Below are 72,089 nucleotides of genomic sequence, written 5' to 3'. Positions count from 1 at the left end.
TTCGGAAATAAATTAAAAAAATAATATATTAAGTTGGTACAATATGAATCGAGATAATTAAATATATGTATTATGTATACACGCATTGTCGAAAGTAAGATAAATTAATAGAAAGTTACGAGTTAGTACGCGTATCAAGTGCTCGGTGTAAACTAGGCCAATGATTATGGACATTAATCACGAACTTAGGAATAGAGGGACGGAGCATAAAATAGTACTTTAGGCAAGAGGGGGTGTTCTCTCAGGCATGCAGGGAAAACCGTTCTCCGCTATATTGGTTTCAAAAGCTTATACATAGATATGTGTCAGTAACATCCCGTTTGCGCTGTGTTAGTGTAACAGCTATAAAGTTAGGTTAGGTTAGATACTTGAACTTATTCATCTTATTCATCAACGTTAATTTACTCTTTGAAAATAAAAATGGTAAAATGCATAGTATCAGGATGTTTCGTCACGACAAATTCTTTAGACAAATATAAAAATAAATTTCAGAAAGTATTGGAACAAAATATAAAAATTAGTTTCCTTAATATAATCTATTATTACAGGTAAAAAATTATATTAATCTTATTAATATATAATATTTTATTTTTATTAATATAAAAAAATTTTGTTTTGTTGATACAATTGATGTATGTGTTTGTTGATACTTTATTTATTTAAAGCAAAAAAGAAAAAAATTATTTTTAATTATTATTTTTTATTTTATCATAGTTTATTTTTTAATTCGTTTTTATATGTGAAATATTATTTAATATGTTTGTATACTAGTTTGTTACATTACTAAATGTATTATATGTTATTAAATAATTAAAGAAAAATTTAATGTAAAAGATTAACAAAATTTTAAACTTTATTATCCTGTATTACTATTTACGTCACACATACACCACAGTATAAGAAAGAACAGTAGGTCGATTCCGTCATAAAGCACGGCGAAAGTTGTCCTTTGCGCATGACCGAATCACACAACCAGCAATATGGCGATTAAGTTCTGATTGGACGATTCCAGCATATGGCGTCATTAACCCGAGGTTAAATTAAATCACTGCGCTCGCAAACGCTATTGGATCCACGCACAACCAGCAACATGGCTATTTTGTAATCATCATATCAAAAGTGCCGATACCGAGTCGACCTATTGTTCTTTTTTATACTGTGCATACACTGTATACGTTTTAAGTGCCTTGCACATGAAATGCATAACAAAGCATAGGCATAGCATGAGGCTTCTGGACCAATGGAAATCTTATGTAAATCAATATGGCGACTTTATGCTGGATGCTCTTTGGTCTATCGATCTTATGTTGTGCTTATGTTATATTATGCATTTCATGTGCCAGGTCCTTTAAGGGCCTCGCACATAAAATGCATAACATAACATAAGCACAACATAAGACCGATGGGCCAATGAGCATTCAGCATAAAGTCGCCATATTGATTTACATAACATTTTCATTGGTCCGTCGGTTTTATGTTGTGCTTATGTTATGTTATGCATTTCATGTGCGAGGCCCTTAAATGTGTGCGATCTTTGAAACCAACATGGCGGCCCCGCCTCTCCCCCCGCTGCGGCGAACGAGCCAGTCTGCTATATAGGTTATACACCGTCCCTCTATTCCTAAGTCCGTGACATTAATTTGATACATCAGCGTTCATATTCGGAAGATAATGTTTTATATATAATATGCATAAGATATACCTATATAAAAGACGTCTAGGATAGAATAATGGGCGACGAAACCACACGTAGTCAGAGCTATACCGTTTAAAAGAATACTTTATTTCCGCACGTGTATCGTACAGAGAACCTCGACAAACGAACGAACAATGAATGTATGAATGTAGACATGGTACAGTGCGTTGCGTTAGGTTTGTTTGCATCGCATGCTCCAAGTGATCCAAGTGCTTTTGGAGCATGCGACGCGACAAATCTGTTGATACCTGGGGTACCGATTTTAGGGATCACGTTACTTTCTTAGTTATTTTTACGTTCATGACTGAATGTCGCACGCGATTACGAATGTATCGTAGTGTTTTGACAGTTAGGCTTGGTTAGGTAACCTCTGTAACCTCAGTTTTGATCGGTGATATCTCTGAAATATTTTAAAGGAATATTTGAAAATAAAGTCAGGTTTACTAAATAAATACACGAAATGTAATTAAAAGAAAGCGGATTAATATATCAGATGAGTATTATTTTGAAAAAGTAAAATTGTTATTATTTGTCAATAAGAAATAATACTTTGTGAGGTGTTCTCCTTATTCACAGATAAAACGAAAGTTGGTGAACAAATAAAGGGCAAGAAGAAAGTATTTTGTTTGCAATGTGGCTGCGAATACGAAAGCAGAAATACAACTATTATTAAGTTGCTCATTATTTGACTGGTGAACCATATGTCACTGTCATGCAGCCTATAATGTGCAAATTTTATTAATTTAAATTTAATTATGTGCAGTATAATGTGCAAATTTATATTACAGATTGTGGTGATAATAATTATATGGGTTATGTTATTGTAGGTCATTTATATATTATTCTTAATCTGAAATATTTATTTGTTATTCTAAGTCTGGATTTATTGATTAATAAGCGGATTATCGGCACACAAAGCATCGGCAAATATTTAAACAATACTTACTTAAAAACAATACTTTCTAACATATTTAGTATTATAAAATTAATATTTAATTTGGACGATTGATTCATGATAATCTATTATTAATCAATTTACTTAATCTTTGTTCAATATCTTGAAAGTTTAAAAAATAATAAGTTAATTAATATAGTTGTAAATAGAGGGATATCTAAATTTTTTTATATGCTCGCATGTAAATGTAGATAGAAATAAGATTAACTACATTTACCTCTTCATTATTATGTTCGTGACAACCAATATCTGCCGATGCTTTGTGTATCCGCTTATTAATCAATAAATTCAGATTTGAAATAACATAAATATTCCAGATTATGAATAATATATAAATAACCAACAATGAGATAACCCATATAACTATATTATCTGTAACACAATCTGTAACATAAATTTGCACATTTTGAGCTGCATGACAGTGACATAAGGTTCACCAGTAAAATAATGAGGAACTTATAAATAATTGTATTTCTGTTTTTGTATACGTAGTCACATTGCAAACAAAATACTTTCTCCTTGTTCTTTATTCGTTCACCAATTTTCGTTTTACCTGTGAATAAGGAGAACACCTCACAAAGTATTATTTCTTATTGACAAATAATAACAACCTTTTTTTTTTAATATAATAATCGTCTGATATATTAATCCGTTTTAATCTACTTTCTTTTAATTACATTTGGTGTATTTATTTAGTAAACCTGACTTTATTTTCAAATATTCCTTTGGAATATTTCAAAGATATCACCGATCAAAACTGAGGTTACTGAAGTTACCTAACCAAGCCTAAAGGGTCTCGCACATGAAATGCATAACATAACATAAGCACAACATAAGACCGATGGACCAATGAGTATCCAGCATAAAGTCGCTATATTGATTTACATAAGATTTCCATTGACATACAGTGCTTTCCAGCTACGACACAAATCGACACTGTGTAACACAGTGTCCATTAGTGTAAGAGAGAAAATTTTAGTTGTTTCACTCACACTAATGGACACTGTGTTACACAGTGTCGACTTGTGTCGTAGCTGGAAAGCACCCATAGTTTACATCGTTAAAACTTTGGTACTCGTATTAAGTTTGGTGCGCACCAATGCTTTAATACAGGCCTGTTTACATCGAACGTGCTAACGTTTCTTACACGACATTTTTTAATATGTATCGTTTCAGAGAGACCAAATAAAATTACTTATTATAAGACCGGTCAATTAAGGTTATATTTAATAGGCCTAATCCGCTACAAAATACGTTTCAGTGTTTACATCGTCATTTGTATTATTTGGTACGTGTATCAGTTTGGTACGATACTCTTGCTTGATACGTTCGTACCAATTTGATCCGGCATCGTTTACATCGTAAGTACTAAAAATTTAGTACGAATTTGATACGAATATAATGCTTAATACGCGTATCAAGTGCACGATGTAAACTAGGCCATTGGCCTAGTTTACACCAAGCACTTGATACGCGTACTAACTCGTAACTTTCTATTAAATTATCTTACTTTCGACGATGCGTGTATACATGGTACATATATTTAATTATCTCGATTCATATTGTACCAACTTAATATACTACTTTTTAAATTTATTGCCGAAATTGAGATAATTTAATAGAAAATTACTAGTTAGTACGCGTATCAAGTGCTCGGTGTAAACTAGGCCTGTGTTACGTTTAAGGTTGTAACGAACAGTTTTCCGACCCCCCCCCCCCGGACTGCCTAACCGTCCGGCCTAACGGCAGTCAAATGACGCATAGCGCCTAATAAATATTGTAATATAGGAGCGAACGAGCGATCACTTCCGCGCTCTAATCTTCGCACGCACGCGCTCTCGTTCCCTCGCCGTCCGCAGCCACGCTATGCTAGAGTCCTATATAGGCTGCGGTCCATTTAGTACTTCTGAACGCTTTGAATGCTACGCTCTAAACGCTACGCTATGATCGGTCCACTAGTGTTACCAATATTACAATCACTACACAAGTGGACCAGTTGGTAGCAGTTGTAGCACTTGAATCAACTAGCCGCGATTTATCCAAATTTAATAATGGAATCAGTTCCGATTTTAGTAAATGTTTATAATACATTCAACGATATAATATCTTATATATATGATGATGAGGAAGAAGAAATAGAATTTTGCTTAATGAGTTATGAATCGAAGAAAATGAAGAACGCCTAAAATTGAAGGTTATGTAGAACGTATTATTCCATCTCTCACTGCTATGGAATTCAAGAGTCATTTCAGGTAAAGTCATAATTTTAATTTATTTTTTCTTGCGTAGCAGAAACAAAGAGAGTTAATGATAATAATTCCTTTTTATTGTCAATTGATATATCATGTTTAAACACGTGTGAACAAATATGGCCCCAAACAAACTATTGATGAAGCCAACAGCGGTTTGAGCGCAAATCGATATGCGGCTCAAGTCGTAATTTCCCGCCAAATATTGAAACGCTCCAGGGCACGTATTACGCATTTGTTCGGAATTGATTCCGATCGGAATTATTTCGTTTCTTACTAAATTTCTATTGTGTTTTCTAGGGAAAACGGAATAATTCCGATCGGAATTGATTCCGAACAAATGCATAATACGTGCCCAGCTAACCTATCTCCCGAGGTGAGGCAGTTAGAGCGAATCGAGAGCGAAAACGATGACGTATTGATGACGTAATAAGAGCTATTGGGAGCGTTCCGAAGCGTCAAATGGACCAGCCATATTAATGCTACAAATGCTCTGTAGCGTTTGAAGCGCTAAGTGGCCGCAGCCATAAAAAGAGAAGCGACATCGAATCCCCACTACAACCTTCAGTATCCAATTGAGTCCTCCACCGCCATTTTGGGACCGCTCAACGTCATCGAACACCATTCGTATCATTCTGCAAACAGCTGTGGTCACAATATGGCTGCTCGCTTAGCCAATCAAGTATCAATCAGATTACCAATCAGAGCTTCGGACATCAATGTCACTTCTCTCTTTATATAGGACTCTATGCTATGCGCGCGTGGTCCGAAGCGAGTAGAGTCCCTAGAAGTAGAGAGTCTGGACATCTGCCCCTAAAGCTGCGAATTCATGCAGCGATAAATCGCTGGCGACTTGGAAGAAGTGGGGGAAAAGTAATGCCAGCGTCAAGTATCTGTCGCTTTTCTCCCAGTACATATTCATGTGGCGACAAATCGCTAGCGACTAAAAATACAATAAATATAAAAAAAAGTATTAAAAAAGTATAAAATAAAATAAGTATTATTTTTATTAAAAATAATACTTATTAATCTGTAATTATTAACTAATAATTTACTGAGTTGATTGCAAAAGGCGCAATAGGCGTTTAGTGTCAATAGGCGCAATCAATTCAGTAAATTATTAGTTAATAATTACAGAGTAGTAAGTATTATTTTTAATAGAAATTGAAAAGTGAAGAAAAATGAAAGTGACAATACGTTCAAATAAGGTGTATTCTGCTGAATGTGCAAATATTTTGGGAACAGCAGTAGCAAGAGCAATTAAAAAGCGACGAATAGTGATTACAACTGCTATAATGTTGGAATTGCAAAAAACACAAGAGAAACGGCATTACAAAAAGAAGCAGTATTGGGTAGCTCCATACTCAAAAGACCGTCAGGATCATAGCTTTTTTACGTATCCGTTCCTAAACTAGTATTTGAAGATTCCATACTGCTCACGATTGTGTCGACTTGTCGCTGAAGTTCAACTAAGTTGAACAGCAGAATACACCTTATTTGAACGTATTGTCACTTTCATTTTTCTTCACTTTTCAATTTCTATTAAAAATAATACTTACTACTTTGTAATTATTAACTAATAATTTACTGAATTGATTGCGCCTATTGACACTAAACGCCTATTGCGCCTTTTGCAATCAACTCAGTAAATTATTAGTTAATAATTACAGATTAATAAGTATTATTTTTAATAAAAATAATACTTATTTTATTTTATACTTTTTTAATACTTTTTTTTATATTTATTGTATTTTTAGTCGCTAGCGATTTGTCGCCACATGAATATGTACTGGGAGAAAAGCGACAGATACTTGACGCTGGCGTTACTTTTCCCCCACTTCTTCCAAGTCGCCAGCGATTTATCGCTGCATGAATTCGCAGCTTAAAACGTCGGTGATGAATATGTCGGTGTATGTACACCCAAGGACTTTGATTCTGTCCATGGGGAAATTTTTCAAACTGAAAAGTCGCTATCTTTCTACATACTTACAGTTCATGATTAACGTAACAACCACTAAACTCTAGTCGTTTCATTAATCATGAACTGCGAGTATGTAGAAAGTGGTGACTTCTCAGTTTGGAAAATTTCCCCATGGACAGAATCAAAGTCCTTGGGTGTACAGTGCGTTGCATTGATGCCTGGGGTACCGATTTTAGGGACCACGTTTCTTTCTTTGTTATTTTTATATTCATGACCAAATGCTGCATCAACGTTTACCGCAGCATTCGTTCATGAACGTAAAAATTACCCAGGAAGGAACGTGGTCCCTAAAATCGGTACCCCAGGCATCAATGCAACGCACTGTACACCCAAGGACTTTGATCCTGTCCATGGGGAAATTTTCCAAATTGAGAAGTTGCTATCTTTCTACATACTTACACTTCATAATTAACATAACGACCAATAAGCTCTAGTCGTTTCATTAATCATGAACTGCGAGTATGTAGAAAGTAGTGACTTCTTAGTTTGGAAAATTTCCCCATGGACAGAATCAAAGTCCTTGGGTGTACGTGAGCTTTATGTGTGTGTATGTTTAGCATTGTGTGCACTTCAACGTGTTGTATGCTGTTATCGCATTGGCTAAAGAGGATTAAACAGGGATCCGTATTGATGCTGCCATTTTAGGTGCACAATCACGTGGAACCCCGAGATGTCCAGACTCTCTACTTCTAGAGACTCTAGAAGCGAGAGACCCGAGATCGAGTGGCGGGGATGCTGCCGCCGGACCATGGTGGAAGGGATAGCATGGTGTGCTCAATTTGCAGCCTTCTTTCTCTAAAATCTGCGCTCTCCGTCGTTTTTCTGCCTCTTATTCCAGAGGGCTGCCAACTGTAAAAAGTTGAAGTATTTCACTTTCTAAAGTCTGTACACCTGATATAACTGTCTTTGTCGGACGTTTTCTATTTTCACTCTGTCTCTTTTCTTGCAGATAGTTACCGCTGTAAATAAATGTTATTAAATACAACACGACACGAAAGACTAACTGCGCTCATTGTAAAAAATTAATAAAAATTAAACAGTTTGTGTAAAATATAAAGATTAATAGTATTTAATAATAAAATAATATTTGAAATAACACTACAAATATAAATATCGTAATAAATTTTACGGTAATTTTAATAATAAAAAATAAAGTTCTTAAAAATTTAAAAAACAACTATTGATATACAAGAATTTTTTCCAAAACAAGAAATAAATAGAATTATTAAGTCCACAAATCATTACAGAATATCAATTTTTTGTAAATAAAAAATTATTAAAATTTGAAGATATTTTTTCATTAAGAATGAAAAGAAAAAAATAGTTAAGATAGTTAAATTAAATTAAATAATATTCATTGATTTTATGCTTGAGCCACGTGTTGCTGTTTTTGAATGAACTGACTAAGACAATCTCTACCGACAAAATGTGTAGAAATAAGTCATTATTTTTTATGCAGGTTTCATGATAAATATAATAATTTATTATACACAATTCTTATATTATACAGTTTTTAGATACACATAATTATTTATTATTTTATACATTTCAAAGTTAAAAAGCTAAGAGCTAAAAGTTCTATTTGATTTTTTCATTTTTTTCTTGTTTTTGGTGGCGTTCAACACATTGCATATGTTTCCTCCAACCTTCGATTACTGTAATAATAAAACAAAACATCATTGTTTATTGTATATACCAAGAATTTCGTGGCACATTAAGATAGCAAATTACTATCATCAGTAATCGTTCAATGTTGTTCTTACCTTCTAAATCGATCCTTCGGTGATTCTACATCTATCATATATTCCTGTATATTCGATGGATCATCAGGGCTGACGAGTAACTCGGAAGACTGCATGTACATTTTCGTGGATAACGGAAAGCGGAAAATCTTCGGCTATGACTTTGAAGTCCATATTACTTTCATTGTCACTAAAATAGAAAACATAAATGTTACTTTGATAATGTTATGCAAAAAAGGAATGTATTTTTCAGTAATTAATACATCAATTATTATTTATTCATGTTTACCTATTTTCCGTTTTTGGTAACAATAATGTTGGAACGGCAAAAGCGACTGTCTTCGAATGTCCATAGGAGGTCGAATCTTCTTACTTCTCACAAACAAATCTTCTGTGAAGTGTGCTAAGCATATATTTGCTGAAAATTCAAATGACAGAATAATAGTTAAGTTAACTAACAATTAATAAGTTTTAATAACAATTGTCTTAGTTTACATCAAGCACTTGATGTGTGCTATGTAACTTCCTATTAAATTATTTTAATTTCGACAATACGTATAAATGTATACATGATACGTACATTTAATTATCTTGAAAGATATTGTATCAGTTTAATATACTATTCTTTAAATTTATTGCAAAAGTTAAGATAATTAAATAGAAAGTTGTTGGTTAGTATATATATCAAGTAATTGGTGTTAGGTTAGGTTGCTCTATTAAGATACGAATATTTACAATATTTTCTTTTGGAACAGTATTGGAATGTTGTGTGTGTGCCTGTGTGTGTAATACAAAATGCAATGAAAATAATGTCATTACAAAAAATTGGCTAATAATATTTAATAAGACTTACCATTCTTAATATTTTTCGGCATAAAACTCTCTCCGATTCTCTGAATTCAGCCTTCACGCATTACTGCATTTTCCGGAAATCGGAAAAAGCTTACTTGCGCTGGCAAGCATGTTTCGTTGCAATTTTTACACGATTTCACTACACAACGTACCATTTTCACTTTATTTTACAATAAAGTTTAAAAAATAACCTCAAAACACGTGTTGTTACTATGGACGCTATGAAGCAAAGACGCTGAAATTGGAGCAATGACGCTGGCGGCGCTGGTATGACAGAAAAAGACGCAATGCACGCACTCGTACGTGTGACAAAGATGCGACCATCTAGGTTCAGCAACTTTCCGACATTAAATATTTCATTTTTTCACAGTTGGCAGCCTTCAGGAATAAGAGACACTTTGCCATGAAAAGAGGCGTGGTTTAGCTAAATTGAGCATACCATGTTATACTTCCACCATGCGCCGGACCGCTCCGCCGTAACACGCCGCGCACCCCCCTCGCCTCGATTCTCGGCTATATAAGGCGACGTTCGCCGGAGGCAAGGATCTGATCCGCTTCTGGCCGGTCCGCCGAATAGAAGCTTCCCCAGGTTGCTATCGAGATCGAGCGCCTCGGTCTCTGCTAAGCCACTTAGCTAGCAACTGCTTCCGCCTCCGATCCTAGATCCGTTTCCCGACTCGTCGACCTGGGCTCAAGAATAACTTGGGCCCTGTCAAGCCACTTGACACGAAGGCGATTTTTCATCCGATCCGCCTCCCGAGTCCGACGCCACCTCACGTATGGGGGTACGGTGCTCCGTGCCTCCACCAAGCGCACTTGGCGTGAGGGGGTGTCCTCCGGCGATCATTCGCGTGGTATTAACCGCCTCGCGACGGGCCGCGCGACGAACCAACAACAATGCACGGATCCGTGTACGCGCCGCGCTCACCACACCTCGCACCGCGTCTCACCCGAGCGTCACAATAGCAAGGCCGCCGCGATTCGGGGAAAAACACCTGACGAAGTTCCGCGAACCGCGTCTCGCGCGACAGGTGTACTCGATGTAAATAGATTTCCGTGCTTTGTAGATAGTTTCCCGTACCGCGTATACCGAGCCGATAGATATATCTTTAAGTCCAAATTTCTGTATCACGTCCGTCCGCGCGCTTAGATGGTTTAAGCTCCGAACTTCTGTATCACGTCCGTCCGCGCGTTTAACTGGTTTTTGAAACCCGCGTCTTGACCACCGCCCGAGCGCAGCTCCGGATTTTCCCGAGCCTCGTACCGGTAACCGTACCGCGTACTGGTAACCACCGATGTAAATACACCGAATTTATGTGAAATAAACACACTGATATCTACCAACTTAAAACACGTCTAATTCCTCCAGGCGACCTTTCGCGCCCGTTCCTGTACCGTCCGTGCGCGAAGTACGGTCGTTACAAGGTGCCTACTAATGGACGCGTCAAATGCCGCGCGCCGCAACGCGGCAGTTCAGAGAAAACTAGATCTAGAGGCTTCTAATTCTGGGGGTCGATCATGAAACTTTTTCCCTAGGGCGGAAACGTGAAAAGTGAAAATCTTTACCATTGAAGTTAATGGAGAAATTTTTCACTTTTCACGTTTCCGCCTTAGGGAAAAAGTTTCATGATCGACCCCCTGATGCCGCTAGCCGCATGAAAGCGGCGTTGTTGCCGCGTTGAAGTGAAATAACATAACTTCAATTTTTTAGTTATAGGGCGGTATTCATAGTCGATTCTTATTTAAAGATTGTCTTAAGTAACGTCTTAAGATGTTAATACGGTTCTCTGATTGGTTGAGGACATCTTAAGGTGATACTTAAGATGATCTTAAATATAAGAATCGACCATGAATACTGGCCATAGTGAGACACAAACTGTAATAAAAAATATCTCATTGTCGGGACTGTAATTAATTTAATCAGCAAATCATGTCTGTAAAAATAAATGATTGATTCGACAATGCGATAATGCAAAAAGAAAATTAACTAATTGCATTTCTACTTACATTTCTACTTTTTCGTTGTTCATTTTTATTATTTATTATATGAAAGAAAAATAGAATAATTTTTGCATGTAATGATTTATAGAATCATTCGATATCAATTTGAACAATAATTTTATTAGTTATCTGAAATTTTCAGAATTTTTATATAAATTGAAACACTTTAGAAATATTGAGAAATGCATACATAAAAAATTTAAAGAAAAAACTTAATTACTTAATATTTTTGAAAAATGTTCTGTAATTTGTATAAAAAGTATATCTCAGACAAATTTTTATCAGCAATAGAGCTAATGATGTCTTTCTTCTCAAACCAATTTTTCTAGTTTTATCTTTTTTGTATACCAAAATTATTACATACGTTTATAAACTATAAAAAAAAAGAAAATTGCAGCAACATTGCAGCAGTGTTGCAATGTTGCAGATTGCAATGCAATATTACGGAGACATTGCAAAACCATAAATTAACAATATGCCTGCAACATTGCATGGCATATGCCAGTAATATTCCGGGAACATTGCAATATCACAATTTTTTAATAAAATAGTGGCAATGAAAAGCCAAAGCAAAATTAAAAATTTAAAGAAATAAAAATGAAAATAAAAAATTAAAATTATTAATTTATTATTAATTTTATTAATTATTCATCGAAATTAATAAAAATTTTGAAAATTTTTGACTTGCATTTTTGACATCGAAACGACACTGTTTCGAGAAACTATTTCTGACTGGGTACATTTAACCTCCAATCTTGATAATTATAAACAATCATATATATATATATATATATATATTACTTTCCTAATTGCTATCTTAACTAACAGGGAGGGTCCCAGATGCGCACGGACCCAATCGAACACGGGAAGGTACCGATAGCGCACAGTACTATTGCACACAGCCAATCACAGCGGCTGGTGCCTAGTGATATTCTTCTGTTCAAGCGCTATGAGTGGTTGTGAGTGGCTTGTGTGCAATAGTACTGTGCGCTATCGGAACCTTCCCATCGGACACCACCAATCACGTAATCTAATCTAACCCAACCAACAAAAATACTCTAAGCATCGGCCGCTATAATTGGTGGTGTCCAATTGGGTCTGTGCGCATCTGGGTTCCCTCCCTCCATATCCACTTCGGCGGGTGACACTCTTTTGGATACAGCACGATTGGACACCAACCAATCATCTTGACTTATCTAACCAAACCAACGGAAAAACTCTAGGCATCGGCCGCTGTGAGTGGTGGTGTCCAATCATGCGGTGTCCAATCGCGCACACCCCCACTTCGGCTATTGTTACAACATTTTAAATTTTACTCTTGAAATCACTTTTGCGATGCCGCAAGTAAAGTTGGATTAATCCAACTTTATTTTCGACAACGCAGGAGGATTCAGAAACCCCTAGATCTAGTTCTTTCTGAACTGCCGCATTGCCGCGCGCAGCATTTGCCGCGTCCATCAATAGGCACCTTTATGCTCTGTTACGCATTTTATGTGCGAGGCTCTTAATTGTCAAAACACTGGCCTAGTTTACACCGAGTACTTGATACACGAACTAAGTAGTAATTTTTTATTAAATTATCGTAATTTCGGCAAGAAATTTATAGAATACTATATTAAGCTGGTACAGTGCGTTGCATTGATGCCTGGGGTACCAATTTTAGGGACCACGTTTTTTTCTTGATTATTTTTATGTTCATGACTGAATGCTGCGGCACGGGCGTGAAACTAATATAGCGGTTTCCGGTAACACGGAAAAAGTGGGGCCCACTTGAAAATGGGAGTTAAAATGACCAATCAGAAAACGCCTTGATGTAAGTTGGTAAGAGTGAGCATCTGCTCACTCGATTTTCGTGTGGTAGCATTGATGAACTGGTCTCTCCAACAATGCAGAGTAAAGGACCTCGCACATGAAATGTATAACAGAGCATAAGCGTAGCATAAGGCCTCTGGACCAATAGGAATCTTATGTAAGTCAATATGGCGACTTTATGCTGGATACTCATTGGTCTATCGGTCTTATGTTGTGCTTATGTTATGTTATGTATTTCATGTGCGAGGCCCTTAACGGATGGTTTATGCAGGCAATAACATTTAACTTATGCAGGATTTGGTAGTTCAATTGGAAGTTCAATACTAGAATGTCAAGGCTACTGTTTATTGAGACCTCGGTAAACAGAAGCATTGAAATCCTAATAATGAACTTTACCGGTTCCGGCATAAGTTAATAGTTATTGTCTGCATAAATAAGCTTCTTCTATTCTCTTTGGCTGCGTTCAGATTCTCCACCCGGTGAGTGATCTTTGGGTGACTGGGTAAATGGGCGGAGCTAATGAAAAGCTCCCTAGTGGTTTATGGAATCTGAACGCACTCTCAAACATTGGGTGTGTTTAGCAAATAACGCTGAGAAATAGTAACATAAATATCTCAGATTCAGAATAAATTACATAATAAATTAAGATAAACGATAAAGATAATACATAAATATTTTACTATGAATATTTTTATCAATATAACTAAAGTAGATGAAAATTAAATGTTAGTAGAATAGGACGAATCAATTTAAACAATGAAAATAAATTTTTATTTTAACAAATTAGATGAAGATATATATTGCGCATATCATCTATTATATGTATAGGCTTGTTTTCTATTCCTGCACCTGCACTAGACTGCACTGGAACGTTCCTTCTTGTTTTCACTAACTTTCAAATATATATCTATTTCATTTTAAGTGCACACTAATTCAGGGAGTTCAGGAACAGAAAACAAACACTATATTTTATTAGTATCAGAAAATATTTAATAATACTAAAAATCTTTAACATACTAATCTCAAATATAAATATTTATATAACGATTTTGTGAGACTGTAGACCAAGAAACCTTACATTAATAGAATAAAAGATTAATATTTATTAATCTGTAATTACATAAACAGAATAATAAACAAAACGTTTAAACTTTACTTGGTTATTAACGTTTTTCTTTATTATATTTATACATTTTAATTTTTATTTACTATAATATTTTAAATTAAATTTATTTTTTTACTTTAAATTTGTTTTAAATATACGAGCTTTATCACAAATATATAGAAATTTTTATAGCGGTACATTTTGGAACGCACCTTTACGTCACCCACCCGTTTCACCCGGCTCAAGAACCCATGTGGTTTTTCCACTCTCTCGGGATAGACAGAGTGATAAAGTGAACGACCCACCTAATGTCCGGTAGGGGCACTCTAAAGGAATCTGAACGCTCTTTAGGTGCCTGGGTGCACTCGGGTGGGGAATCTGAACGCAGCCTTTTCTGAAGACTCCCTTGACCCCCCTTCAACAATCCATTTAATTTCCCACTTCACTACCAGATGGCAGTGCTTTTTTGTTTCCCATAGAGTCCCTAGAAGTAGAGAGTCTGGACATTTGCCCCTAAAATGTCGGTGATGAATATGTCAGTGTATGTATGTGAGCTTTATGTGTGTGTATGTTTATTATTGTGTGCACTTGAACGTATTGTATACTGTTATCGCATTGGCTAAAGAGGATTAAACAGGGATCCGTATTGGTGCTGCCATTTTAGGTGCACAGTCACGTGCATCCAATCACGTGGAATCCACAAATGTCCAGACTCTCTACTTCTAGGGACTCTAGTTTCCCATGTTAAGTACAGAGCTTTCATTTCTCATAGTATATGTTCTGTGATGCTGCGGTGATCGTTGACGGCAGCATTTGGTTATAAACGTAAAAATAACTAAGAAAGAAACGTGGTTCTTAAAATCGGTACCCCAGGCATCAATGCAACGCACTGTACAATATGAATCGAGATAATTAAATATATGTATCATGTATATACGCATTGTCGAAAGTAAGATAATTTAATAAAAAGTTACGAGTTAGTACGCGTATCAAGTGCTCGGTGTAAACTAGGCCACTACTAAACTAAGATACATTTGTGATTGCGCGCGACATTCAGTCATAAACGTAAAAATAACTAAGAAAGTAACATGATTCCTAAAATTGGTACCCCAGGTATCAATTGTACACCCAAGGACTTTGATTCTGTCCATGGGGAAATTTTCCAAACTGAGAAGTCGCTATCTTTCTACATACTTACAGTTCATGATTAACGTAACGACCAATAAGCTCTAGTCGTTTCATTAATCATAAACTGCGAGTATGTAGAAAGAGGTGACTTCTCAGTTTGGAAAATTTCCCCATGGACAGAATCAAAGTCCTTGGGTGTACACCTAAGGACTTTGATTCTGTCCATGGGGAAATTTTCAAAGTTCTCGAGTGTACACCCACGGAATTTGATTCTGTCCATGGGGAAATTTTACAAACTGAGAAGTCACTACTTTCTACATACTCGCAGTTTATGATTAATGTAACGGCTAGAGCTTATTGGTCGTTACGTTAATCATAAACTGTAAGTATGTAGAAAGATAGCGACTTCTTAGTTTGGAAAATTTCCCCATGGACAGAATCAAATTCCATGGGTGTATGTACAATCGTGTTCATTATAGTTGCGACACTTTTTCTTTGATGGTTTTTGGAATGTAGCCTTGCTCATCGAGCGGCGAACGTAATTGGTTGGATCCACAAGTAAGAACCAATCATGTTTTCAGTTCTCGTTATAGTTGCGCGTTCAGAAACGCATCGAAGAAAAAGTGTTGCAACTATAATGAACACGACTGTACAGTCGTGAGCTAAAAGGTTGCAACACATTTTCTTCGATGGTTAGATGGTTCGATGCTTAATTGATTGGATCCACAGGTAAGAACCAATGACGTTCGCCGTTCGATGAGCAAGTTTACATTCCAAAAATCATCGAAGAAAATGTGTTGCAACCTTTTAGCTCACGACCAGGGTTGGGCACGGATTATACCTAACGTATTATACATGGCTTTCCTACATGGACGAAATTATGTATAATACGTCATATTTCCAGTTACGTATAATACGTATAATACATAAAATGGCGCCACTGTATGATGCGCACGTGTGGCACGTGCAAATATTTTAAAAATTGTCGATTGATTCATAATCAACAACTGTTTGAATTCCTGCTTTTGATTTTCAAGTTTCTATTTTTGCGTTAAATAACTTGTATGGAATGATCATAACGCCCCAAGTTACTGTAGCCGCTCTATCAAGGAGCGGATAACCTAGACTATAGTAAAATGATTATAATACTGTCGTCCTGTGAATTATAATTAAGATATATATGTGACATCATTTGTTGATTATTTATCTGATCATTTTTAGAATTCATCTTTTTATTTATAAACAGTACAACGAATCCGTAGACAATTTAAAATATATATTTTTTTTAATATTGTGGCAAATCCAAGAAATTTCTATATTAATAGATTTGTTGCTTCACATGGTCTAGTACACTTCAAAGTGCTCTAAGCTCCAATGCATTTGCAGCAAATGTATTGGAGTTTGGAGTATGTTGGAGCATACGACATGAACAAACCTAAGGCTGCAGCTCAGTGTAATGATGTGACATGCAACTTGCAACAATCCAATGAGTATGCAGTTTTTATCGACAAATTAAACAAAACTATACGCTTATTGGACTGTCGATTTGTCGCGTATTGCAAAGATTCTAAGTGCAAGCAAAACAAATTATATTTATGATGTATTGAATATCATGTGGGATGGATTTTTGAAGATTTAACGTGTATAATCCGTTTCATTCGTTCCATACAGGTTTTCTACGTATTATACGTTTTATATGTAGAAAATGTAAGAAACCTCTCGAAATGCTAAATTGCCCAATCCTGCTCACGACTGTACACCCAAGGACTTTGATTCTGTCCATGGGGAAATTTTCCAAACTGAAAAGTCGCTATCTTTCTACATATTTACAATTCATGATTAACGTAACGACTAGAGCTTATTGGTCGTTACGTTAATCATAAACTGTAAGTATGTAGAAAGACAGCGACTTCTCAGTTTGGAAAATTTCCCGATGGACAGAATCAAAGTCCTTGGGTGTACAGTCGTGTTCATTATAGTTGCGACACTTTTTCTTTGATGGTTTTTGGAATGTAGCCTTGCTTATCGAGCGGCGAAAGTAATTGGTTGGATCCACAAGTAAGAACCAATTATGTTCTTAGCTCTTGTTATAGTTGCGTGTTCAGAGACGCATCTAAGAAAAAGTGTCGCAACTATAATGCACACGACTATACACCCATGAAATTTGATTCTGTCCATGGGGAAATTTTCTAAACTAAAAAGTCGCTATCTTTCTACATACTTACAGTTTATGATTAACGTAACGATCAATAAGCTCTAGTCGTTACATTAATCATGAACTGCGAGTATCTAGAAAGTGGTGACTTCTCAGTTTGGAAAATTTTCCCATGGACAGAATCAAATTCCGTGGGTGTACACCCAAGGACTTCTCAGTTGGGAAAATTTCCCCATAGACAGAATCAAAGTCCTTGGGTGTACAGTCGTGTTCATTATAGTTGCGACACTTTTTCTTAGATGCGTTTCTGAACACGCAACTATAACGAGAGCTGAGGACATGATTGGTTCTTACTTGTGGATCCAGCCAATTACGTTCGCCGCTCGATGAGCAAGGTTACATTCCAAAATCCATCGAAGAAAAAGTGTCACAACTATAATGAACACGATTGTACAGTGCGCGTCAATAACTCGCTGGGTCATAGTAGGTAGCTTGACTTACCGACACCGAGTCGATAACGATAAACGCCCGCGCGCGCGCTTTTATTTAGAAGGGATATGTATAATAAATATTTAGCACGAAGATTATACGTTACTAATTCTTTTAGTCATCCTCTTCTTTTTTCTTAGTCCAATTTAGGTTAAATATTTTTATTATTTATGTTAAAATGTCTACATGTTAAGCTGCATAATAAAATAAATAGTAAAATTAAAATTTAGCACACGACTTTGATACTTTGTGTTCAATTTCAAATATGAATTTATTTAGTTTAATGTTATTATGTTTTTTCTATTGCGTATAAACAATAATATATTCATATAATTAAATACGCAAAATTATTAACGCCGAAATGCATGCAAAATAATCTCCGTTACGTTATGTTTACACCGCTTGTAGATCTATCCGTATAAATTTGATTCAGTATTATATTATTATTTTTGCACAAACAGAGATATACGTAACAACAAAGATAAACGTGAGGAGATGGGAAAAGTAAAGGAATAAGTCATTTATTAAAATTAAAAATGGTTCTTTAATTAGTTCTTTAATATATATATTTTTTAAATTAAATTTTGCATTCTTGACGAATGTTCCACCGTTAAATAATTTGGTGGTTCTGAAAAGAACCGTTTGAAATAACACTGGCACCAACTAATAGTCGGTCCAGTATCCTTCCCGTGCAACCACTTGCTGCAATCGCCTCTCTACCGAATTGTTCAAATGTGCGAAATATTGAGGCTTATGCCTCAAATTTTCCCACGAGTTCTTGGCATGTACAACCAGTTGTTCTCTAGTTCTCTCATGTCCAGAAATCCACGAATTTGCAATTATTCCTCAAACATTCTCTATTAAATTGAGATCCGGGGATTTGGTTGGCCAATTAAGAACTTCAATTTCTGGATGTTGAGCGAACCATTCTTTTACTACGTGTGCAGTATGGACAGCACTATTGTCTTGAACTAATCGAAATATCGGCATATCTTCTTCGGTGTATATTCTGCGAACGCTGGGGAGCAACACGTTCTCCAGAATATTCACGTATTCAAAAGAATTCATATGCGACGACACTTCAATTAATTCTCCCGGACAATGAGTACTTATCCATCCCCACATAGCACAAGTGATGCGCCCATTTTTTCCGTAAGGAACTACGTATTTTGGATCCAGGCGATGATTTTCAGGTCTCCACACTTGTATACGACGATCATGTGCCGAACAAAATACCTTTTCGTCAGTCCAGATAGTTCTGTCCCAATCTTCAGATGAAGCCGCATCTAATTGATGCAGCGCAAAAGCGACACGATCATTGCGATGTTTCTTTGTTAGAGGAATTTTACGTGCGGGAGAAGATTCCGATAGCGCACAGTACTATTGCACACAAGCCACTCACAACCACTCATAGCGCTTGAACAGAAGAATATCACTAGGCACCAGCCGCTGTGATTGACTGTGTGCAATAGTACTGTGCGCTATCGGAACCTTCCCGTTGATTTACAGAATGCGATACCGGAAGAAAGGGAGCAGCGTCTACCTGATTGACTAAAGGCGCAAGTTCACGCAGCGAATAAAAGCTGGCGTTTTACTTCCTCTCCATCAATTTGGCGAATCCAGCGAATAAACGCTCAAAGTTCGACACAGTTCAACTTTTAGCGACTAAACGCTGGCGTTTACCCCTTCTCTATCAATTTTCATCAATTTGACAAATTCAGAGGATAAACGCTCACAGTCCAACTTTTAGCAAAACGACGCTGAAATTTAAATATTACATTCCAAATTAATTACCTTCCAAAAGTGAATATATAAGAAAAAAATCATGACTGAAAGGTTAAATTAATCGACATCATCTGAAAATACAAACGAAGTTAATATATATTATATACATATAGTAAGCATACTTTTAGGCTAAGTTGCTTTTTGTTTTTTATTTATTTATGTTAGATAGCTTTATTTGTTATATTGTGTTAATTACTGTGTTTTTTATATTGTAGGAAATTCTGTTATACTTCTGTTATACCCTCATATACTTGTGATGTGTGTTAGTATACCCTCATATACTTGTGATGTGAAACAATTGTTTGTACCATACAAGAAAGTGAAGAAATATATCGGCACTCTTGTATGGAGGGATATAATGAATGTATGGAGGGATGGAGGGATATAATAAAAATTCATATTATTTTTATCCTAAAAGCGGTAAATACATTAGTGACAATTTCGGCCCGATGCAAAAAAGAAACTGTGCTCATTACGATTTACAAAAATCGGAGCTACCCAAAACTTTTTTTTTATATCTATTTCTTTTTTTTTTTAACAAATACATTGCAGCAATTGCAGCAGCTATACGTCGTCTTCTAATTTTAGCTATAACCGCCACTGTGTGTTTATAATATTTCACATACTCGATATATTGATTATAATATTCCAACTCCATTTTTGCGGTTATGTCAGATTATGTACTTAGTAATTGCCGCTTTTAACGCTGCTTTGCGTTGCGGTGGAGTTGGGTGGAGTAAGGGTAAAACGCCAGCTCTTATTCGCTACATGAAAAGGATAGAGGCGATAGCGTTTAGCTTTTTAACGCTGCTTTGCATTGCGATTGAGTGGGGGTAAAACGCCAGCTTTTACTCGCTGCGTGAAATTGCACCTTAAGGCTGCATCTTCTACTGCACTCGTCAATCGCGGTCTACGATTGTGTTTCCTTTTATCATCTAATCCTTCTATACCTTCCTCTTGATATCGCCTGACCCATTTTCGCACATTTTCCTCACTGCACGGAATACGACGTGCGATTCTCGCGTGCCTATTCCACTTTCCCACATTCCGATAATGCGGCCACGTTGACCCACGAGATTGCTTGCCATGGTTGCACGAGAACGAATGAATTAGACGAGAAGTCAAAACACATGAATTGATCAGCGATTGCGTTTTGTTAATATTCCTTTCTCATGTCAGTAAGAGATGCAAAAAGAAAGACAACGGAGAATCGCACGCGCGAGCGCGAGCGTGATTGTCATACAATGTCAAAAAATGCGAGACTCTTCGACAACGTATTGTAATTTTCGAAAAACTCTCCTGATGAAATAACGTAAATAACAAATGGATAAATAATAACTGCACGTTATCTACACATTTAGTAAGAATTTCTAAAATAAGAATAATGAATTACAAAAACCGAAAATACGTATAATCATTTGTGTCTTTATATTTTTGCGACATACAGGGTAATTCAAAATAACCTATTGGTTCCGAAGCTGGCATATTCGTAATCAAATTCTGAAACGATTTTTCCTTTTGCAAAAATTTGCCTGAAGCTTGGTTTTCAAGTTATAATAAGAATTAGCGTATGACGGGTCAGGTTAGGTACAAGTGGTAGACAGGGGCGGCGCGACTCACTGTTACACGCGGGTGTTTCCGTGGGGCACCTCCTATGCTCAAATGACTGACAAAAGTACATGGACAGTACATTTCTATTTAAACTGTCTTTCTTTCTCTCTCTCTTTCTCTCTCTCTCTCTGTCACTTTAATTATGCTACATTTAACTTGTTAAATTTCGATCTGTCATCCGGCCGTCAAATATCGGGATGACCGTAAAATCTTCAAGTAAGTTTACATTATTATAATAAATGTACGGCCGAGAATAATAAAATTTAATGCAAATTAGATTACTTAAATGTGCACTTGCAAGTTAAAAGTAGCACTTTTAAAACGCACAAAAAGGAAAGGAGAGAGAAAGAGAGAGAGAGAGAGAGAGAGAGAGAGAGAGAGACGGGGGAGAAGAGGGTTTTAAACAAGTTTAAGCATGTTCACTCACGCACACGGCAATCAGCTTATTGTTTCCACGATGCGACAGTTCAATTTAAAATTGTCCTTTATCCATATCTATCCCTCGAAGTTGTTTCATATTTTACCACATTTACACTATTTACTCTGCCTTTGATTGATGAACGCGGAACTACGCGACGAACCGATCGATCGACTTTATTAATTACTACTCTAATCACTACAATGATTCGATGCGTTAAAATTACTCGAAGAAACACGTGTTTACGTTACAATCACACAACACGTGTTCACTCGACGATATGAAGCAGTCGACTGGATGTTATTGGTTATGTTGTTATAAGAGTGTCGAACGATTGGTCACATGCATTTGCCACATTTTTCTAATAAATTGTATCGATGTAAATCGTATTAATCAATATTTTCATTTTGAATTACCGCGTTTTGACTTATGGCTTTAACTAATCGTTCGACACTCTTATAACGACATAACCAATAACATTCAGTCGACTGCTTCATATCGTCGAGTGAACACGTGTTGTGTGATCGTAACGTAAATATGTGTTTCTTCGAGTAATTTTAACGAATCAAATGATTGTAGTGTTTACAGTAGTGATTAATAGTAATTAATAAAGTCGATCGATCGGTTCGTCGCGTAGTTCCGCGTTTATCAATCAAATGCAGAGTAAATAATGTAAATGTGGTGAACTATGAAACAACTTCGAGGGATAGATATGGATAAAGGACAAATTTAAATTGAACTGTCGCATCGTGGAAACAATAAGCTGATCGCCGTGTGCGTAAGTAAACGTGCTTAAACTTGTTCAAAGCCCCCCCCCGTCGCTCTCTCTCTCTTCTTTCTATTCCTTTTTGTGCGTTTTAAAAGTTTTTACTTTTAACTTGCAAGTGCACATTTAAGTAATCTAATTTGCATTAATTTTTATTATTCTCAAGCGTACATTTATTATAATAATGTAAACTTATTTGAAGATTTCACTGTTATCCCGATATTTGACGGCCGGATGACAGATCGAAATTTGACAAGTTAAATATAGCATAATTAAAGTGACAGAGAGAGAGAGAGAGAGAGAGAGAGAGAGAGAAAGTTTAAATAGGAATGTGCTGTCCATGTACTTTTGTCAGTCATTTGAGCGCAGGAGGTGCCCCACGGAAACACCCGCGTGTAACAGTGAGTCTCGCCGCCCCTGTCTTCCACTTGTACCTGACCCGTCATACGCTAACTAATTCTTTTTGTAACTTGAAAACTAAGCTCCGGACAAATTTTTGCAAAAGGAAAAATCGTCTCAGAATTCGATTACGAATATGTCAGCTTCGGGACCAATAGGTTATTTTGAATCACCCTGTATATAAAATGTGTTGTAATTAATATCAAAAAGCTTTAAATGCATAGAAATATTTTTTATTTGGACCATGCGTATTTTTGTGTTCCGTGTTTTGTTATTTAATCTTTATTTAATAAATTATTACTATATAAAAATGTAAATAATGTGCAGAAACAATCGATTCATTATATTGATCATTTGTCAGCAAAGTTTTTTTAATAGAACTACGAAATGTTAAAACGCTAATAATCAAGAGGAAATATAAAGATACATCAGCATTTTTATATTTCTTTTGCAATATACAATGTATAAAACGTAATTACTGTGAGAAAATTTTGGAACTACTCCGGAAGATATTTTTAAAATATACGCAATATTTCTAATAAATAGATTACAGCAAATGGTTCCATCAGAAGAGTATTGCACCGTTTACTAAGTTGGTTCCAATAAAATTTAAATGATTCTTTTCAGAACCAAATTATTTAACAATGGAACATTTGTCAAGAATACAAAATTTAATTTAAAAAAAAATATATATTAAAGAACCAATATATTTTTAATTTTAATAAATGACTTATTCCTTTACCTTTCCCACCTCCTTATACACGTTTATCTTTGTTGTTACGTATATCTCTGTCTGTGCAAAAATAATAACATAATATATACTGAATCAAATTTATACGGATAGATCTACAAGCGGTGTAAACATAACGTAACAAAGATTATTCTGCATGCATTTCGGCGTTAACAATTTTGCGTATGTAATTATATGAATATATTATTGTTTATACACAATAGAAAAAACATAATTACATTAAACTAAATAAATTCATATTTGAAATTGAAAACAAAGTATCAAAGTGCTAAATTTTAATTTTACTATTTATTTTATTATGCAGCTTAACATGTAGACATTTTAACATAAATAATAAAAATATTTAACCTAAATTGGACTAAGAAGAAAGAAGAGAATAACTAAGAGAATCAGTAACTAAGAGAATCAGTAACTAAGAGAATCAGTAACGTATAATCTTCGTGCTAAATATTTATTATTCATGTCCCTTCTAAATAAAAGCGCGCGCGCGGGCGTTCATCGTTATCGACTTAGTGTCGGTAAGTCAAGCTACCTACTATGACCCAGCGAATTATTGACGCGCACTGTACATTCGTGGGGTGACACTCTTTTGGACACAGCACGATTGGACACCAATCAATCATCTTGACTTATCTAACCAAACCAACGGAAAAACTCTAGGCATCGGCCGCTGTGAGTGGTGGTGTCCAATCATGCGCACCCCCAGTCGTGAACTAAAAGGTTGCAATACATTTTCTTCGATGGTTTTTGGAATGTAGCCTTGCTCATCGAGCGGCGAACGTAATTGGTTGGATCCACAAGTAAGAACCAATCATGTTTGCAGCTCTTGTTATAGTTGCGTGTTCAGAGACGCATCTAAGAAAAAGTGTCGCAACTATGGCTGTGTCGCGTAGCATGCTATTAGCGCTATCGTGTCGTTTTATCCTTATTCTACGTCTAATGATCGATAAAGATAGAATGACGGAATAGCGCCGATAGCACGCTTCCCGAACGCAGCCTAGAATGAACACGACTGTACACCCGAGGACTTTGATTCTGTCCATGGGGAAATTTTCCAAACTGAGAAGTCACCACTTTCTACATACTTGCAGTTCATGATTAATAAAATGATTAGAGCTTATTGGTCGTTACGTTAATCAAGAACTGTAAGTATGTAGAAAGATAGCGACTTTTCAGTTTGAAAAATTTCCCCATGGACAGAATCAAAGTCCTTGGGTGTACCTGAGTCGGATTAATGACGCCATATGCTGGAATCATCCAATCAGAACTTAACCGCCATATTGCTGGTTGTGCGATTCGGTCATGCGCGAAGGACAATTTTCGCCGTTTTCAGTTCGCGCGATAACGGTGCTAACGGAAACGCCCAATTACCTGCAACGAATGCACACTCAGTGCATACTAGTTTTCCCAGTGAAAAACGCTTAATAAAAAAAAGAAGATTGTGACCGATATGATAGAATTTCCAACCTGATTTGTCGACTCTAATATCTTTATAAGGGAGAGCAACATTTATATCTGCAAGATTTTTTCGTTTCATACAAAAACACGTCGAAGAAACCTAATTTTATCGAAATTGGAGGAGTCTAAGCTGTATAATTTTTATTACCACAAAAAATAGCTATCACATGGTTCTATAGCAGAATGAGAAGTTTTTTTAAAAATCTCTTGTTCCTATTTGCAAATGTGAAACAAAGTTTGTACGAAAAATATCCATATAAATTACATATTATAAAGAATGTTTCATATTAATCCTATTGATTCTAATTAATTTTTATTTTTGTTTCAGGCATCTATTAATTGAAATTAACAAAACACTATTAATTATTAAATAAGGATCAATTCTTGTGGTTTTCAAAGATTTGATTAAAATTGTTTAAATTGTTAAAATATATGTACATAAGGAAGGGAGAGAGAGAAAGAGTGCTAGTTTATTTTATCATCCTTATTTTTAAAATAATTGCATTTGTTTGTTAAGGATTATTGATACTGTATTATGTTAAGATGGAATTAGCAAAGGGAATCACTGATGGTCTGGCAAATATCCAAAATAGTAATGTTTTACCAGAGGAAACATTTCTGCAATTATTAGATATTATAATGTTATATATTTCTAGGAATATTAATAATGGAAAAAGTAAATAAATTTGATTTAATTTATTAAGTACAACCAACGTACGGCCATAGCTGAAAGTATTAGCCATCTGTTTTTTTTACACATTTAGAATTCTTTTACCTGTATTATTTCCTGTTTGTGTTTTACTAACATTATACATAAGTTTAAAGAATTTTTGAAATTTTTGAAAGGATAATTATTCAATAAAAAATAATACAGGTCAAAAAATTTTAAATAAAAATATAGGCATCTAATTCTTTTGGTCAAGGCTGTAAAAATATTTAAAATACAAATTTGTAATTCCTTTCTTTTGTAGCAGCTATCGCTGCTGTACATTCGTCCAAATCAGATCTGATAAAAGCTGCCATTGCCAACATATCTTGCCTCTTTGTAGAGGCTGCCCGGCACGATTATGATGAAGAGAGCTTGAAACATTTTCTGTATAATGAACATATTAATGGACAAAGAATTGAAATGCTATGTAATACATACACAAATAATAAGCAAAATATTCAAACTCGGTTGGAATTGATGGGGAATAACTTACCACATATAGTGGATATAGATTGGCGTTTGCATCATTGTCTTAAAGTAAGTTCTTTTATGAAGTTACCTTGATTATATTATTTCATATACACTGCTGTCAAAAAGTTGCCAGACATTTGCTTCATTTAGCAACATTTTTAATTTTTTTTTAATATATAGAAAAATTTTGTTATGTATTTTTACACATTTTTAAGAATTTTTTTTATCTTAAATTTGTGAAGAAAATACCTTCAACTGAGAAAATACTTTCAATTTTTGTTTTCTTTAAAAATTATAAAATAAGACATGTAAAAAATTTTAAAATATTTCAGAATTTACAACTATAAAAGTTTATGAAAAATGTAAACTTTCTTAGCATGTTTTAAGTGTTCCAATCTGAATAAAAAAAAACTTAAATTGTATACAATTGTATAAAAATTGTTTTTAATTCTGATGTTTATATAAAGAAATTCTGAAAAGTTACATTCTGAAGAATTAAAAAAAAAATTTTTATCAAATTACGTAAAATGTTCATAATTTTTTTTGTATTTATGTATTCTTATTTTTGTGCTCTTTTCGCTCACAATTTACTATTCTATACTACAAAAAATATTTCTAGCACATTGTGTGATTAATTACTTGAGTGATTGTAATTAAATTTATATAGCGCAATTTATTCAAAAAAGTTCCTTTTATATCCGATTTTAAGTTAGTAGCATGTCATCTTAAATTAACTGTTTTGTATTTATGCTGACTTATCCAAATAATAATAAATAAGATTTCTCAAATAAGTATACTTAAGTTTGCAAGATTGTGATATAGTATAGAAGAAGAACGGCAGTTGTGGAATATATCTGGAATAGTGGAATATCATATCTTGTATAATTCGCGTTGAATTAGAAGAACAATTTAAAATTATTTTGTTTTAATCTATTTATATATTGTAAAATGATTACTGGTCATTAGTATTTGCTGTGTTTTTATAAAACCTGGATTTCAATTTTACTGAAGATAGAAATTTTACAGATATATATTCTCTACATAATTTTGAAAAGTATATTACATATTCATTTTTTAATTATAATTTAACGGAAGACCTTGAATATGAATTTCAAATAATATTATTAAATTTAATATACCTTAATGAATGTATAAATTTGGCAAATAAAGTTATATGTGGGTTGTGGAATATGGTCATCCGCCATATGCATCTCTCTTGTGATTTTACATTCTCATTGTGTATGTTTATTAGAAGCAAAGAAATTATTTTAAAAGTTTTTAAGCCAAAATATTTATAAAAATTTTTTTTTAATAAAATATATTTTATGAACTGTTCATAAAACCTTGTTTTGTGGTACTTATTTGTGTACGAAAGATCACTAATTTTTGTTTTTTTATAAATACAAGTGCTTTTCATGACATTAGGTGTTAGTATTTCACAAATGTATCTTTTTGTCCTTCTTTAGTAAATTGTAAATTACGTTTGTTCTATATACCCAATTCTACCTACATCATTCTACCTAGATCATAGGCAGAACTTTATGGCTAATAAACTGGCATTAGTTAGAATTGTGTCGCGTTAATATTTACTGAGTTATTGTCTAAAAAAATCTTCAATTGTGTCCATTCCTCTATATATAATACAATATCACTTTGTGTGACTTTTGATGAAAAAAATATAAATAAAAGAGTAAAAATTTATATTTATTAATATATTTTTCATTTATTTACACAGAAAAATTGTGTATCAAATCGACAATGATAGTCTCATATATAAACAAAAATATGAAATCTTTCCAAAATTTAATAAATTAAATATAAGTTGCTTACATGAAGAAATTTCGTAGTCAACACTAGTTTCATGAAAAAAAATGTTACCTTTATTCAATAATAAGTTTCATAAGTTGAGAGAGAAAATATAATAAGAGGATAAGAAATAGTATACAGGGTTTAACTAAAATAAGGTAACAAATTTCGGGGCCGTGCTTTCCACACCAAAAACATGAAAAAAAATATTCACATGAGCCTACGTCCGCAAACTCACTGTAACTGAGATAAGCTCAAAATATTTTTATTAATATTAAAATAAAAAAGTAATATTTATTATTATTTAATATCATTTATTTTCAAGTTTTAATTATAACAAATGTTCGAAGTGTCTTTTATTTGATTCAATACACATCACTTGGACACGTCGGATCATGGACTATTGCACTCTTTCACCAAAGATCTCGGGGCAATTGTGAACAATGGTCAAGTTTTTTAATTCCTCAATTGATCAATTGCATTGTGCGCATATACAACTTTTACAGAACAAAGTTGCATTTGCGGATAATGCGATTGATCGATCAATGAATTAAAAAACTCGCCTAATGTTACGAGCATCAATGATACGTTGGCATAGTATATCTTCGTTGGCGATTAGAACTTCATAAATTAAAGAATTTAAGTCCTCACAAATAAAAATTTAGAGGATTGAAATCAGGGGATCGTGGAGGCCATGCGGATATATTTAAATATTTTGAGCTATATCTCACAAACAATAACAGTGGATTTACGGACATATGTTGCGGGAGAGAGGAAGGAAAGGGGAGAGATAAAGAGCTGTTATTTAAGATTATCAAATTATATTTGAAACTTTTAAAGATTTTATGCTCTTTTCTGTGTGTGCCATGATTATTGATTTGATACTATTTTTTTCTGTGTAATTATATCAACAAAAATTTGTTTATATTTATTTTGATTATTAGTCATAAGTATTTCTATTAGTAAAACAATTGATTCACTATATTTCTAGATATCCGGAAATCAGAATTTAGTGATAAATGGTTAAAAAGTTAAATAATATAGTTCAAAGAATTAATAACTTTTAACTTAATTGAAAATTAACTTTATTAATTTTAAATAAGTTAATTTTGAATCTCAACTTGTTACTTTAAAAACACAAGAGTTTATTAACATTTTTTCTAAATAAAAAATTAATTTATATGTAAAAGAAAAAAATATATTTCCATATAAAAATAATATTTCTTTGTTTTTTTATCTAAACCTAATTTATAAATAAAATATTGAATTTATTTGATTCATATTTTAATAGTTTTGTTATTTAGAGTAATCTAATTTTTATAAAAATATATTACACCATTTTGAAATATAATTATTGCTTTTCGAAATTAACTTTTAATTTAATCTTAATACAACTTTTTTCTGAACTTTTATTTATTTTTAACGTAATTAATTTTATAAATTATCAATTTTAATTATTAAAAAAAAAACAACAGATAAACTTACCCAATCTTGCTAAAAACTTTCTGACTGCAGTGTAATGTAATTCTAACAATATAAAAATAATTTTTCATAAATTACATTATGTAATCAATATTGTATATTTAACAATTAAATATCGTCTTTAATGCAGATTAGCACTCGTTTTACTAACATACCAACTTATAACATACGAATGAGTATAAAAAATGGTAATCAAGTGAGACACGTAATATTTACATGTACTATACAACAACTACAAGAGTTGGTATACAAATTAAAGGACATTGTGAGACACATTGAAAAAATGTCTCATATATAAATTGGTGATTACAACATGTAATTTAGAAATACAATTGTTTGCTCTAGTTTGTATATATGAAGGATGCTCTATATGAATAATACAGCTTTGTTTAGGTACACTCAATTGTATTTTTTGCATTATTAGTGAAGAGAATATCTTTTAATTTTATGTAGAGTAATTGTTACTTTTATACGTTTATATATGTATATGCGTACACATACATACATATGTAAAACTGATTAAGAATACAATCTTCTATTCTGTAGCCCAGTGTTTATCTAAAAATTTTTTCTTGTTTGACAGAAAAATACATATTACAGTTATGTTCTTTTAATTAAATACAGAATTATATTAATAATCCTTTTTCTCTATTACTATGTAATATATATTTTATAATCATAGTACACTATGTACAAATAAAATTCAGTATATCTAAAAAAAAAATAAAATTCTTAATCATTAAAATTATTTAGCAAAAGTTTCTATTTTATTGTTGCTTTCCTCAATTTATGTTCTTTCCTCGATACGTATAATTATATAAGGGACAACAAACATACATTAATATATAATGCACAAAATACACTTATGGATTGTATAAATAGAGTTGAGAGGAAACAATAGAGAGCTTGAAAAATGAAAACATAAAACGCAGAGAATAAATGGAAAGAGGAAGAGGGAAGACAGAAAAATATTATCCTTTACGACTAATAATTTTGCTTTGTTAAAATATTTTTTCCATCTAAGATGAAGTAACGTAATGATCACAGTATTTAATTGTCAACTAATTTTTTGTCGTAATTATCGCATACATTTTTATTGTTCCATATTATTTACTCGATATATGATAGGATAAGGCCTCGGACATTTCACTACCATTAGCAGTTTTCGAATATTTTCGAAATTACCCTCAAAATTATATTAATTTTAAAATTGGAATAAGACCACGATTTATAAAACACAATTCAAATCGAGAAACAGCCAATATATAACAAAATCTTAATGTTGAAAATGATGTTTCGTGCTGAGATAATATTTTTCAAATTCTTCACATTTTCCAGGGATGGAGATGATGATCTTAAATGTTTGTTAGCATTAGTATTATTAAATTGATCGTCAATTTGATTTTGTGATATTATTTTTCTGATTCAAAATTTAAGAGCTGTATTTAAAACTAAAAATTCAAGGTGCACAATTTAAAGAATTTGTAAAAAATTAAAAAAAAATGTATTTAAAAATCACACAACATTAAACACTAAGATCTTGCTATGACCGTATACTATTTCTCGATTTGAATTATATTAATTTTGTTTCAACATTGGTCTAAAAGTAAGAAATCTGAAATTTAATGAAATTAAGATATTCTGGTAATTGTAAGTATTCTAACTGATGACATTTTATATACTTATGACTTTGATAATAAGAATAATTATTGTAAAACATCGATTTCATATCAATACTTGTTTTTCGAGATATATTATCATTTCTAAATTTACTAGTGTTCAACGAAAAACAAAAATGCTATCTGATTCAGATACATTGTGAAGAAAAAATTAATTTGGTTAAATTTTTCCACTTGATTAAAAATATCTTCAGTTCAAATATTTACAGTTATAAAACCAATTATCCAGATATAGAATATGGAAGTTTATTTTATGCTACAAGTTCATTAAACATTATAATTTTTTGAGGGGGGGAGGGACTATTGGAAATGAAAATCCTTGTCAGTGATGCATTTCCATCAAAAGTATGCTATTGATTTATAGCATAAAATAAACTCCTAATATCTTTTATCTTCGGACAATTAGTTTTATAATTGTATATAAGATTATCTTTTATTTATTTAATATTATTCTGTCTATTTTATTATCCTTTACACACATTTTTACACTTGAGTAAAAACAGGTAAAGATAGATACAAAATAAAATAGGCATTTTAGTGTAATTTTATTTAAATACAATCTTTTAATCAGATTTTACTGATAAACCAGTAAGTTTTTTCAGTCTAAATACAAGATTGCTTTTGATGGAAATGTATCACTGGTAGAAGTTTTTCTTGAAAAAAAATCTCTAGTTCTTAGCTCCTTTTGTCAAAGCATAGTAACCTCTTAACTATTTCTGTGGTATGTGCTTTTTACACTTTTACATAGATATACGGAACCACAATTTAAATGCAGGTTTTGAACTAAGAGGAATTTTCTTGGCAAGATACTCTCGGTAGTTTGCCATTGCCTTGCAAGAAGTAACGATCAAATAAAATGTTTCTGATCAGTAAGATTTGATCCCAGATCTTCGGCATAGAGAGTAGACACATGACTCTATGTTACGATCACTATCTAAAAATACATAATAGTTGGTGAATTTGTAGCGTAAAATAAATTTTCAATGTCCAGCCAATTAGTTTAATTACTGTATATATTTAATTTAAATACATGAAATACTTAAACAGTTGAAATGTGTGTAAAGCTGGGTACACACAAGGGACACCCGTGACCTTCGAGTCACCAATTTTAACAAAATTTTATGGGTGTGTAATATTCACTCAAACCTTTACTGTAATAAAACGGTAAGTTGTATAATATTTCCTGCCCCAAGTACCATTACAGTTTTTAGCTTTTTTTATAAAGTCTAGACCAAAAAAACAATAACAAACTGTTATTCAGAGATCATTGTAGGTATGACGATTTTCCTAACACCGGATGTTAGATTGTTGACTCGACAATTGTTCTGTAACGATACTACAAGTACTAGAAATATTTAATCGTCATTTTCTCGAAAATATCTAATATCCGCAACTTACTATAGTAAAAGTTTGAGTGAGTACATACCCATAAAATTGTATTAAAATCGGTGATCCGCGGGTTTTCCTTGTTAAAAACGAACACCGAGCGAACAGCAGCGAACATACGTATGAGCGTCTGTATCGCGCACCAATTTTCTTTGATGCACCGCCACATAAGGGAATTAAATCGAACATGAATTGAACGTTCTATCTCAGTATTCTTTGAGATATACATCTGCTGTATAAGAACAACGAACGTTCACGTTTGCTATTCGTTCGGTGTTTACTCGCTAAGTGTATACCCAGCTTAAGGATGTATTCATAATCCCTACGAACTAAATTGAAATTGGAAATGTATTAATATTTTTACTTTAAATAAGCTGTATACATATAAAAGTTGTATGAATAACATTATATTTTTATTTAATAACACATTTTTATAATTTACTTACTGTATTTGCTAGTAAAAATTAAAATAATGAAAAAAAACATCAATTTTTTGTAAAGTACTTTAAGTATTCAGGATGGATTTATACAAATTCCAATTGCGATTCCGAGGTTAATTTTTCTGTAAATGTAAATGAATAAATTTTATTTATTTACAGAATAATTGATCTCTGTATCGTAATAAAACTTTATATAAATTATTTTAAGTACTTACAGTACTTATATAAAAACTATTTTTTTTTTTTTTTTCATTATTTCTTAATTACATTTCCATTAGAACATTTTTACTTTTTTATTATTGAAATAATTTGCGATTCAAGTAAAAAAATCACTATTAATTTTTTTACATTACTTTCAAATGCAATATTAACCAATTTGTTATTTTTTTTATTTAGAAAATAGTATTTATGTATGTAAATTAATGATTACATTACCTTAAAAAGTACCATAATGCAACAATACTTTTAGCTTAAGAAAAAGAATTTGTTAATTTAATTACATTTTTCAAACTGTTTAAATTTCATCAGTTCATTTATTTATGTAATAAATTATTTAAAAAATTACGTAATACATTCTTAACTTAAATACATAAATACTTGAATTGAAAAAATTTAGTCAAGTTAATAACTTTTCTCAACATATAGTGAGTAAAAGTGGGATTGTATCCACTCTTTTTTTTCCAATGATTGATTAGTCGATCAATTACCAGAGGGAAAGAAGCTAGATGTAAGCGCAATTCAGTGTCTCTACATCGGAACAAAATAACATTTTGGTTTTCGATCTTGTAGAGATAATATTTAAATTCAATTTAAATTTTTTACTTATTTTAACCGATATTTCATTAAATCTACATTAATGTTACAAGCATATATTATCTCAAAAAATATTAATCAGAAATATGTAAAAATATTAAAATTAAAAATAAAATTGTCTTTCAGAAACATCGTATCATACATATAATACAATTTCATATAATTTCTTTTAATATAAATAAAGGGTTTTCAAAAATATTCAATACTGCGAACTATATAAATTTTTTTCAATCTTACACGATATAAAAATGTATAATTTAAATTTAGGTAACATTATTATTAATTTAATTATAGTTCAACTATATTCAATACTTCTTTTATACACATATCTATGTGCTCAATTGTAAGAGTACTCTCTTCTACGATAACTATGTGTTCACACGTTCTATAAACATGTTCTTCCGTAATTACATTATTTATCGAAAAAGTGATTGCGACACTTTTAGTTACTTAATGCTAAGGAATAATGTGTCTATTTAATATGCACAAGAACGCATATTACATACTATTAAGACATTATAATGCGTTATACATTATGCTATTAACAAATTAACAGCAAGCGTATGTACTAAGAGATATAAATCATACATGATGATTTAAATATATATAACTTTAATGATAAATTTGCTTTTCAAGTGCTTGGTGTACAACTTGTATCCATATCTGTGTGAAAAATATATGCTATCATATTGCAATATATATGTGTAACGCGAAATAAAAGAACTATGACATAAAGATTGTCCCCACTTGAATATATTACTTTTTTTCTGTCACATTCAAAACACTTTTTTTCGTACGTGTATACAAATAATTTCACAATTTCACAAGGCGATCTTTAAGTATTTTAGAAGATTTTAAGAGTTGATCTCTAACATTAATTTAAGATGAAAACTTTATATCATTCATGTGCTACGACATAACTAAAAAAAAAAACACAATTTTCTAGTTTGAACATTTTGAGTTATTACAATTTTATAATATCATTTTTAAATACAATTTCGGTGTAACAATTGGACCTATTGATTGTAGAAGAATAAAAGTATTATTAACTTTCTTCTCAGTGTGTTAAACTCCATTAAATTTTCTTTTATTGCAAATATTGTTAAATAATTATTTTAAAAATATATGATAATATAAAACTCAATTACAGAAAACAAATTTTTTATACCTTTCCGAACCAGAAGTTGATATATTAATTCTATAGTGATTTTTTCTACAGTCATTTTTTTCATAGATCGATGCAATGATAAAATTAACAAAATTCTAGTCTAAACTGCAAAATCGTCGTCCATAAAAATGTTCAATACTCAGGAGGTTAATTATATATACATATAATAATAATATTTATTTATTACAACCTATTATGTGTCACTTCATATTGTTTAAGTAATCAAATTTTGCTCATTTAGTTGTAAAATTATGATTTACTGATTTTTCAAAAATATCAATTTTGATATTTCCAATAATTAAACTTTTTGGAGCGATTTATATGAACCCTTTTTAAGCCAAAAAACCCTATTTAGTTATTTCTTCAAGTTAAAATTTAAGAATTGGAAATTTTCTTTATTTTAAAGTAATCATTTTTTGCGAATTTTTACAATACAATTTCTTTAAATAATTGTAATTACTTGAAAATAAAATATTTTGATTACGGTCTTCTTTATCTTATCCTAAAGCATCGATTTCACATTTTTTTTTAGTTAGTATGCTTTTTGTTCAGAGACAGGATGACAAAATTATACAACAGGTTCCATAAATCCTGCAGAGAAGGTAAATCAATAGCAATAGGATTAATATAATGACAGTTTCAAATAAAAAATGACTTTAATCGAATCTGCACGAAAATTAATCTAAAAATATCAATTTGCAATGATTTTGAAATCTTAACATTTTAATATTTTTTTTTAAACATTTACTGATGATTATTCAGTGATAGCGTGCAATAACTTCATGAAGTTTTCATTTCAAGTTAATGTAAAAAATAATCATTTCTTAAATCTTTTAAAAACTCTTAAAAACTACCTTATTATAATAAAATAAGTAAATATATTTTTTAATAATTTAATCATTGTGCAATATTTAATAAAAAATATTATAGAATTGTAAAACATCATAATGGCAGAGTTAACTTAATAAGGGCATAAATGTTCCTTAAACAGAAATTGATTTGAAATTTATCAAACGGAAAATACATGACCCAAAGAAAAGACATACAATAAAAGTGGGATATGCAGTGTATACACATTTGTACATATACGCAAGTATAACAACGGAGGATTAACATCGTTAACGTTATTAACGTTAATATCAATGTTAGATATGCATATGAAAATTTCACGACTTCGTATAATTGTATCATCAACATATGTCTATAAAATAATATATTCAACATAGTGTTATAATAACTCATTTATAATAGAAAATAATCAGATCTTTCGCGATTGCTATTTACATAAATATACAGATTCTTAACACGCCATGAAACATCTTCAACAATGATCATAAGTGCTTGTTGCTCCTTACATGATGCGCATGTTGTAAAAACTTATCATCCAGCTTATAATCAGCTTGTTTTCTGACATTTTTCGTAATGAGCGTTGATGTTATAAGCACGATGTTTGTAAATATCCATATATATATATACATATACATATATATATATATATATATGTATAGAGAGAGAGAGAGAGAGAGAGGAGGGTGGGATAAATCGAATCTGTTTGCAGTTTTTGCTATCTATAAGGCATAAACAAAATCTGGTCGTGAAACTGAAGATACTGTTGCAAAGATTATTTAATTCCCTTCATTTTTGCTTCAGACCATTTTAACATATTTCTTACCTGTGTCGAACTATAATGAAAAACGTTTATTCTGGATTTGGAACCACCGGTTGGACTGCCAATTGAACTGCCCATTGTTCAAAATCGGATACCCCTATTTTTTTATTTTTAGATAGAATTTTAAAGGATTTTAATGTATTTTTTAATATTAAGTAAAAACGAGCAATTTGACAGTCAAAAATAAAAATTTTCCGGAAAAAGAATTGGTAACAGTTTATGTAATTAGCGTTAAAATCAATAAAATTCAATTATTCCCAATCTGACATCTTATAATATTTTATTGATTTAACATTTCTAAGACCAGACCTGGTCAGCTAATCACCAGTGCTACGATCAGGTTGCAATTTCGATGTAGAGGTCAAATTTAAATAAGAGTCCTTTTGACCTTTAGAATAAATTTTATAATAAATCGCAAAAGCGATCACAAAACATTTGATATTTTTGAATTCTATATTCCTTAATTCATAAATCAATTACATTTCAAAATTTGTATATCTTTTAAATAATAATTTACAAGTATTTTCTATTTTTTTTTTAAATTTTGCACGACAGCTAAAAATAAACATTTGTATCTATTTTATGAATGTATGGCAGAGACCTATCAAACTGCTATCACCTGTTTAGTATCTTATAAGGACTTTATATTATAAATGGAATACAAATTCACTCAACTGTATTCATTTAAATTTAAAAAGGTCCTATTTAAAACATGATCCGATTTACGTCACTTTCCCCTACACACACGCACGCACGCACACGCGCACGCGCGCACAAGCACAAACAATAGTCCTTTTTCGGTGTAAGAATTCCAGCAATTTAGTCAATTATGTGTTGCCATTAGCTGTGTGAATTCGTCTGATTGGCTAAGATTGCTGTGACTTTTGCACTAGCTACACCGAAAAAAATCTTAATGCACCTCATTGTACATATATATAGTTTCCTATAAAAACCAAGTTTTTTTTAAATCTAACAATAATTTATAGCGCCAAATCTTTCATTTCTTTATAAAGAAAAATTTATATAAAAATGTGTTAAGAGCAATTTGTAAAATTTTGAAAATAAAAAGTAAAATTATTGCTTTATACTCCTTTACTTTTATCATTATTAATTCTATAAAAAAAAGTAAATGTAAAATATAGGATAAATAGATAATAAATATATAAAATTTCTGTAAGAAATTATAAGTTATTTTTTTCTTTGAAATACCTCATATTAATCGAAACCTATTTTTGATATATATTATAATTGTCTAAAGAAAAATTACCATATTTATGTAATAAACAGAAGATTTAAAAAGTTTTGTTTTTGGACAATTTAACTTTTTGAATTTGTTTGGCTTTTGTAGGAAATCCTTCATATATACGTGTGCGTGTGCGTGTGCGTGTATGTGTATGTGTGTGTGATTATGCGCGCGCGCGCGCGCGTGTGTGTGTGTGTGTGTGTGTGTGTGTGTGTGTGTGTAGCGTGTGTTCGATGTACATATTTGGATATTTACATATACTCAATCGTGTAGATGGAAACGTTAGAGTTACTACTAGCAGCAAACAACAGAATATGAGCCATATATAAGCTTGTTCAAGATTCACCTCACACTTAAGTCACATTATGTCAAATTAAATGCAACTAATATATGTAGCAAGACTTTTGCGAGTCGCATCTAAAGATGATTAATCTTTTTATCTCACGATCACGTTTCCGCTTTACTTTTTTGTACTTCAGATTTATTACCCTGTATCTGCTCACCGCTCTTGCCGAAATCTTCGCTCTTGGAATTATTCGCCGGCGAATCACTGATATCAGCTTGAGTGTTATTCTTCGGACTACTATTCCGATCTTTGGACCGTTCTACCTGGCAATCTCGTTCGGTTTTCTCTACCGGTTCGCCACTATCATTATCTTCCTTAGATTTTTTACTTGCAAATTGCTCTGCCGTGACGTCGCCGTTGATCTTAGCCGCTTGATTTTTCTCTTTTTTGTCGTGCGGATTCGTGGCATTATCAATCTCAACACTGCATTTTGTCTCCGTAGATTTCGCCTTTGAATTATCTTCTTTACATCGCATGGTCTCCTGTACCTTTTGTGCTTCTGTTTCCTTGCCCTGTTTCCTCTCATTGACACCATTTGGAGCGTTCAAATTCTCCCCTAAATTAAGTGACATCGAAGAGGAGTTCGGTTTAGTGAGCTGCGCTTCGACGTCAGTGTCGCCCGTATCCGTCGTGGACGTTTTGACATTGATGTTGGAGGCCGGACCTGGCGATAGACCACCGGTCTTGGAAAGATTGAATGCATTGAGCTCTCGTTGCAGTGACACAGATACGGGTACCGGTACCGACACTGGCACGGTCGCCACACTCTTTGAGAAAAGCAATGCAACGCTGTCTACCGTTGACGTGATCGGTGACTGCGATTCCGCCTTTCCGAGACTGAACGACGTGGACGAGATCGAGCTGGGCGACGAGGCCTTGGGCGACTTTGGTGAAGACGAGTGCGTGCTGGGTGGTATTCTCTGTACCGTCGGTGGCTGACCGACCACCGGCGCATAGCCAGTGGTTTGCGGTATGTAACTCGACCTCTGGTATAACTTGTTAATCGAGGGCGGTAAACTGCTGTGGAAGGCACTGGGAGGTGGAATGCCGATAGGTGATCGTATCAGAGGATTCGGGAACCGGCTAGCGTCCGGAAATGGATGAGGAAAATGAGAGTATATGATTCGTGGATTCGTATTCGGCGTTGGAGACGGTATGAACGGATTGGTCGATAGCATATTTACTGGAGAATTCCTCGGCGATATAGGGGATCCGGTATTGCGGCATATGTCACGTGAAAACGGCGTATTCTGATAACTTCGGGCATTCGGCGAATAAGGCGGTGGCGAGATGATCGGTGAATTAATTGTTGAGACGATGGGCGAGAGGGTCTTGGGATCGATCTTCATCATATTAAGAGTAGCGCTTTTTGTGTTGGTCGACTGCTCTTTCTCCTTCGTATCGTTCGTCACCCCGTACATGGGCTTCACGCCTGACGCCGGGTTACCTAGGTATCGTGGCATATTTCGCATCTTAAAGATTTTAGCAGGTTTAGATGGGATCTGCTTGTTTGTACCTTCGGACATAGAGGTCTGAGTCTGCGTTTGATTCTGCATTTCCTTCGCCTGATTCTTTGCCGCTACGTAATTATTCTTTGATAGTGTGGGATTCCAAGACTTGGGCGGATCGCGTAACGTCTTGTACCCGATCGATTGACTCTGCTTTTTAAGAGGCGCCAATCTTTGGGACGACGTCGGTGTCGACGATGTTGATACCGCCATCACACTAACGGACGTCGACGTGGACAGTACAGGTTTGGCGCTTTTATTCTCCACTGTCGTCACATTACCGCTCGGAGTGTACACCGGTACATTTGGGATATTCGGTATGTGCTTAACTGCTGCATCTGAATTGGATAACGACGAAGAAATCTTCTTCGCGCTTATTCTAAGTAGATCCGGCACGTCTGATTTGCCATGCGCGTCCATCCGATTCTTCTCCTTCGAATTCTCTCCTATCTTCGCACAGATATCATTGATCTTCGAGCCGATCGTGTTGGAGCCAATCTTCGCGCAAATTTCATTCAGATTGGTGCCTTTTGCGGTCATGTCCTTGCGCATGGACAATTGCTTCATTAAGGATATAGGGATCGCGTCCGGACACGGAGGTATCGGACACGCACTGGACGACATTGGTTTCGACATCGCCGACGTTGTAATAGTCGCTGTTGACGTAGCCGTTACAGTAGTTAAATCTTGACTCACGTTATTGTAGTTATTATTTTTCAGTGACGTGGATATAGCGTACACATTTATGGGCGACGTTTGTATGTTGAATTGAGACATTTGACTGTTAGATGTTGAACAAACGACGGGTGACGCTTCTAACGGTTTCTGAGGTATGCTACTTGAATTTTTTAGTGTAGATTTTAGGACGGCTGAATTAGTTATAATGTCATGAAGCGTATAAGGAAACGTTGATGTCTGACTCGTGGATGTGGAAACGTTCGGTATAGTGGATATAGCAGCCTCGTTCATCGCAGTTACATTGTTGTTCTGTAATTTTTGATTGACTATACCATGACTCGGCACAGATTCCGTCGATATCTGTATGGGCGAGTTTTTCTGTTCCAGCAAATTCAAAGCCTGTTGCAAATCAATACTTATACTTTGATTATCCCTTTCGTGAATAGCTTTTTGTTTATCAGATCCAGACGAAAAGTCCGAAATATTTTTAGGTGAAGCCATCGTAGACATAGCCGATTTTTGCGAAGAAGGTGAAACTGATACTTTATCCGTTACGTTCCCACAATTTATCGGTACCTTCGTGTCAAGAAATTTTGTATCCTCGGTCGACGATTTTACCTCAGACTTTTTTGTATTCTGCTGAAGAGTCGCTCGTTTCTCCCTCGGTGTTTTCTTAGAATAAGTATTGCTAACTTGACCCATTTTTGGTTGAAACTGTAATTTTACGCTCAATGCATCAATTTTTGATCCAGCACTTCCCATTTTTATTTCATTTGAATTTTTTATGCACTCCTTCTGAGCTTCAGTCTGGAAATCCGTACTATTGTTATTATTCATCGATATCTTTTTCACATGTGAGTTCATCTTTTCCGTATTTTCAATAATTGTACTCTCTTCTATACCTTGCGTCGCCGAGTGACCAATACCTTTTTGCCCTTGTGAAACTGTCTCAGATTTGTCTTCGACATTAGTAATTTGAGTATGGACTTTTACTTCTTGTGCATCCTGTTGTAATTTTGTAGTGGCAGTACAATTTTTTATTTCATTTGCCTGCCTTGTAGTTCCATTGTGTTGATTACTTAGCAACATACAATTCTTAGTCGATGAATTCTCATTTGTAAACTTAACGTCATTCGTAACAAGCAATGCGTTACTCGATTCGGAAAATATTGGATTTTTCACCATTTGCGTGTCGATGATCAAAGTAGATTGAATTATTTCTACAGAAGATTTATCACATTTTTCTATCATCGAATTCGATTTATTACTTTCTGCAATGGTGGTTATAGTCTCTTCTGAAGTTTTCTCATCTCGTAAATTCTCGATTCCCGAATCTCTTTTATGTACCGTATTTGATATATCCGTTATACTCATCACACCTGTTTCTGATATTTTTAACTGCACCTCCTTCCATTCACGTTTCAATGATTTCTCATCCTTTATCTCTATGGAATCAATGCCGGCGTCCATTAATGATTTTTTATAGTTTGCATTATCTTCCGATAATTTCAGACGTTTTGAAGATGTCTCAAATATCCTATAGCTTAAATGTAATGGTACTTTCTGAAATACAAAGATACATATTATATATTACTGAAAACAGGTATGCCTTTTAAGAAAATATTTTCGTTTTTAGATTTAAAAAAAATGATTCTTTTTTTAATTCGAACAGAGAGAGATTAAAAAGAGTCTCGCAAGTCTTTATTGATCTTTTGCAATTTTACATGTTTTTTCAAAATACTTTCCAAAATTGTTGTCACAATAATTCGCCTAATTTTCGATTGACTAAAAATTTTTAGGAAATATTCGTAATGTTTTTTTCTCTTTTATCCGATCTACAATCAAATAAAAATTTTAAAACATAAGAATAGACTACCTAGAACCATTGTGTCAGTCACAGTGGTTTTTAGTGTCGATTAATAATTAATTTTTCCTATCCCTGAAAAAACTATACTCAGTAGTAGAAGTGGTAGGATGCCCGCATGGAATTTGAGAAATCCAGATTCGAACCATGGCTGAGGTGTTATTTTTTTGTAAGAAAATTTACAGTTTTTCCAGGAAGAGGGGATAATATTATATATGCTTCTTAAAAGAATTAATATTATTATTCCAGCTTCAAATCCGACAAAATGCAACGCGCAGTTTCAGTTGGAAATTGTAAAAATTAAAAATTATTACAATATAAATAATCCTAATATAAATAATCCCTGGTCTTATTAGGGACCAAGAATTGTAATAACAAATTGATATTACAGCATTACCGATCGAAAGCAGTTTTTACAATTAGTGCTCAATAATTTTTTAAGTAAATTTTATAAACATTTACAAGATTCCCCCCAAACTGTGCGCCGCATACTTGGACTTAAAACACAACTCTAAAGAAGAATCTTAATGTAATATTTCGAAATTAAATTGCTAATCAATTTAATTATATATTGATGCTTCCACACCTGCATCATCGATTCTGTCCCTTGGAAAATTTTCCAAACTGAGAAGTCATTATCTTTCTACATACTTGCAATTCATGATTAACGACTAAAAATTGGTTTATACAAGCAATAATCGCTAACTTATGCCGGAACCAGTAAGAAATTAGCTAGAAGATTTATAAAAGAATAATCGATTATGAGTAGTCAATTTCTTACCGATTCCGGCATAAGTTAGCGGTTATTGGCCGCATAAATCAACCTTAAAGCTTATTAGTCGTTACGTTAATTATGAACTGTAAGTATGTAGAAAGATAGCGACTTCTTAGGCCGGTATTTATAGTCGATTCTTATATTCAAAATCATCTTAAGCATCACCTTAAGATGTCATCAACCAATCAGAGAGCCGTATTAGCATCTTAAGACGTTACTTAAGACGATCTTGAAATAAGAATCGACTATGAATACCGGCCTTAGTTTGGAAAATTTTCCAAGAGACAGAATCAATTACCGTGGATGTACATACGTATCTCTACTATCCCGAAAAACTGTAAAGAAATTATTGCAAAAAATATTACCCAGGGTTTGAACTAGGATTCCACAACTCTCCAGGAAGGGTTAATAATTAAATTGATTAACAATTTAATTTCGTGATATTACATTGGGATTCTTCTTTAGAGCTGTTTTAAATCCAGCAAGTATGCGGCGCGCAGTATGGGGGAAATCTTGTAAATGTTTATAAAATTCACTTAAAAAATTATTGAGCATTAAAAACTGCTTTCGACCGATAATGCCGTATTCATTATTAATTTGTTATTAAAAATTATTAATCAGCACCAAGAATCGCTGTGACTGACAGGCCTTCTATTATCGCATTTTAATTTCATCAGTCCGATATAATATATTGTTTAAAAATTTTAACTTTTTGATTTTTCTTGTAAGATAAAAAAAAATCTTGAAAAAAATAAAAAAAAATAAAAAATTTTGTTAAAATTTTTAGCTTTGTATATAAAAACATCAATTTTTATTTATTTTATTGTACATCGGACATGAACTACATTTGTATAGATTAAGAACTTTTTTAATTTTTTGTTTCAGTTAATTTATGCATTTTTTATCATAGAAACAATAAACTGATATTTTTCATACATTCATATAGATTTGCAAATAATTGCAAAATATTTTTTTCCAATGTCCAAAACAAGTTATAAAGAACATTTAATATAAAAGTACCAAAGCTCAAAAGTTTATGCTTTTATATTTTTTTAAAAATTCCTTAAAAAAATACAAAAATGTATCGAAAACAAAAACACCCCTTTAACTAAATTAAATAATATTAAATAAATTTAATACATACCCGCTTCCAATGATGGATATACATCACATCCATTAATGTGTAACTACTGTGTAATGGTTTTTCTCCATACAGTATATCGATTTTATTTGCATCACCGAGGTCATATTTGGCTCGTATTAATTTTTGTAAATGAAATACTGTAACTGCTGCAGGACACCGGAAATATCGCCTTAAAAGAGGCGTCTCGGTATTCGTTTCATTTAAATCTTTCGTATGAGGATTATAGTATTCCAAGGACAAGCTCAAAGATTCATCCGGGGAGTATATATATGATTCTACAGGTTCTCCACGAGCTTCCGGAGATATCGCTTGACTACATTCTGGATGTTTTGCGTAAAATTCTCTCCGACATCGCATCTCATCTGAAACAGCGTTTTTATCATCGTCATGTTACACATAATAAAGAATTAGATTCTTTTTTGATTAAGGAAAAAACATACTTTGATAACATCCAGGTACCAGTTTATAAACAATGTCCTGCAACATACGGTCAGGACGTATATTTAGTAGTGGCCTACTTTTGTGAATCTGTACATCGCAGATCGGACAATACTTATTATTCTCCAGATATTTAACAATACAACTTTTGCAAACTGCAAAAAAACATTAAAGATCTTGTAACAATATTATAATGTAATTAATTATCATTTAAATATTGTTATATTACCGCTTAAAAATTTTAACTCTTGAAATTTTCTCGCATTTTAAATGTCCAGGTAAAAAAAAATCAAAAAAATTGTTTTAAATGCAAAATAGAGCTTCAAATCTGATTTTTATTTTCATTCTTATATTTTGTTTCCTAAATTATATAAAATTAGAATTTTTTTAAGATTTTTTAAAATTTGAAGCACTGTAGCTTGATGAAACATTGAACTTTAAGGGGTTACATACATCTAGAGGCACCAAAAATAGGCCTATATTCATGAATTTTTTCTCTGAACGTATTAGATCAAATCGGGATTTGTACTAATGTGTTATGTATAGTTTCATTTATAAAATGTAATTTTTCTATTATAAAATATTAAAAAATTAAAGACATCGCCGTTAGCATCAAATATATTAGCTGCTATAGCTGTTTGCAGTACCCATTGTAGAATCTATACGGTTCGTCCAAAACATAAAAATGCAGTATATTCTTAAAATATATAGTTAAATCTAATTTATCGTAGCCCATTTCTAAAATTCGCGTTTATCACAAAATGGCACTTATCTAAATTCAAGAGCCCGAATTATTGCCTAAAATTAAAACGGTTTTTTAATTGTTAAAAGAAACCAAAAAATCTTTAAAAAAAATTCCTATGACAAAAACTGTATTTTCATGCTGAATAAGTAGAAAAAAAATCCGAATCCGATCAATCCATTCGTTTTCGAAATATTTTGGGTACAAATTTGAAAAATACAGTTTCGAGAAAAAACAATATTTTTTTAATTTTTTAATATTTTTTAATTAAAAAAATACGTTTTATTAACAAAATTATATGTAAAACATTAGTACAAACCCCGATTTGATATCTCTAATAGGTTCGGAGAATTATTTTTGGTGCCTCTAGAAGTAACCCCTTAACAAAAAAATTATTTTAAAATAGGCTTTGTAAGCTTTAAAATATTTTCTTAAAAAATTGATTCAAAAATTTCTTAAAACAGTACCAAACTTCATATATAGAAATTCATTTCTTATAAAATGTTTTTTTAACTTTGAAGCTAAAAAGTTTACAGAAAAGAAAATAAATATTTGTTATAATGTAATTAAACCAAATTTTTTCAAAAATTTTTAAACTTTGAATATTTATCGTAAAATATGTGAAAATCTCAAGAAACTTTTGAGCGATGATGTATATATAGTAGAAAGACATCATACATGAGTGTAAACATTCTATGATGGTAGTCGCATCAATAAAATATCCACCACATAATTTGCATATCAGTTGTTCATTAAGTTTAGCCAAACACATTCGATGTCCACCACTCTGCCCCGACATTCTGCAATACAATAAAAATAACTTATCCATTTTTATCATCTTTATATAAATAAAATTTAGCATAGTATATCATAAATTCCAATATAGATAACGTACACTTTGTCATTAAAAGTATGATCAGGTTAATTTATTAAAAAATTTTAAAGTTTTCAAATACATATATGCATTGTATTCAATTGAAACAAAGATACAATTATGTTAATAATGCGTCCAGTCACCATCGGCGTCGAGAATTGCCTGGCATCTCCAAAGCATGCTTTCAACAAAAACGGCGTATTCTAGTGGCAAAGACTTCCAAATCCGACGAATCTCGCGAGATAATTGCTTTAAAGTGTATATGCGTTTCTTCTAAGCTTAATATATGCCCACATTTTCGATGGGATTTATATCGGGCGACTGCGACGGTAGAATCGGTCAATGTTCTCGCGTGCACAAGTGAATCGTTTCATCACGTGTTTTTCAGTCAACAAAAATTTCTTGACTGCGTTGTGCCATTTCAGATCATAAGCACGGGTTCGAATAATTTCGTACAATATACCTAAACCTGCTACAATTTTGCTTATTCTTGATGCAATATTAAGACAGAATTCTGCGAAAACAGATTCACTATTTTTTTATAGTCTTTGTCCAATTTGCCTATCAAGCCACGTTCCGGCAAATTATCGACATTTTTTGTCACATTATATCGCTGCACCCACTTCTGTACAAATGCTTTCAACTTTCTCATGTTTTTAGCAACCACTGATTTTCAGAACTTTCGAATAAGTGCAGAGGAAGACGATCTCGTAGCGCAACGCGTATTTAATACTCATAGCATTTAATGTAATTTTCTTACAAAAGATCAACAATTGAATTTTTCTTGACAGTGCATCAAGAACAAAATTCTCTCTAATCAATTCACAAAAGATTTAGGGCAAACTTTCTTCAATTGTAAATAAGGCCAACCACGCTCTTACTTGACAGACTAATTTAAACATCAATTAAATCAATGTAATAATAAACTGTCTATTTACACATTTGAATATTTATTTAATTATAATCAAAAAAATCTATTAATAAGTTTGAACTCATTGAAAGCATCATTGTAAATAGATAATAGATATAATGAGATTAAGCAGCATATTTTCAACAATCTATAATCTATATAGAACTTTAATTTAAAGTAGAAGTATGCAAACTTAGCATAAAATCGAATCTAATGTTTGATAATATGTTCAAAATCGATTCTGAATATATTATGGTATTGTTTGGAATGGATTCCAATCGGAATTACTCTGTTTCTCCTAGAAATTTAGAGAATAATTAAATAATTCCAATTAAAATCCATTCCAAACAATTTCATGAATGTGTCATGAAATTGATATCAAATCAAATTTTCCTGAATTTATATTACATGTTAATTTAAACAAATAAAGTATTTTTAATGACACTAAAGATTCCTTTTAATAGACAAGAAAATTAATTGCAAGAATTTTAGAAAATAATTACAAAAAATAATGTTTTAAGTAAAAAATTATAATAAATACTATGTACAGATAGTAAATGTGAAGGAATTATACTAATAAATAATGAATATATATCAAAAACAAATTACAATATTATTTGAACCAATAGTATTTTAGCAGTCTTCAATGAAAAGATATAATAGAACAATTTTTTTCAAATTTTGTTCTAAATTATATAAAATAATACAAACGTGAAATATTGAAAATATCTACCGCGTCACAAATTTTTGAATAATTCATAAGATTTAAAATGATAGAAAAGTTTTGAAAATTGGCAATCAGGCACGAGAATTAGTACGTGCTAATACAAAATTAGATTCAAATTCAAATCTTTCAGATTCAAAAATGAATCAAACTATGATTTGATTTAATTCGAATTCGAATCATTTGCTTATATTTTCATTTAATTCTGGAGTATTACCATGAGTAAATTTTCATCCAAATGCTATTTTAATTATAATACAAATTTTATTATTAAAATTTTAATAATAAATAATGATAAAATAATATTTATTAAGATTTTATTTACATTAAAAGTGTTATACCAGTTATTTTAACTTTGTAATCTAAAATGGTGTAAAAAAAACAGTGTAAAGTGTAAAAAAAACTTTTTAAAGTATAAAAGAAATTGTTATTTTTGGGGATGAATTTTTATCTAGAATGTTAATACAAAAAAAAAGATAAGAAGTGCTTCTCAGAGTTGATGTAGTATTTATTAAATCTTTATAAAACATTACACAATAAAAAATCATAAAAATTGTCAGATGGACAGCAAGTGCTTAATCAATAGCTAAAAATTATATAAAAAGTTATACAAAATAATAAAAATATTGAAAAATTAAACATAATACAAAGTGGAATTTTTTTACTTTCCTTTACATGAAAATGTAAAAACAACTATGTATTTTTTAATAATTAAAAAAACTTAAATTACGTATTATACAAAAAGTTTTTTAATTATATAGCAATATCAGAGTATAATTATGTTATAAAAGTATTTTCAATAACAAGATTTAATTTACTTCATAATTTTAATATAAATTTCTACACACACTACAGAAAATTCAAAACGAAGGTTGAAACATTTGTGATTACATCCTCGTATGTAATAATTGTTGAAGAGACATGCAATAAAATAGACTGCTCATTGCATTGGTTCTTAGGATCATTTACATTAATATAAATAATCTTTGATCTTGGTTTAAGTTACTTTTTATCTTTTAGTTTTAAAAATTAGAAAAAATTAAAAGTATCTTAAATTTAATGTTAATCTATATTAATCTACCCAGATAACCAAGCCTATAGATTTTGTACAGAGTATTCTATCAACTTTTGATGGCACGAAATTACAGTGTCTGTACTATCTGATGCCGTCGACAAACTGCTGTCAAAAATAAGACAAAACTTGCTGGTCATATTATATCAGCAGATTGGCCACAAAAATTGATCACAATTTGTAGCTTATATTAGTTTTCTGCTGTTTGTTTGCTATAAGATTACCCATATGTTTAAATCCAGCTTGATTTCTACCTCCAATTTACTGACATAACATATTATCAAGCTTTGTCAACAGATCCTGAGTTTAATGACACAGATGGCTATGGATTTGTTGTCATTTAATCGCATTTGTTGCCAATTTGTGTGCAGGTTGTGTATAGTTTGCTACTGGATTATATTAAATGTGTCTTGTAGGCTTGTTTCAACATGCATAAAAGTATTTTATTATAAGAATTAACCATATATACTTTCTAGCTGTTAATATATACATAACTCTAGTCTATATTGTATAAAATCAAGTGATTAGTATGTTTACTATAAAGTAATGGTATGAATATTAAAATTTCATTATATGAAATACATGTAGTGTTGACACATAACTCATACTATTAATATAACCAAAGAGGACAATATAATAGTTACTAAATGCAAACGACGTAATTGATTAAAACAGACATAAAGGATACGTAATAAAGTTAATAAGATTAATAGATTGACACCATTTCTTCTTAAAGGGAAACCAATAATCGGATAACGGTTCGGAAAATTGAAAAAGCACCAAGGCAGCTACGATATACGGAACGGTTAAAAAGTATTTTGATGCTTTGTAATTATTAAGAATGATTATTTGACGTCGTGCTCAATACGTACATGCCGCAAATGCGACCTGGATAGACTTACGTGACGAACGAGGCGAAAATCGTCCGTTTTATTTAGTAATCGTCATTTGGCCTCAAAAGTCAGGAAAGTTGGGTCAGATACAACTTGTCACGGGTTGCCATCATGATACATCCAGATAGTGATTGCGTTCTTACATTCTTCGAGCGATGATACTTTCATAAACGTACGGAAGATTAATAAAACGATAACGGTGCAAAATCTAATTCGCTTCAGTAACTTATATTCATCTTATAGACTGCTATGCTAGCGAAAACTACGCGTACATACGACAGCAGAACAAAATGGCGGATAAACAATCGTACTACGTGCGACACTCGAGAAAACATAGCGCAGCGCCCCAAATCGGACGAGAGTTCGAGACATCAAAACTTTCGATCTCCGATAAAATGAGCGGCACAAAATGGCTGCGTAATTATGCACACATTAGAACCGGTCTAATCATTTTCGATTAGCTTAGGAACCAATTAAATTTAAGAACATCAACTTTAAAATTTAAAATTAATTGTATTATGTTTTCCTTAACCACATTTCTCAAATTATAATTTATTTATGTAAAATACAATACTTTAAATTAATAATTATGAAATTTTTTAATTTAAATAAACATTAGGGATAATCAATTTAAAGGTTTTCAGTTGACTATTATTAAATTTAATCAATCAAGCGCTAATTGAAAATGATGAAACTATTAAGCCAAACCTATAACCTATTGCACATAAAAAAAGTTCTTGCACAATGCGAGGGAATAATGATAAAAACAGCAATAAAAATGGTACAGAAATGTTCAATCAATTATAGCGTTTTTCACTTGGAAAACTAGTACGCACTGAGTGTGCACTTGCTGCAGATAATTAGGCCTGTTCGTGTTGCTGCCCTTTTTGAATTAATTTCTTTGTCGTCTCTCTCTTTCTTACGATCGAATATATATTTATCTCATCTCGAGTGCAAAAATTTTTGGGGATTTCAAGCAACTCGAACAGACCTATTGGGCGTTTCCGTTGCCACCATCATCGCGCGAACCGAAACATCCAATTGCCAGCGACGAATGTACACTCAGTACGCACTAGTTTTCTCAGTGAAAAACGCCATTAGAGGGTGCTTTTCAGCTACGACACTGTGTCCATTAATGTGAGAGAAAAAATTTTAGTTGTCTTACTCACACTAATGAACACTGTGTTAGGCTAAAGTCCCATAGACTGATATTTCCCGCGTAACGCGTAATGCGTAACCAATCAGAAGCGTTCTGCGTCTTTTGTTGAGCTTTTTTATAAAGTTGATTGGTTACGCAATACGCGTTACGCGAAAAATAGCAATTCATGGGACTTCAGCCTTAGGGTCACTTGCCCTAACGCCGATTAACTTAATCGCTGATTAGTCTATCGGAATTGACCAATCGCATTTGTCGTTTTTACTTAACAACAAATACGATTGGTCAATTCCGATAGACTAATCAGCAATTAAGTTAATCGGCGTTGGTACAAGTGGCCCTTACACAGTTGCTAGATTCACACTGCATCCGACGTATAGTCGTGAGCTAAAAGGTAACAACACATTTTTTTTTATGGTAGATGATTTGATGCTTAATTGGTTGGATCCACAGGTAAGAACCATTGACGTTCGCCGTTTAATGAGCAAGTCTACATTTCAAAAACAATCGAAGAAAATGTGTTGCAACCTTTTAGCTCACGACTATACACCCATGGAATTTGATTCTGTCCATGAGGAAATTTTCTAAACTAAGAAGTCGCTATCTTTCTACATATTTACAGTTTATGATTAACGTAACGACCAATAAGCTCTAGTCGTTACATTAATCATAAACTGCGAGTATGTAGAAAGTGGTGACTTCTCAGTTTAGAAAATTTCTCCATGGACAGAATCAAATTCCATGGGTGTATAGTCGTGAGCTAAAAGGTTGCAACACATTTTCTTCGATGGTTTTTGGAATGTAAACTTGCTCATCGATAGGCGAACGTAATTGGTTGGATCCACAGGTAAGAACCAATGACGTTCGCCGTTTGATGAGCAAGTCTACATTTCAAAAACAATCGAAGAAAATGTGTTGCAACCCTTTAGCTCACGACTGTACAAGCCTATGTGTACAGTCATGTTCATTATAGCTGCGACACTTTTTCTTTAATGGTTTTTGAAATGTAGCCTTGCTCATCGAGCGGCAAACGTAATTGGTTGGATCCATAAGTAAGAACCAATCATGTTCTCAGCTCTCGTCATTGTTGCGCGTTCAGAAACGCATCAAAGAAAAGTGTCGCAACTATAGTGAACACGACTGTACACCCAAGGACTTTGATTCTGTCCATGGGGAAATTTTCCAAACTGAGAAGTCAGCACTTTCTACATACTTGCAGTTCATGATTAATGAAACTACTAGAGGTTATTGGTCGTTACGTTAATCATGAACTGTAAGTATATAGAAAGATAGTGACTTCTCAGTTTAGAAAATTTCCCCATGGACAGAATCAAAGTCCTTGGGTGTACAGTCGTGTTCACTATAGTTGCGACACTTTTCTTTGATGCGTTTCTGAACGCGCAACAATGACGAGAGCTGAGAACAGATAGACTAATCAGCGATTAAGTTAATCGGCGTTGGTGAAAGTGGCCCTCATTATTTAACCTATAAAAATCAACACCTCTTAAAACAAATATTTATATTTTCTTCTTTTCTAATAAAATATGTAAATATAAATCGAAATAATGCTATGATACTTGATACGGCTTTTACAAGTTCTAGTTCAAGTGAGAGTGATGAAAATATAGAAATTTTTCTTAACAAAGGTAAAGATAAAGGACGGGATTCGATACCCTTACGGAAATGGACTATTGTAAACTATTAGTAAAGCTATTAATAAAACTATTGGATTATTCGTCATAGTTTTTTCACGGATTATTGGGACGAACTATTACACAGAACTATTGAAAAATTATTTGAGCCCAATAGTCACTATAATTTATATAGTCATGTAAAATATGTATTAATAAATCAATAAATTAAACGTAATAAATTATAGTTTCCAAAAAAATATTTCTTCCTTTTCGTTTAAAAGGATTAAATAAAAAATAAATCTGAATTAAACATTTATGTACAAGATTTAATAACAATACAAATTGTTATTCTTACAAAATATAAAATATAAAATTTTATGTCGAACAGCGAACCACATACACTTCACATTTGAAAAAAAACGAGAGCAAAATTCGTCTCTAGGTTACAACAACTAGTTCCCAAAAGTTTCACATCGAACGGCGAACGTCATTGGTTCTTACCAATGGATCCAACCGTTCGCCTATCGATGAGCAAGTTTACATTCCAAAAACCATCGAAGAAAATGTGTTGCAACTTTTTAGCTCACGTCTATACGATTCCACGGGATCATGTAACTAGAGTCCTATATAAAGAGAGAAGCGACATTGATGTCCGAAGCTCTGATTGGTAATCTGATTGATACTTGATTGGCTAAGCGAGCAGTCATATTGTGAACACAGCTGTTGCAGAATGATACGAATAGTGTTTGATGACGTTAGAGCGGTCCCAAAATGGCGGTGGAGGACTCAATTGGATACTGAAGGTTGTGGTGGGGGTTCGATGTCGCTTCTCTCTTTATATAGGACTCTACATGTAACTCATTCATGAGCGGAAATATGAACTTTTTTACGTGGGAAGGTTCCGATAGCGCACAGTACTATTACACACAGCCAATCACAGCGGCTGGTGCCTAGTGATATTCTTCTGTTCAAGCGCTATGAGTGGTTGTGAGTGGCTTGTGTGCAATAGTACTGTGCGCTATCGGAACCTTCCCTTATTCAATATTTTTTAATTAAACAAAGTTAAATTTAATGACTAATGAAATTAATTTACTTTAAAATTTGCATAAATATAAAACTAAATTAAAGTTATTTTTAAAAAACATTGTATTAAATTACAATGTAATTTTTAGAATTAGATTACTACATAATAAAATAGTTGTTACAATATATGGATCATCAAAAATAAATGTAATATATATTATATTTGTAAAATAAGTTTATGCAATATAACTAAGAAATATTACTATTTATTTATGAATATAGTTTTTTACAATTTCTTTTTTTATATAATTATATTTTTACAGTAAAAGTTATACTATAAAAGCATGGAGAAACCTTTTTCACGACCGCTTGATAGTTGCGATGACAGATTCGAGCCTCTAAAAGTGAATTTCGGAACGCAACCTAAACTTCCTCGCATTATCCATACATAATCGCTGTGCGTGAAAAGATTCACGTGAACTCTCTATGAGTGAAAAATGAAAAAATGAAAAGTGAAACGTGAAAAGTTCCACATGAAATTACATGATTGACCCCCTGAATTCCCTGAATTAGTGTGCACTTAAAATGAAATAGATATATATTTGAAAGTTAGTGAAAGCAAAAAGAAACGTTCCAGTGTAGTCTAGTGCAGGAATAGAAAACAAGCCTATAGTCTCTCGTCAGTGGTCGAGTTAATGACGCCATATGCTGGAATTGTCCAATCAGAACTTAACCGCCATATTGCTGGTTATGCAATTTGGTCATGCGCGAAGGCAACTTTCGCCGTGCTTTATAACGAAGTCGACCTACTGTTCTTTCTTATACTGTGCCTAAGTCCATGCTCGGCACTCAAAACACAAGCGATACTTGCTCGCTTGCATGTAAATTGATGTAAATCGTCTAAAAATTTTATTTAAGAAAACTGACAAAATAATCTTCAGTAGAATACGGTGCAATCATTTTTAATTATTTTTTTTATGATGGATGTGGAAGAACAGAACGCAAATACTACCACGAAACATGATGGGCCTGAAACAATAGAGCAAAAGTACGAATATAGATTTATTTTAAAAGCTGTTACATTTTATTTCTGCACATGGAAAAAAATGTAAACCCATATTTTGAACATGCTTTTAACGATAGTGCACTTTTGTGCTCTAATCTTGTTTTTTGCCTAACGTACAATTTTATGATTTGAACCGGCTGTTTGAGCAACAAAATTACATGATGACCTGCAACAGAATTGGTCTAGCAGTAGTTGAAATGAGACAAGAAGCAATAACCATTATTCAAACTACAAAATTTTAGTCACTGACTTGAATAATTTTGTGACCAGTTGTGTGATCATATTTATTGCTCAATCAGTTTAAAGAACTCGTGAAATTGTACTTTAATGAAAAATGAAACAATAGTTTGCTAACATTGTTTAACTTTATATAATCTACATTAAAGAAAATAAAGCACAAAAATCATAATATAGTTATGAGAAGCAAGTCTTTTCATTTTCATCAAATACTTTAATAATAGTGTATACTTTTAATTAATCGGTGATATCCACTTATTAAAATGTAATAAATAAAATGTTACTATGGTAGTATTAAAAATAATACTAAACAGCATTATGTATATCCATACATTTGTTTTTTTTATAATTTTGGATTGTGGCAATAAGATATTAGACTAGCTAATATAATGCTAATGCATATTACCTCATTTAGTATTTACTTTAATATGTTTATAAGTTATAAGACTTAATGAAATGAAAAAGACTTTTAGTAACGGTTACCAAAAGATAACAGTAACTTCGTTTCTTCCTAAATTCCTCTCCTAGCAAATTAACTACGTTATATAACTGTTAATTGTAATTTCCCACTTAACAAAATAATTGGTAATAATGATGTTACATAACAATTATAACACCCTTAAGTGTTGAGTGAAAAGTTATAACAATTATATAACTGTTAATATTTGCGGGGTCTGTACACATCTTCTTTCTTACAGAATAATTACTCTTGCACGAGGGAGGCCTAAAGGTATTTCAGACAAAGATTTAGCTATTGAGATACCTGATTTACAACCAGTTCAACGGGCTCAAATAATAAACAAGCTATTATCTCAAGGATACTTTGACCTTTTTAAACAAGCAGGTTTATTGTTTTATCGCTTAAAAGATCCAACAAAACTTGCTAAATGTGCTGATAATGAAGAGAAAATAGTATATAGAATTATTGAAGAAGCAGGAAATAAGGGAATATGGACTCGGGATATAAGATTTAAATCTAATTTGATGCACACTCAATTGCAAAAGATTTTAAAAAGTTTAGAAACTAAAAAGTTTATTAAAGTTGTTAAACCTGTAGCAGCGAGTAAGAAAAAAGTATATATGCTATATAACTTGGAACCAGACGAGTCTGTAACAGGCGGTGCTTGGTATCAAGACCAAGATTTTGAAACAGAATTTGTCGATGTGCTAAATCAGCAATGTTATCGATTTTTGGAGCAAAAAAAGGAAAGGGTGAAAAACTGTAATGCTGGACCTATTGCTGCAAGAAATATGACATTTGCTTCTTCTAAGGAAGTGTGGAAATTTATTTCGGATTTAGGAATAAGCAAAGTAAATTTTTTTTATATTAAAACTTCTTTTGTATTATTTAAAACTTGTTATTTTAAAAAATCGATATTTTTGCAGGTGAAATTATCTATAACTAACATGGAAATGATTTTAAATACATTAGTTTATGATGGTAAGGTTGAACGGACACTTGCAGGAGATGGAAGTAATTTATATAAAGCAATTCAGCCTTTACTAAATTCACCTGGATTAATTAGAACTCCTTGTGGCCTATGTCCAGTAAGATCTGATATATCATGTTTATTAATCAAATTATTAAAAAAATAAAATCAATTAAATAGATAATAATTAGGCTTTTATGGTTATAAGCTATAAGAAATAAACCAAGACATTAATCTAAAAGCATGGATATCCATACAATAATACAATACAGTATCTTCTTTATACATTTTTAACAATTTTTTATTAAACATTGAATTTATTTTTGAATTGAGAAAAAGACTAATATAGATCCAAATTATTATATTAATAATTTAAAATGTATGAAAAATTTATTAATAATTGGAAACCATAAAATGTTTTAAAAACCTAATTTTTGCAAGGACAGATTACATGTCTTTTCTTTTCGGTTTGTACTGACCTCAATTAGATTTTTTAATAAATATCTAAATTATTAAGTCATCAATAATATTTAAACAATATTTCTTGTTTTTCAGGTCAAAAGACAATGTCATGACGAAGGTTCCATTACACCTATCAAATGCCAATATATTAAAGAATGGCTTGAATAAATATTTCCAAATTCAGGTCATCAATACTTTGGAAATATTTATTCACGTTCTTTAATATATTGACAACGAATCAATATATACATGTATTTTATTTAATTTTTATTGCATTTAACTATTCTTTATTGTAAAAATTGATAATAGATAAATATTCACAGATTTAATAATACTGCGTGATATTCTATTGTGATATTCTGTATATAGTACCCATACAGCACAGAGAGATTGCAGGAACATTGCAAAATGATGTTGCAATTTTATTGCAACATTGTAATATTGCATATTGATTGCGAAACATTGCTGGAAGATTGCAGCAACATTAAGATGTCCGCTTTGTGAAATATTGCATTGAAACATCCCAGCAACATTGCAATGTTATGAATTTTGCCAAAATATTCACATAAATATTATTACATCACATAATTTCAATGAACAAAACAATATTTTTGTAACATTTTTAAAAAAATGCAAAAATAATCTTGGGAATTTGTTTTCGGAAATTTCCAAGCGGTCACTCACCAAGTTGCGACTCCGGTAAACGTTGCTTGATCTCCGTGATCGCTGCGAACCGATTCATTATGATGACCTAATGAACACTATGCTGATATGTGTATATAATTGGTAGATCAGGTCAATATACGTTATCGAAAAAATGAAATATGTATAATTAAAACACAGTATTTATATATAAATATAAAATTGTTTTTTTTTACTAATTTTGCAAATGCAGAATAACATCTGGAATAACTTTTCTGATATTTGTTTAAATAAGAATGCAATTAGAAAATATATATCTTAATGTAATACAATAATTAAGTTAAATATAAAAAAATTTTTTTTTAAAAACTTAAAAAATATTGTTTTTTTCATTAGGGATGTAGATTGAGGTTTCTTCATATATGGACCTATTTCGTCTGTTGATATGAATATTCATGTTTTTCAACAATACTATGATGCACCACGGGACCACATGCCTTTTTTCAGACGTCTTAGAGTCAACATTTGAAGGATGTCTGCAGACGTCTATGCAAAGTCGATTTGCAGTCAACTCTGAAAGCCTGACTTGGATAAATCGACATACAGTCGACAAAAGGACGGTTGTGTTTGGAAATGTAAAGATTCAGCGAAAAATTTAGTAACGTCGCCCGACCTTAGTTTGTTAAATGCGGATGAATAATTATGGATGAGTTAAATTATTATATGCGAATATACTGCTTTGGCTCTTTATTGCCATTACTTAATTAAAAAATTATGATATTGCAATGTTTCCGAAATATTACTGGCATATGCCTTGAGATGTTGCAGACATATTGTTAATTTATGTTTCTGCAATGTCTCCGTAATATTGCATTGCAATCTGCAACATTGCTGCAATGTTGCTGGAATTTTCTGTGCTATATGGGTAAAGAAAATCGATTTTTTTTTTTTCCGAAGCATATATGGTCGAAACTATGAGATAGAGAAAGATGTTTTAAATGAAAGTTGAATGGTTCGAAGAGTACTTTATAACAACGAAGAAAAAAAATAAAAAATTTTTTTATATTTTTCCCTACCACTTATTTATTTTTTTCGAAATTTTTATTTTTTTTAATGAGCATAATAAAGCTTATTTTATTACATATTCAATGGTATATGATGAAGTTACAATACGATATTCCCATTTTCCAAAAATAATTAAAAACTTCTCTATACGCATATAGTACGCGCACCCGTTCGTGCGCTACGAAAGTGATTCCCTCCTTTCGACGTGCCTTTAATATGTTTTACAGGTAAAAATAAGGGATACGTATTTTTTTATACGTGCTCTAATGTACTTTTAAGGGTGAAATACCATTTTGAAGAAAATCGGTTTTATTCTTTTGAAGCGTGTATCGTCGAAACTATAAGAGATAAAGAAAAATGTTCTAATTGAAAGTTAAATAACTCGAAGAGTACTTTATAACAATAAAAAAATTTATTTTTAATTTTTTTAATACTTTCCCCCATTGCTTATCTATTTTTTTTAATTTTTATTTTTTTTATAAGCAAAATAAAGCTTATTTTATTACAAATTTAATGGTATATATGACAAAGTTATGATCCGATCTTTCCATTTTCCAAAAATGATTAAAAACCACTTCATAATGCACGGTACCCAGTTAGAAATTGTTCCTCGAAACGATGCCGTTTTGATGTTGAAAATGCAAGTCAAAAATTTTCGAAACTTTTATTAGCCTCGATAGATTTTTGACTCCAATTTTGAGTAATTTTCGATTTCATTCGACATCGAAACAATATCGTTTCAAGAAGCTATTTTGATATTTTTCAAAAACATCCCGTCAAACACAAAAAAAATTTTTTTTAAGAATTATTTCTGATTAAATAAAATAATTAAAAAATCGAGATCGTTTCAATATTGGTTCGAGTTAGGATTATTATTAAAGGTATTTTTTTTGTGTATTATAATAAAAATAACACTTTTGATTAAATTTATTTTTTCAAAAATTGCTTTATTTTTGTCGCTTTATTAAAAATCGATTATTTCATTAAGATTATCTAATCAGAGTACATATACTTTGGTTAATTTGATCAAACGCAGAAGGTATTTCATGCTGCAACAATTCTATTTCAAAATAAACATCGAAAAAAAATATAGTTTATAAACGTATGTAATAACTTTGATATACAAAAACTAAAAAATCAGTTTGAGAAAAAAGATTAGCTCTATTGCTGATAAAAATTTTTTTGAGATATACTTTTTATACGAATTACAGAACATTTTTCAAAAATATTAAGTAATTAAGTTTTTTTCTTTAAATTTTTCATTATGCATAAATTCTGAAATATTCTAATATTCTATAAAAAAACTGAGAAATTTTCTAAAAACTATAAAATTACTTTCAAAATTACAGAAATTTTGAAAAATTTTGGAAATGACAAAAAATATCTAAAAATTTTGAAAATTATATTTAAAAATCTGAGATAAGTTTATATACTCTGTTGAAAACTTTTTTTGAAATTTTTCTGATTTTCTGTATAACATATTTTTTAGAATAGTTCTCAAATTTTTTAATGTAAACTTCAGAATATTTAAAAATATACGTATACATATATGAAAAATTCGGAGAAAAAATATGGATTTCTCAATATTTGTAAAAAGTTTCAATTTATATAAAAATTTTGAAAAAAATTTCAGATAACTAATAAAATTATTGTTCAAATCGATGTTGAATGACGTCAATTCTATAAATCATTACATGCGAAAATCATTCTACTTTTCTTTCATGTAATAAATAATAAAAATGAACGATAAAAAAGTAGAAATGCAATTAGTTTAATTTTCTTTTTGCATCATCGCAATGTCGAATCAATATCGATTCGATCTTTAAACAAATTTTTCCAGAATATAATCCCAGCAAACACAGAAAATAATAGTTATATAACTTGTGTGTGTCACGTTATATAACGGATTTTTACATTCTAGCAGTATTGTAGTTATGTAAAATTAAATTGTTGATATTACAACACAATAACTTATAACAGTCATATAACTGCCGTTTATCAGGTTTATATAACAAACATTTTATTTTAATAATATAACTGTTATAAAACTGAATTATTAATACGACTCCTCCCTGCCGAAAATGTGCGATTAAAACCGATTAAAACGGAATTCTTTTTAATTGATTTTAATCTGTTTTAATCGATTCAATCCACGAGCGGATTAAAAAGTAATCGGTTTTAATTACATACGAATCGTAATTGATTTTAATATCGCTTTCGTGAATTATTTAAGTGTAATGCATTGTTACGTCCAGAGTTGAAGTAGGATAGGTAAGACATGGAGGGAGAAAGGAGAGACGTAACAACTTGAGAATGTGCCCACGAGGCACAGGCAGGCCGCGTCGACAACCCAGAATATATGGGTCAATGGGTCCACAGCGGGGGGCCCAATGACAAACACTCAGGGTGTTCCGCGTCCCTCGGTCCTGTTTTGAGGCAGCAAATTTAATTGCTTTACCTCGGGATCGGACCTAGTGCTTGGCTTAATAGAGCAAGGGATGATGAGTGAGATGGAGAAATTAATTAAACTCCTTATAATCAGTCATTGATTTATTGAAAGAAAATGTGAAAGATAAATATGTATATAAAAAAAGGATTAATTCTATGTAAAAGTAATTTATTACAGATTAGAGCTGGTAAGGCGCACAATTTAGTAATACAAAAAAAATCCGCAGACTCGCGATACAAAGCTCGAGGTTAACAATTAAATTATGCACATTTATATATACATATATATATATATAATTTTATATATATATATTTTACATTTATAATATTCTATATTAGTGTAACAAACAGAGTATTCGCAAGTGTGTATGTGTGTCTATATTGGGACTTCATTTAATACGGCGGTATTGGGGCGGAAGTGATTTAAAAATATTAGTTTGGGAATTAGATAATATTTTGGATATATATGGGGGAGATACACTGGGACTGGTACATCGGGGGGGGGAGACAGAGAAAGGAAGACACGGACCGCTTCGAGGTCAAATTCTTCAGGGCCGATAGAGAACGCGCCAGGAGGGAGTGGGACAGAAGAGATCGGAAACATTGAGAGAATTAACTCTAGCGACTGAAGAGGACCAGGGGCAAAATAACAACGTGGGGGAGGTGGAGGTAGCTCCTCTACGATCTCTATACTGCGCGCGGGTCTAGGAGAACGATCCTGGTCCTCGAGATCATGCGATCCGAGGATCGGAGGGGTGGAGCAAGGTTGCTCCTTCTCCTCGTGGGGCCCTACGTTTGGGAAATCCGCAGGAGGTTGATCTTCCTCCAAATTGAGAATCTCAGGGGTCGGAGATCCCTGAGAAGAGAGCGAAATGGGAGAGTCCGGGAAGATTCTATTTGAGAATCGGGGGAGTCGGTGCGAAGAAAATTATCTATGGGGGAGTCAGCGCGAAGATTTTCTACGGGGGAGTCGGGGCGCGGAGAAGTATCTAAGGGGGAGTCGGCGCGATAAAAACTATCTACTGGGGAGTCGGCGCGGAGAAAATATCTACGGGGGAGTGGGGGAAAAATGCGAATGGGGGAAGTCGCTCTTCTTCCGGTGCGACCGGCGAGTACGAGACAGGGGGGCAAAGTCGATTGACTTGGGCGGCGATCTGGTGGATTTCCTCCTCAATGGCTTCGAGGCAGCGGATTCGGCGATATCGGCGGCGCTTCGCGGCTGCTCGTGACCGGTTTTTATGAATTTTGGGGACTTTATTCACTAAAATAAAAAAAAAATATTCCGTTTCTCTCTTTTGGCGAAAAGTTAAAATTTAGACAACCTCTCGGGTTAACTCGAGTGGAGTTCGAGTGAAACCGAGGGAAAAGATCGGAAGTAAAGAAAAAGGGTTCGACAGAATCTAAGGGGAGAGAGGGAAACGAGAATTCTTACGAGAAAATCCCTAGAAAGGAAAGGATTTAAAGATAAAGAAATTCTTTCGGATTAACTCTTACGAGTTAATCCCAGGAAAGAGAAGAATTAAAAATAAAGAGTTTCTTTCGGATTAACTTTTACGAGTTAATCCCAAGAAAGAAAAGAATTAAAAATACAGAGATTCTTTCGGATTAACTCTCACGAGTTAATCCCAAGAAAGAAAAGAATTTAAAGATAAAGAGATTCTTTCGGATTAACTCTTACGAGTTAATCCCAAGAAAGAGAAGAATTAAAAATAAAGAGTTTCTTTCGGATTAACTCTTACGAGTTAATCCCAAGAAAGAAAAGAATTAAAAATACAGAGATTCTTTCGGATTAACTCTCACGAGTTAATCCAAAGAAAGAAAAGAATTTAAAGATAAAGAGATTCTTTCGGATTAACTCTTACGAGTTAATCCCAAGAAAGAGAAGAATTAAAAAATAAAGAGATTCTTTTGGATTAACTCTTACGAGTTAATCCCAAGAAAGAAAAGAATTTAAAGATAAAGAGAGAAAGAGAGAGAGAGAGAGTATGGAGAGGAGCATGGGGAGGAAAGAGTAATAACCTCAATAAATGTATTATGTTCGAAATCTTTCGCGCTAGAGAGAGAAAGGGTGTTCGAAGAACGAGAGCGAAACAAACGGTTGATTCGGGACTTACTGCTTGCAGATTGTAGCGTGAGTCGATGCAGGTGAATGCTATTCTCTCGGAGCCGCAGGGCTTCAAACTGGGCCAGATTCGGCGGGAGGTAGTAGATCCGGTCGGGGGTGTTCCGGGTCCAATGGACAATGGTCCGCAGATCCCAACCGGGGACGTTTGAACTGACACTTTTTCCTCTCGACCGAGACTTGCGCCGCGCACGAGTTTAAAGGCCGCGGATCCGAGAGTCGCAGAACTCGGGCATGCAAGATACCACGGAACTGCGATTCGGACTGTGAACTGTGTACTACGAACTACGAACTGGGTACTGCGCGCTCCGCTAGAAGACGCACCTATTTATACTATTTTTCATCTATGATTCCCTTTGTCCCTTCGAGGGCCGTGTGCACCACTTTATTCATTAATACACCCACGTGCAATATTTACTTTTACGACTTTTTTACATTCCTCGGTAATTGTTATCCGAGAAAGCGGCAGGTTTGACAATTGAACTCTCAGAAGCATTAAATGTCAAAAAATTATTTGATTTGTTGCTATGCGGGTGTCGGGCGTCAGAACTCAAAGGGATACACACGTGCGTCTTCCAGCTCCCTGATTTTACTATCTTGGGTGTTTCCGGTATCGAGCAACGGTTTCACCTCAGATCTCCTTAATTGATGAATTTATAGATACTTAATTCGTGACATCCGGTTATTGCCGTGAGAGTCACCGTATTCTTGGGATCGGGGTGAGATCACCGTCGCTCGCCCGTTAATTAGAATATCCGCTGGTTGCGAAGGAAAGAATCGTTACTCCGCAGGACGTAACAGCATAATATAAAAATTTTTTTAAATTTTAATTTATTTACATTAAGACTTCTAAATACTCTCAGCGACCACGTTTCAAAATCCTAACATTAGTAGCGAGAAATGATACGCTGAAACGCTGAAAATTCTTGCGTGCTATTTTTTAAATAAAAAGCTATTTTGATAAAATAACATTGTACATCATTTTTACTAATTTGTAAAATTGTTCGGAAACTATTTTTTTCTTGAGTTGTCAAGAATTATTAATTGCCAAAAAAAAACATAGCTTTCGGACAATTTTACAAATTTGTTAACGTGATTTATAGTGTTGTCATCAAAATATCTGTTTAAAAATGGTACTTAAGAATTGTTAGCGTCTCAACGTGTCACATCGCATTAAAATTTGATTTAATTATAATTTATGAAATTCTGTAATTTTGAATTGAAATGGATTTAACAAGTGAGTTTTGGCACCGACACTAGGTGGCCACGCCGTGGGAGATTTTCTCGTGAGTCGAGTACAGCCACATGCGTTGCATCTAGGCACCACGGCGGCCGACTCTCCAGCCCTCATACTCAGTGAAACTTTTAGGAGCTGGTTATTGTAACCTCGAGACGAATACTCGCTCTCACTTTTTTCAAACATGATGTGTGCGTGCGTGCGTGTGCGTGTATGTGCGTGTGTGTGCGCGTGTGTGTGCGTGTGTGTGCGTGCGCGTGTGTGTGTGTGTGTGTGTGTGTGTGTATATGTGTAACGCTGTTCCACATAAAATTTTATATTTTTATGTGTAAATAACAATTTGTATTGTTATTTAATTTTGTACTTGAATGAAATGTTTAATTCAAATTTAATCTTTTTTTAATCCTTTTTAACGAAAAGGATACAAGAAATATTTTTTATAAATTAAATATTTATTACATTTACATTAATGTATTCTGTTTTAATAAATCTATCTGGGTTTCGATAGGGTTCTTATTTTCAATCGGTTTTAATACTATATTTTCGGTGCAGAAATCCCGATCGATTTGGATTACTTTTTTTTTATCGGTTTTAATCGTACATTTTCGGCAGGGCTGTATAACAAATATGATACAACTGTTATGTAACTGTTATTTTTCTTATGAGTGGGAAATTATAACTAACATGGACATTACATGTAACGCGCATGTTATATTGCGTATTACTTTCGATTTTATTTTATTAACATTGCCGTTATGTAACTGTGTTTGCTGGGAAGATTATTTATTACATATACATTCCAAAAATATTAAAAAATGTATGAAATTTCCATTATACTCTTTACATACGCAACTTTTGGTTACTCAAAAATTTTATAATTTCGACGTAAGTTTTTCAAATCGATCTTACCCAGTAAACACAATTACATAACGGCAATGTTAATAAAATAAATCGGCCGCCGTGGCGCCTAGATATAACGCATGTGGCCGCACTCGACTCACGAGAAAATCTCCCACGGCGTGGCCACCTAGTGGTGATGCCAGAACTCACTTGTTAGATCCATTTCAATTCAAAATTACAGAATTTCATAAATTATAATTAAATCAAATTTTAATGCGATGTAACACGTTGAGACACTAACAATTCTTATGTACCATTTTTAAATAGATATTTTGATGACAACACTATAAATCACATTAAAAAATTTGTAAAATTGTCCTAAAGTTGTTTTTTTTGGCAATTAATAATTCTTGACAACCGTCAAGAAAAAAATAGTTTCCGAACAATTTTACAAATTAGTAAAAATGATGTACAATGTTATTTTATCAAAATAACTTTTTATTTAAAAAATAGCACGCAAGAATTTTCAGCGTTTCAGCATATCATTTCTCGCTACTAATGTTAGGATTTTGAAACGTGGTCGCTGAGAGTATTTAGGAGTCTTAATGCAAATAAATTAAAATTTTAAAACATTTTTATATTATGCATTACACTTAAATTATTCACGAAAACGATATTAAAATCAATTACGATTCGTATATAATTAAAACCGATTACTTTTTAATCCGCTCGTGGATTGAATCGATGAAAATCAATTAAAAAGGATTCCGTTTTAATCGGTTTTAATCGCACATTTTCGGCAGAGAGGAGTCGTATTAATAATTCAGTTTTATAACAGTTATATTATTAAAATAAAATGTTTGTGTTTGTATAAAAGAAGGAAGATGGCGAGCAAGCAGAGCCGTGTAGAGTGAATAAAGACTGATAGTGAGTAACAGACAACACGTGGTTCATTAATAAAAACCCACACGTTACATGGCGCTGCGGCCAAGAAATATAATAGACAATTAAAGAAAGGAAAAATAGGCAACATACTGGATCTGCTCGATTGCGGAGGAAAAAGACATCATGCCGGACACTGAGGGTATTCCACGGATCTCGGGATTAAAACCCCCGGAAAACTTGTCAAATTTGACGACAGAAGGGTTTAAACGTTGGAAGCAGAAATTTGAAATATATCGTATAGCCTCGGGAACAGATAAGATGTCAGGAGAAGTACAAGTGGCCATTTTGTTACACAGTATAGGAGAGGCATACCTGGATGTATATAACACATTCAATTTGACGAGTGAACAGCAAAAGAATTACAGCGTGGTGATAAATAAGTTTGAGGAGTATTTTGTGCCAGTAAAAAATGAAAGTGTGTGCTCACACATTTTTTTTACGAGAAATCAACAAGTTGGAGAAACATATGATGCATATATAACAGAACTGAAAAAGTTAAGTGCAGATTGTAACTTTGGTGATCTCAGAGATCGGCTGATAAGAGATAGAATTGTTGCTGGCATAAGTGACAGAAGACTGAAAGATAGGCTTCTTAGAGAATCGGACTTAACTCTGACAAAAACGATCCAGTTATGCAAGACGGCGGAACTAGCAGAACAGCAGGTAAAGCAGATGGAACCTACAGCAGAGGTCTCTGTGGTAAAGAAGAAATCGGTGAAGCAGAGACAACCGTTTGCAGCAACATCGGTGGTTAAGGAGAAGGCGAAACGACAAGCAGGAGAGGAAAGGTCAACGCGTGAAGGAGTGCAAGAAGATCAAGAAACATGCCAGCGGTGTGGATACAGTCACAAATATAGAAACTGTCCAGCGTACTGCAGAATATGTAAGAAATGCGGCAAGATAGGACATTTTTATAAAATGTGTAAACAAGAGAAAGAGGTAAAATTTGTTGATACTAATAAGAGCGAAACGGAGAGCGATGAGGAGGTTATGATTGAGGTAATAAGTGTAGACATGGTAGATGCGAGAAAAGAATGGGTACAACAAGTGAAGTTTGTAGACTATAATGATAAAAAAGTAGTATTTAAAATTGACACAGGCGCGAAATGTAATGTAATTTCAAAAAATGTGTGTCGAAAATTGGGTATAAAGCAGATAAAAAAATCTAATTTAAAGTTAGTAAATTATACAGGAACTAAAATTGAAACACTTGGTAAAATAAAATTAAGGTGCAAAACTCATAATAAGATCAAAAGTGTAGAGTTTCAAGTTACGGATGATACATTAGCTCCAATATTAGGACTAGAGACTGCTTGTGAATTTGATTTAATAAAAAGGGTTGAAGGTTCAAAGGAGGAAAGTGTAGCTGTGATTGACAAAAGGAACACCGATAATTTCACACATAAATATAAAGATGTTTTTCACGGGGTAGGAAGAATTAAAGATTTTCAGTATAAAATTGAATTGAAAGAAGGCAGTGTAGGGAAAATTGAGCCATGTAGACATGTTCCATTTAAATTGATGAATAAATTAAAGAAAGAACTAGTAGAGATGGAAAAAAAGGGATAATTTCAAAAAGAGAAGCCAACAGATTTTGTTAACTCACTGGTAATGGTTGGAAAATCAGATGGCACCGTTAGAGTCTGTTTAGATCCTCAGTACTTAAATTCGTGTATAAAAAGAGAACACTTACAATTGTCAACGGTAGAAGAAATTGCAGCTAAGCTAAAGGGAGCAAAATGTTTTACGACACTAGATGCTAATAAAGCGTTTTGGCAAGTTGAGCTAACTAAAGATTCCAGTGAATTAACAACATTTAATACTCCATTTGGGCGATATCATTTTAATAGATTACCATATGGCCTGAGCTCAAGTCCAGAAGTGTTTCACCGGGTATTAGTCAAATCTTTGATGGGATAGAGAATGTAGCAATTTATATAGATGATCTATTGATATTTGCGAATAATAAAAAAGAATTAGAATTAACAACGGAAAAAGTGAAACGCGCACAAGAGTATGGGGTAAAATTTAATAAAAAAAAATGTCAATTTGGTGTTACGCGAGTTAAATATTTAGGACATGATTTAACAGGTGAAAGGGGTAGAAGTGGATCAAACCAAAGTGAAAGCAATTAAAGAAATGAGAGTACCTGAAAATAAAAAAGAATTGTTGACTTTTCTGGGAACAGTGAATTATGTAGCTAAATTTATACCAAATTTTGCGCAAATAACGTCAAGTCTAAGACAATTAACAAAAAAAGACGTTCAATTCACTTGGAGTGAATCTCAGCAAAAAGCGTTTGATAATTTAAAACAAAAACTTTGTAAGCCACCAGTGTTGGCATATTTTGATGTGACAAAACCAATTACATTAAGTGTCGATGCCTCTAGTGAGGGTTTAGGATGTGTAATTTTTCAAAACAACAGACCTATAGCGTATGGGTCAAGGGCGTTGACGGAAACCGAAAAAATGTATAGTCAGATTGAAAAAGAATGTTTAGCAATTGCATTCGGGTGTAAAAAATTTAGTCAGTATTTGTTTGGGCAAAAATTTGTAGTGGAAACAGATCATAAACCGTTGATCTCTATATTTAAAAAACCATTGAACAAGAGTCCGATAAGATTACAAAGAATAAGAATAAAATTACAAAGTTTTGATTTTGTTCTAAAGCATATTGCAGGAAAAGAAATAATAATAGCGGATCACTTGAGTAGAATGTATTTGAAAGAAACAACGTTAGAAGATGAAAAAATAATTGAGGCTTTTGTAGCAATGATAGAAACGAGTGTTAATATTACAGATATAAGATTAGAAGATATAAGAAAAAAGACTAAAGTAGATGCACAGTTGCAGGAAGCAATTAGATATATTCGAAAAGGCTGGCCTGAAAGTAAGTCAGAAGTCAGTGAGGGTGCTAAGCCGTTCTTTTCGTTTAAGGATGAGTTAAGTGAAAATAAAGGGTTAGTATTAAAAAATACATGTGTAATAATACCGCAATGTTCTAGATCTGAGATGGTTAAAAAAGTGCATTATACTCATCAAGGAATGGAGAAATGTAAAGCGCTAGCGAGAAAAAGTATATTTTGGCCGGGAATGTCAAAGCAAATAGAAGATGTAATTAATAATTGCGATATTTGTAAAAGTTACCAGCGTGCGAACACAAAGGAACCATTGATTCAAAGGGAATTACCAAATGAACCGTGGGAAATATTAGCTACAGATATATTTTTTTTTACATGGAAAACAATATTTAATTGTGGTAGATATGTTTAGCAAATATGTAGAAGTTGAAGAACTTAGTGATTTGATGGCTGAATCTACAATAGGAGCAATGAAAAGAATTTTGTCAAGACATGGAGTACCAAAAATTCTTTATTCAGATGCCGGAACACAATTTACAAATTATAAATTTGAAAAATTTGCAAACTATTGGAGTTTTCAGCACATCAAAGTAACGCCGAAGCACCACCAATCCAATGGATTGGCGGAAAGATACATTCAAACAATTAAAAAAGTGTTCATGAAAATTTTTAAAGAAGGAAAGGATAAAGAGTTAGCTTTGTTACATTATAGAAATACGCCAATTGATAGTGATGGTGTTACGCCGGCCGAACTATTGTATGGGCGACAAGTACGAGGCATATTGCCCACGTTTGAAGATAAAAGAAAAATTGAAAGAGATAGCTTTAAGGAAGTATTAAAGAAACGACAAGAACGACAAAAACAATATTATGACAGAACTGCTAGGAATTTAAAGGAATTGAAAGTGGGGGATGTAGTTAAGGTTCATAATGAAAACAGACAGCTACCACATAAAAGCGGAATTGTAGTTGCGTTACATGAGAATCCAAGATCATACAAAATCAAAACGGAACAGGGGCAAATAATAAGCAGAAATAGAAAAGCATTATCGGTAGGAAACAAATTTGAAGCACAGGCTAATGTTTACTTAGGAGAGTCGGAGACAGAAAGTCAGGTAGCTGGTGAGGAAGGGTCTAAGGTTGAGGAGGAAGGAGAGCGTGAGATTGTGAATGAAAGTAGGGATAATGATAAAGCGAAACAAATAACAACAAGATCAGGACGTATAGTTAATAAACCGTCGCATCTGCAAGATTATGTTTGTAATATTGAAGGTTCTTAGTTATTATATTAGTTATTAAGCTGAAAATATTGTTTGTGTAAAAGAAGGAAGATGGCGAGCAAGCAGAGCCGTGTAGAGACGAAGGTGAATAAAGACTGATAGTGAGTAACAGACAACACGTGGTTCATTAATAAAAATCCACACGTTACAGTTTGTTATATAAATCTGATAAACGGCAGTTATATGACTATTTATAAGTTATTGTGTTGTAATATCAACAATTCAATTTTACATAACTACAATATTGCTAGAATGTAAAAATTTGTTATATAACGTGACACACACAAGTTATATAACTATTATTTTCTGTGTTTGCTGGGTAACGATGTCGAAAGGACATCGTTTCGCGGAACTATTTCTGACTGGGGTACCTACATCCGTGCGGTCACAATAAAACGGATTTGTCTTATACGGCGTTGACTACGCGAAAGAACACGAAGACAAATCAATATAATATAATAAATGTTGAAATAATAGTTTTATAATAATAATAATAGTAATAGTAAAATAATAGTGACTTTTTTTAAACCGCTAAAATTTATCAAATTTTTTTAAGAATATGTCACAGTATGTACGAAAAACAGATTATGAACAAAGAAATTATTTATATTTATTCATAACTTGTTTTTAATTGCAAATATTTCTCTTGGTTACTTCAAAACAAAATGACACCAAACTGAAGAATAACAATTAACAATTACGGTGTTGTAAGACATTAATTTTTTGTGTACAAAATAATAATTGTAATTAATATAAATTAAACATTTATTTACTGGTCTACATGATTCGACTAGAACATTTGTTCTTTTCAGCATTTTACAGACAAGGAGCTAGACTTGGTTTACAAAAAATTATTACACATTGATCTACACCTTTACTATCTAATACCAGCTTATCAACTAACAACAACAAGAGAACTAACATAAAACAAATTTAAAAATTAAAAATTTCACCTTTTATACAATTCAATTTACGTGTTTATTATACACAAAATTTGATTAGTATAGAAATATGCATAACAACGCTACTTGGCGCATGTACTTAGGATCATCTCTTATCTTGAAATTTAATTTTTACGTCTTGGCAGTATTGACCTTAATATGTATACATTTAACCCTTAAACGTAAGTGGGTCTGAGAAACCCCATATGAAGTTTTGAACGCTTGCTATGTGAAGACGGAATGAGATAGGTTTGGATCAAGACGTAAAAAAAGTTTGAAATCTCCTTTTTCGATTGATATGGTTGATCAACTTCTTTGGTCAACTAGAATTCAAACGACACGGCAGCAAAGTTTTGTTAGGGTCAATGCGACCCATATAGTGTGTAAGTGAAATTTTTTTTGTGAGTATTTTACATAAAAATAGCTGGACAAAATACGTTCGAACAGATCAGTTTGCGAATGTTACTCGCATGTACTTTGTCTAAAGTTGGAATACTATAAAATGCTGTAGAC

General features: G+C 32.6%; 5 protein-coding genes and 1 long non-coding RNA gene across 8 annotated transcripts in view; 3 read left to right on the top strand and 3 right to left on the bottom strand.

Moving 5' to 3' along the window:
• The window catches only part of LOC105198366 (GDP-D-glucose phosphorylase 1), a 3,804-nt gene extending 1,972 nt beyond the window's left edge, over window positions 1-1,832 (bottom strand). Inside the window, exon 1 of the mRNA XM_039452490.1 lies at window positions 1,703-1,832. The gene's annotated coding sequence lies outside the window, so the exon portion shown is untranslated. The remainder of the gene's footprint in view (window positions 1-1,702) is intronic.
• A 6,651-nt stretch (window positions 1,833-8,483) lies between these two features.
• Window positions 8,484-9,008, bottom strand: LOC120358423. The gene is made up of 3 exons (XR_005575384.1): window positions 8,913-9,008; window positions 8,645-8,813; window positions 8,484-8,536 (listed from the first exon to the last, which is right to left on the bottom strand). It is a non-coding gene; the product is annotated as an uncharacterized LOC120358423 (long non-coding RNA).
• A 16,191-nt stretch (window positions 9,009-25,199) lies between these two features.
• LOC105198375 (COMM domain-containing protein 3) lies at window positions 25,200-34,874 on the top strand. Of its 3 annotated transcripts, none has more exons than XM_011165065.3 (4): window positions 25,200-25,588; window positions 25,682-26,029; window positions 26,325-26,599; window positions 29,952-34,874. In XM_011165065.3, exons 2-4 carry the CDS (start codon window positions 25,897-25,899, stop codon window positions 30,117-30,119), a joined length of 576 nt encoding a protein of 191 aa, XP_011163367.1. In that variant the 5' UTR covers window positions 25,200-25,588; window positions 25,682-25,896; the 3' UTR covers window positions 30,120-34,874. The 3 variants fall into 3 exon arrangements, with proteins under 3 accessions (XP_011163367.1, XP_025996592.1, XP_011163366.1); XM_026140807.2 differs by having other exon boundaries at window positions 26,328-26,599; window positions 29,952-30,330; XM_011165064.3 differs by having other exon boundaries at window positions 25,225-25,592; window positions 29,952-30,330.
• A 3,514-nt stretch (window positions 34,875-38,388) lies between these two features.
• On the bottom strand, window positions 38,389-50,536 carry LOC105198374 (uncharacterized threonine-rich GPI-anchored glycoprotein PJ4664.02). The gene is made up of 5 exons (XM_011165063.3): window positions 50,197-50,536; window positions 46,393-46,514; window positions 44,975-45,127; window positions 44,535-44,896; window positions 38,389-42,314 (listed from the first exon to the last, which is right to left on the bottom strand). Exons 2-5 carry the CDS (start codon window positions 46,511-46,513, stop codon window positions 38,667-38,669), a joined length of 4,284 nt encoding a protein of 1,427 aa, XP_011163365.1. The 5' UTR covers window position 46,514; window positions 50,197-50,536; the 3' UTR covers window positions 38,389-38,666.
• Window positions 50,537-54,773: 4,237 nt separating this feature from the next.
• On the top strand, window positions 54,774-57,529 carry LOC105198373 (DNA-directed RNA polymerase III subunit RPC6). The gene is made up of 4 exons (XM_011165062.3): window positions 54,774-55,048; window positions 56,002-56,614; window positions 56,690-56,851; window positions 57,289-57,529. Exons 1-4 carry the CDS (start codon window positions 54,978-54,980, stop codon window positions 57,361-57,363), a joined length of 921 nt encoding a protein of 306 aa, XP_011163364.1. The 5' UTR covers window positions 54,774-54,977; the 3' UTR covers window positions 57,364-57,529.
• A 9,088-nt stretch (window positions 57,530-66,617) lies between these two features.
• Window positions 66,618-68,063, top strand: LOC120358557. Its single transcript, XM_039453135.1, has one exon. The coding sequence runs from the start codon at window positions 66,618-66,620 to the stop codon at window positions 68,061-68,063; it is 1,446 nt and encodes a 481-aa protein (XP_039309069.1).
• Window positions 68,064-72,089: the final 4,026 nt, after the last annotated feature.

Source organism: Solenopsis invicta, chromosome 8 (genome assembly GCF_016802725.1).
Source record: "Solenopsis invicta isolate M01_SB chromosome 8, UNIL_Sinv_3.0, whole genome shotgun sequence".
Taxonomy (NCBI): domain Eukaryota; kingdom Metazoa; phylum Arthropoda; class Insecta; order Hymenoptera; family Formicidae; genus Solenopsis; species Solenopsis invicta.
Note: the sequence above shows the minus strand (reverse complement) of the source record. Positions and strands in the feature narration are given on the sequence as shown.

Bases quoted from the DNA above. Each gene is read 5' to 3' on its own strand.
- LOC105198375 (XM_011165065.3), top strand. From the start codon at position 25,897: ATGGAATTAGCAAAGGGAATCACTGATGGTCTGGCAAATATCCAAAAT. The intron at 26,030-26,324 runs GTAAATAAATTT...TTTCTTTTGTAG, and splicing joins GAATATTAATAATGGAAAAA to CAGCTATCGCTGCTGTACAT. The intron at 26,600-29,951 runs GTAAGTTCTTTT...TCTTTAATGCAG, and splicing joins GTTTGCATCATTGTCTTAAA to ATTAGCACTCGTTTTACTAA.
- LOC105198374 (XM_011165063.3), bottom strand. From the start codon at position 46,513: ATGTCGGGGCAGAGTGGTGGACATCGAATGTGTTTGGCTAAACTTAAT. The intron at 45,128-46,392 runs GTATGATGTCTT...GTTTTTTTGCAG, and splicing joins CATAGAATGTTTACACTCAT to TTTGCAAAAGTTGTATTGTT. The intron at 44,897-44,974 runs GTATGTTTTTTC...ACGCTGTTTCAG, and splicing joins GGTACCTGGATGTTATCAAA to ATGAGATGCGATGTCGGAGA.
- LOC105198373 (XM_011165062.3), top strand. From the start codon at position 54,978: ATGATGGATGTGGAAGAACAGAACGCAAATACTACCACGAAACATGAT. The intron at 55,049-56,001 runs GTACGAATATAG...TCTTTCTTACAG, and splicing joins CCTGAAACAATAGAGCAAAA to AATAATTACTCTTGCACGAG. The intron at 56,615-56,689 runs GTAAATTTTTTT...ATATTTTTGCAG, and splicing joins CGGATTTAGGAATAAGCAAA to GTGAAATTATCTATAACTAA.
- LOC120358557 (XM_039453135.1), top strand. From the start codon at position 66,618: ATGCCGGACACTGAGGGTATTCCACGGATCTCGGGATTAAAACCCCCG.